We start from the raw sequence: 65,861 nt of genomic DNA on the forward strand, positions 1-65,861 counted from the left end.
ATGACCATTTAGGCACTTTTCGCCCTTCATAGCTGTATAAGCTTTAGAATTACAGCAGCAGAGAAGAGGAGATGGTAGAGATTAAAGAGTCAGTCCTCTCCAGAAAGCCTGCAGCTGTTCACGTACCAATGCCACTGTTTATCGCACAGTCTTGAAGCAACAGTGAGGTCAGAGAGTCTGCTGAACACCTTGCTTCCTCTCCTGTAGGTGGTGTCTAGACTTCCTGAGATGACAATCCTGGCTTCTGTACTCTACTTAACTGTTTCCCTAAGAAGTGATCCGAAACGCTTCCTCAGGACTTTGTGGGATAGATGCGGTTAACCACTCGATGATGACCACAGTGCCAATGAGACCAGAGAGCCTAGGAAACAAGAGACAGCAGCATTAGCTCAGAGCAGACGCTTCAGATGTTTTTAGATGAGGTCTCTGGTATTAACCCATCTTGAGTTGTCAGTCGGAGTGCTGAGGCTTTGAACAGTTGCGGTGAGTGAAATTGTGTAACCAAACAACATAACTTGAAAGATTAAGATAAAAACTGTTAAATATAATAAAGAGTGAATGAGCAAAAACACAGATGACCTGTTTAATTTACTCCTTATAACAAAAATAGAAAGATATCATTCTGTTCTGTAGATATTTTTCGTGTAATGAGTCTCATTAACTAGAAAAAACAATCAGTTTAACCAAAAAAGAGAAATCATGCAGTAAAACAAACCAATATACTGTTTTATTCAAATCAAATAAATATCTTATGAAATGTGACAGTGGTCACCAACCTTCCTCCTAGAGATCTACTGTCCTGCACAGATTTGTTCCAACCTGCTCTAACATTTTTACCCAACACTAACACGTCTGATCCAGCCAATCAAGGACTTAGTTAGGTGGAGCAGGTGAGCAGATTATGGTTGGAACTAGACAGACCTCCATGACCAGGGTTGGTGACCACTAATGTAGATTAAGACGACCAGTGTTTTACATCAATTTAAAGCTTTTTTACAGTGTTGTTTACATCATCAGCTAAAGAATAATAAACTAATTATAATACAAAGCAAAACTACAAAACAAATGACTCCTAACTACTTCATAGATGTCCATAAAACAGTGGAGGAAGCTTAATGTCAAAGTTATTAGTGTTTCTGAGGTGACTGTGCTGTGATAGACAAAGTATTCCTGCTGTACAAACACCAGTGTTCATGTTTTGATGGAATTCATTTCATTTGTGATGTTTTTAATGGTGTTTGAATTTGGTGCTGAAAATGCTTCTTAGCTAAAGTGGTTTAGTTTGTTGTATTTTTATAAGTAACTGACTAAAAACAGTGACCACTACCTGTCTGACACTTTTCACTGTTGAGCTTTGTTAGTGAAATAAAACTAAAACAACCTAGAATTCAATAATAAACTAAAATCTCCATATATATAACCTACAATAGTCATGTTTAGTTTGTTCTGTTTGCCCTCCCTGATGTAGAAGTGGTGGTCGTCGTTATCAGAGCCCTGTTTGTCCTCTGGCCTGTGCTAACGCTGCTAACGTTACTGTGCTAGCTGTGTTTTCTAACAGGTTAATGTGAGATTCGGTGTGAAATTCGCCACATAAACAAGAACAAACAGTGCAGCACTGAATGTAGTGTGTGTTGTTGAACTCTCGCAGGGTGAGTTTCTGTCCTTTTCCTTCATATTCATGCAGTTTGTGAGCGCAAACATACCAGCACTCTTCTGATTCTGCTGGAGCTGATTCAGCTTCCTCCATTTCAAGCATGCACACAAAAGTTACTTGAGTGCTGACAGCGCCCCCTTCTGGAGAATCTTCAGACTGGAAAACTCAGAGAGACTTTAAAAGCCCCCATTCATTCTGAGCACAGAGAAACGGAGCTCAGAGCCGGAGTTCCTACTCTGGGCAGAACGCGGACCACAGGATGACGCGCAGCTACAGCGCTTCATGTAAACCATATAAGGCTTTAGTGCTGACTTCATAGTATCAGCCCCTGGTGGCGCAGTAGAGAGGCCGCGCTAACTTCGTGTCCGTTGGCTTGGGCGATGGTTCGAATCCCGCCCAGGCTCACATGACGGATCGGAGGTGGTCGGCCCGTCCTCGCTAACCGGGGTGCTGTGTTTTGCAAAAACAAACAAACAAACACGCTTATTAACTTTCCTACATCTCTTATTCAGTCACTTCACCTACCAAACGGCAGTGTTATTCATTTTAAACATGTTGCCGAAACTCAGTAAAAACACCGTTTATATTCCTGGTTCTGTAATCAGTTCACCAGGACCCTTATTTTGGAATCCAACACCGACACAGACCTGATCCAGGCGTCCGGCTCTAAAAGCTCCTCATAGAATATTATTATATGAAATCGTTATGAATCCTCACTCTGATGTCTGACACACTGTTTACGGTAGTTTATGATACAATTTCGGTCTAAAACGTACACTCTTAGATTAATGTGTCATTTTTTCTACACATCCACTGTGTCATGAGTATTCTAACACATTCTGTGCTATTTCTGAATACACTGAACACATACATGTGTAATATAAATTCAGAGTTAGTCTACACATTTATGTGTTGATTCCTGAGAAAATAAATTTGTGATTTTTTTTTACTTAATGAAACTTGCATGTGTTGTGTAAAAATGAGAAATCGTGTTGTATCTAGAAATATAAACTACATACATAGATACATCATCTAAACCGCTTATCCTTCTGGGTCGCGGTGGGGTGCTGGAGCCTATCCCAGCTGTCATTGGGCGGAAGGCAGGACACACCCTGGACAAGTCGCCAGTCCATCGCAGGGCAATATATATAAACAATTTACTATACTAATAACAGGATGTTTTCTTTACAACTGAATGTGATGCTTGTATTATCTGCTGTATCACAAATGTATTGGGCCTCTTAAAAAAAACGTAAGTAAATGCTTCAAAATTGGGTTAATGCAAAAAGGTTCACTGTGTTGGTGCTTTTGTTTTTGTATTAATTAGTTATCCATCCACTACTGACAAGGAGGGTCTAGCAAAGAGTATCGTCACTGTCTTTCCATCCCTGAGAGTCCAAGTAGATGGGAAAGGAGAAGGATTTGTGAGTATCTGGTTTGGATTTTTGGTTGAAAGATGTGCACAGATGACTTCTACATGCCTAATATTAGGTTAGGCAAGGGATCAAACCTGCTTTTTATGGACACTTCTGCATACGTTTAGGTAAATTAGCATTATCTTGCCTTTAGAATGCAGTATATTACTGTTGCACATGTAATTCACATTTTTTAGTTTATGTTGTGATTATGTGTGAACTAAAGGCATGTTTCTGTCTCGCATCAAATAAAACTGCTCTTCAAGATGAGGTTGCACTAAATTGTATTTACTTAAGTTTCTTAAAAGTATAAAATTATAAATTTTATATGTTTAAAGAAACATTTAAGGTTTAAGATTAGCTCTAATAGCAGTGCCACTAGGAGCAGTCGTTGAGACGCAGGCATAGAGCGAGGTCAAAAAGTCTAAGACCACGTTGAAAAGTTGATCATGTTTTTCTTTTAAACCTGAAAATAAACAACAGAAAGTATTAAAATTTTGCTGAAATTAAAACAAAGAAAAGCTGTGTAGTGAAGAAGAAATATTTGAGCTTGTGAACCATTTCTCAGTTGTTATTTAAATTTAAACAAATTTGTGACATTGACCCTGTTAAGGCCTTTGTAGAAATTGAAGCTTCAGAAACTCTCAGGTGGATCTGATGTACATATCAGTCTTTCACACAAACTTGTATGGCAGCTCGAATGTAATTAAAGCAAATGCGGAACATGCTGTATCAAATACTAAGAAATTCTGAAATGCATGTTTAAATAAGGTAAGATTCTAATTTTTATGTTAGTAATATGATTTGTAGTGAAACCATTGAATAAAAATCACTGCGGTTTTTAGTATTATTTTTGTTATGTGATATTTTTTATATGTGGTTCTACTGGTTTTGTTTTGTCTGTTCCAACCTACTAAATCTCAGAAAAAAAAAATATTGTGATGCATATTGTGTATCGTGAAAATGTCTTGCAGTATTGTGATCATGGCCATATTGCCCACTCTTAACCGCAAATGTGAAACGTAGTTCCTGGTGAGTGTCAATACTAAAGAGTATAGCATTTTGTGTCATTTAACACACCTAATTTAACTCAGCAAATTCCAATTTTCTACATCATTTCAGCTCAGCAGCTGCTGTTTACATTGTGAACCGACAGAAATTCTCCAAAGTCACTTGGAACAAAATCGCTTACATTAACTTGAATTAAAATTAAGAACGTTTTTGCCTTCTCCTGCAAAGTTACTATTTTTGAAGATACATATTTTTCTTTGGACAGCAATGATACGTTAACATAGACTTTTTCTTTTTTTTTGTAAAGCTTGATGCAGAGCTTGATAAAATGCATGAAGGAAGGGGAGACTTGTTCATAAGACGTTGGGAGGCTACCATCATTCCCAAGTTGCTGTCTTGGAAAAGGGTGATGTTGCATCTCTAATTGAAGAGATGGAAGACCAGACTGAAGGTATCCGTTTTCACATGCACATGAAATCCTAAATTCTTTGTGTAAATTAATTATTGGTTAAGAATTTGAACTTTTCTGGCCTATGTGTCTATTATTCTCATTTTTAGATGAGATGTGCTATGCTATGCTGGTAGTACTCACTCATCTCCTGCCTCCGGTCGCAGTGAGTCGCTGTTGTGTGAAGTCTGCAATAACGTACCTACTTGATTTTGTACCGGTAGGTTTGTCAGCATTTTCAACAGCTTTTGAATTAATCATATTGCAGTGTACTCCTCTATGACTCAACTTCCACATGAAGGCTATTGTAATTAGCTGAGAGTTAAACCAAGTGTGTTAAATGAGGCAAATTGCCAAACTGCAGTGCTGTGGCCCTCTAGGACTGAAGTAATTTAATGTAATAAAACATTACATATTCGGTGATCATGTATGTAGTGGGCCTATGTTAAAACACTCAGTGATGCTGCCAAACTGAGCTTTGATTTTGTGTATATTTGCCTCCTAGGCTGGAAGCAGCATAGCTTCCCTCTGTGATTCACGGACTTCATCACAGAATTTTCAGGTTTTAGTGCACAGTTTCTATTTATTTGCTGAGTTTAATATTTTTGGGGAAAGAAACGTAAAATGTGATGTTGCTTTTGCGCGGGCCGCATTGTGTGCACCTCTTGCAGCACGTAACAGTAACTGTGCATTGAAATGTGTAAAGCGTGTTCTCTGTAGAGGATGTGTTAACTTATTCACACTCAACACGCGTCATTTGACCGAGGTGCCAAAACTTTTGCATAAATTAGACTGTGGAATTAAAACTGAATCGATAATTAGGAGTAATTAGGAACAGTTCAGTTGCTAAGAAGGAAAAACTGAACGGCTCTTTTGTGGAAGCTAATAGCCAATCAATTAGCATGTCTGCATTTGCACAGTGCAAACTAGTGCTAGTACTGAACTGAACCATTGGCTGTTAGCTTGCACTCATGGTTTATTAGCCATGTTAATATATTTCTTTAATAAACACTCTGATTCTTGTTCACTTGCCAAGTATGAATGAAAGCAAACATCTCCTCTGTGGAAGCTAATAGTTAGCATGACTGCATGTCGCTGCTGTCGGAAGAAAACCTCGTATCTCCATTTTTGTCGTTTTTCAGTTTTTGACATAATCTGAAAATGCCCTTTGCATTTGTGTATAAATTTCATGATGAACTGACCATAAGGAATGGCCCCAAAGTACTTGGAAAAAATTCTGGTTCCATTGACTTACATTAAAAGTAATGTATGTTTTTTTTCCTTTTCCTGTAAAGTTAATATTTTGGAGATATGAGGTTTTCTTCCGACAAAAGCGATATGCACAATGCAATCTTGTGCTAAACCATCGCTGAAAAAACAGCACAGCTGGTCTAGTGCTGGTCTGATACTGGTTGATGCTGGTTTAGCTGATCTTCCAATTGGCTAATGCTGGTTGGTCAGCATACCAGCATCGAAACAGAATATATACTGGTTTTACTGGTGACCAGCCATTCTGGTCTATGCTGTTTTTTTCTAGCAGAGCTGTGCAATTAAAAAAGTGTGAATATTGGCTTGTGTTCACTGTCTGTTAGCCACGTTAGCATGTTTGTTCAGGCTATTCCTCTAATAAACTTACACTCTCATCCTTGTTCAGTTGCTAACGAAGAATGTAAGTGAAAAGCTCTTCTGTGGAAGCTTATAGTCACCAGTTAGCCTGAATTAACTCACACAGTGCTAACAGGGCTAAATTAACTATCCAAAAAATGTGAATTGAATTGAATTTATCTAGTGGCTAATAGCTTGTATTCCTTTTTAGGCACGTTCACACGTTTTCTTAAACTATTGCTTCAATTAAATTCAGTTAACACTCTGATTTCTTTTAAGTTATTATTAGTGGAAGTGAAAAGCTAATAGCCACCAGCAAACATGACAGCATTTGTATAGTGTCTTGAAGTTGCTTGTAGCTCATCTGTTTTGGCATGTTTTTTCAAGCTTACACTCGTTCTTGTCCCCACTTAAGCATTTATATGTTGACCGTCTCGTCCCAGCCAGTAGGGGGCACAACAGAGACGCTATGTGTTAATGTGTACCCCCTTCAAAAACCACTATCATTGATGGTGACGCTGGAACACAGCCAAAACAGCAGGATGCTCCTGAAGCAGAACGCCATCAAAAAAGACTTCTATCAGTGCCTTCCCTTCAAGGTCAGTAACGGTCATAGCCCACTATGAAGACTCAACATTTTACCAGCATGTCCTTCATATCAAAATAGAATAAGCTGCAGTGTTAGAAAGGGTTCTCCAAGGTTCTTTGGGAAAATAAATAGCTATATATAGAACCATTGTGTTTTTTTTTGCATGGTTATCTGGTTCTTATCTATGATGGGAAGCCTGCTGTACAGTCGTATGCGAAAGTTTGAGCACCCCTGGTCAAATTACATGTTGATTTTTTAAGTGAACACATCCTCTACAGAGAACACATTTAAAATGCACATTTAGCAAGATGTGGCCTGTGCAAAAGTTATGGCACACTCTGTATTTTATGTTTTGCTTTTTTAAATTGTGTTAAACTCAGCAAATAGACAAAAACTGCACACTTAAACTGGATGTGTTAACAAGGCATGTCATTTTCAACCTTAAAGAAATTTAAAGAAAGTCATAGGAAGTCACAGAAGTGCAGTGTAGAAGCCTTTTTTTTGCTTAGAGTGTGAACAGAAAATTTTGTAATACACACAAACACACCGATCAGGCATAACATTATGACCACCTCCTTGTTTCTACACTCATTGTCCATTTTATCAGCTCCACTTACTATATAGATGCACTTTGTAGTTCTACAGTTACAGACTGTAGTCCATCTGTTTCTCTGCATACTTTGTTAGCCCCCTTTTACCCTGTTCTTCAGTGCTCAGGACCCCCATGGACCCTCACAGAGCAGGTACAATTTGGATGGTGGATCATTCGCTACTTTTAATGTAAGTCAATGGAACCAGACTTTTATAATATTATAATAATATCACAATATTATGGTACCGTTTTTGCATTGTCTAAACAATTTTTGTGATGATTAACTTCTTTGTAGTTTTCAATGCCCTCCATATGGACCGGACTCCATTACCCACTCCTATCCCTGCTTTAATATTTGTTTATTCACACTGCATCGTGATTTTGCTGGTATTATTCTTTCACTGACTTTGCTTTTTAATAGGTCAATAACTCAATTTCCAAAATGCTTAAAGGGCTCATGCCCTACATTTTTCCTGTGTGTAATCCCCCCCCCCTTGGGGTCCAATCATGACGTGTGTTTTATGTACCAAAGCAGCATAATTCATTTTTAAACTGAACATGTTTCTACCTCTCCTAAAACAGGCCGCTGTGGTGCCTTTAAGACTGATGTATGTAAATGAGCTCTGTTTTGATTGGCTGGCCTGTATTGCGCCACATTCTAGCTTAATAAAGCTGAAAGGGCGGAGCTGAACTACTGTAGGCCTAATAAGCTGAAACATACAAATGAGTTAGATATTATGACATCACAAAAACACTGAATTAAAAATTTTGAAAATTAAAGTTGAAATAAGAAACTGGGATGTGAATGATACAGATTCAAGTTTTAGCAACATTCATACAACATTTTAAACTCCTTTATATTAATTAAAAGAGAATAATTAGATTTTTTCTGATATGGGCCTTTTAAGCATTATATGTAAATGACCACTGGCACTGACTGTAAACCTTGAACTTCCCTTTCTTACACATTTATCATTTTTTGACTGTGTTTCTGCTCTTCTGCAGGTTCCTGATGTAAACGTTGAGTCGGAGGCTTCCATTAACGTTCAGATCAGTGGAGAAGGTACGTTTCTGAACAAGACCACGAAGATCCTCATCAGACCTCCTGCTCAGTTGACCATCATTCAGACAGACAAACCCATCTACAAACCTGGACAAACAGGTAACTCAAGAAAACCAGCTGCCATATTAATTTATTTTTTTGCACAATTTGAGAAGCAGCCAGGCGTTTTTTACATCATGTGAATGTTTCATGATGAACAGACGGATCTAAACACACATTTGAGCACAATATTTTATAGTAACATGCAGTAAAATTACAAAATCAGTTTCCTTCCCTGTTACTCTTTTAGAGATATGAGGTTAAAGGGGAATTTCCGCATAATGAAATAGTTAAAACATGGCTTGGCTTTATTTGTGTTGTAGTCATGGCGACCCCTAGTTCCTATCACCACCACTGTAAAGAAATCTGAGTCTCTACAATTTCATATCAAAGCATTCTGAATGACTCTGTTTACACATCAAACACTGAATTATGCCGAGAATTTGAAAAATTGGTGGAATTCCCCTTTATAAAAAAGCTGCTCCACCTTCTTTTTGATGGTTACAAGTAATGTATGTATTTTTCTCCACAGTCAGATTCCGAATCGTCTCTCTGGATTCCAGTTTTCTCACCTACGAGCAGCAGGTACGACGACTCCAGTCATTTCTTTAATGTATTTTGCACTGTAAACTAAACTGTGCACAGAGAGTAACACACTATACTGCTGATTATAAACGCTTTTCTTTCTTTTTCAGTTCCCAACAATAGAGCTGCAGGTATGGTGCAGTCATCAACTCTACAAGCCTTCAGACTCTATAATCCATCTATCTATGTTTCATTTTGTCTTTTTTTATTAACTTTTGCTTTTTTCAACCTTCAGATTTGATGCTTAAGCACTTTAAGATGCTACATTTACATGAACATGTACACGAGCTGCTCTGTGAATTGATGATGATAATGATTAATATTATTATTAAATTTTAATTTTAAATAATTTTAAAGGTTGTTGCAGTGTTCTTGCTAAATGTGATTCACTGTTTCTGGAGGTTTTGAAGACTGTAGCTTGTGTTATTTATATATATATATGTATATATATAAATATATATATGTATATATATTTATATATGTGTTATTTATATATATATATATATATATACTCTATAAATATATATATATGTTTTTAGGACCCTAACTTCAACCGTATTGGTCAGTGGCTGAACCAGTCGACGGTCAGCGGCATCCTGGATCTGTCCTATCCCATGAACACAGAGGCCCAACAGGGGTCTTACATCATCACTGCCTGGAACGAGAAAAACGAGGCGACCAGCCAAGACTTTGAAATCAAGGAATACGGTCAGACCGAGAAATGAGCTTCATTATTCAGATGTTATGTGTTTAATTATCACAATGTCCCATTTTATTATAAGGAATTATTTATTTTTTATAATTTTGTTATAAACATGTATATTAATATTACATTTCAGAATTATAGTTCAATATCTAACATACATTATGTAATATCTACTCTGAATCATTCAGTCACTAATGAAAATTATTCAATATTTATGTATTATTCAGTATCTACTATGAATTATTCACTATCTACTGTGAGTTATTCAGTATCTGTGTATTCTTTGGTATCTACTCTGAATTATTCAGTATATTACTATTAATTATTCAGTATCTAACTATGAATTATTCAGTCCCTCTTATGAATTATTTAGGATATACTATTAATTATTATGTGTCTGCTGTGAATTATTCAATATCTACTACAAATAATTTAGTGTCTACTATGAATTATTTAGTATCTATTATAAATTATTTACTATCTACTATGAATTACTCAGTAGCTTCTGTGAATTATTTAGTATCTACTATGAAACTGTTCCAAAATTAGTGTAAAACCACAGCTTTATGTGTTGTTTTTAAACAATTTAAGGGATTCCTTATAAAATAATATTTGTCTGTTTATTAATTTAGTTTCTTCTAAATTATGTTTGCCCTCTTTTGCAGTTCTACCAAAGTTTGAGGTGATTGTCAAGCTTCCTCCAGTCGTAACGGTTCTGGACAAGCAGGCCACTCTGAATGTTTGTGCCAAGTAAGTGATATTTAAAGTGGCCCAAATGAACTAAAACACCTGCCATCATAAATTTATTTTGTTGCTGTGTGTTCCTAAAACCCAAAACCTAACCTTAATGCTAACCTCAAGACTAAGCCTACACCTACTCCTAAACCTGACCCTAACCTTAATGTTGTTTATAAATCAACTGAGTATCACCAGAGAGTTTGATATTAAAGTAAGTATCATCTACAGGGGACCATCCAAATATAGTGTGACCAAAATATTAAAGCCATGCCGTGATTTCGTTTCAGACAGGTTTAGTTTCTAAGTTGTTAAAGGAAATTGTGGGATGCACGACGCAAGACTGGACTGAGTTTCTTTGGCACTAAAACTGTATCATGTTATAAATGCTGTTTACATAGGTATGCAAAAGTTTGAACATCCCTGGCCAAAATACATGTTTTGTGAAAATAAGTCAGCACATCCTCTAGAGGGCACACACAGCATTTTTCTGCTAATTGTAGTGTACAGTTTCTATTTTTCAACACATTGGGAAAAAATATAACATATAAAATGTGCCAGAACTTTTGCACAGGACAAGTTTGTTAGATCCCCCCCCAACATCTGTTATGTTAGAATCAGTGCATTCAAATGTGCAGAAGTGTGTCTCTGTAGAGGACGTGTTCACTTATTTACACTTAGAAAATCAATAAATACACGGAATTTGACTGCCCAAACTTTTACATACAACTGTTTTAAGCGTTACATTAACAACTTATAATGCGTAATAAACATGACTATAAAATGTTGTTATTATTTTTACATTTAATATTTATAGCCATGTTTGAAATCCCTCCTCAGTACTCTTTAATATATGATGTATGTGTTCTGTGAGATTCTTTTGGACGTGCTAGTTGCTGCAGTGGTCAGTGGTGATATGTTCGTTACTCCTGTTGTACCTTTTTTGTTTCCTATGCTGGCAGCTATACGTATGGGAAGCCTGTGAGTGGCTCCGTGAAGGCGGAGGTGTGCCGTAAACGCTTCACCTTCTGGTGGATCAGGCCTGAAAACAATCAGACAGCCTTGGACATCTGCAAAACATATTCTATGACGGTGAGTCAACAAAGTTATACCTGCAGACAAAATTTCAGAAGAGAGCTCTGAAAAAATATTTCTAAACCATTTATGCAACTTTTGATAAGAACCCGGTTTGAGGAAATCTGCATGCTTTTCTTTATTGTGATGCTATTGTTATTATTATTATCTACTTGATAAAGAACTGAAGAATTCATTGTATGTAGTTTTTTTTCAAAAAGAGTTATATATAGCACCAAAAAGGAGTCAGAGAACCTGTTTTGGTGCTCTATACGCTGTTAGAAATAAAGGTTCTGTGCAGGTACATTTTTTATTCATTAAGATAAAAACATTGTAAATGTTCCCTCAAAGGTACAACAGTGGTTTTAAGGTCTGATTGTGAACCTTAAATAAGTTTATCCAGGTGAAGAGTTTGTATTTGTGCCTTTTCATAACCGAATGTTTTAAAACAGAACAGTAAAATAAAACCCTGGAGACGAGACGGGGTGTGTGGAGTCAGTACAGCTTAGAACATATCATTTCAGTGGATTATGGTTCAGTTATGTTCCCTGACTAAAGGTACTGAGATGGACCCTTGAGGGAACCACCCCAGTGACAGTTTACTACCTTTTTTTCTGAGAGTGTAGCTTATAATATATTTTACAGTGTATTTTATAGTGTATATGTATACGCTAGTGAAGTACCTACACTTGTGGTGTAGTATTAAAAAAATGCATTATATATGTCAATGTGCTGGACATTCTGCTCTCGTTTTTTCTCAGACTGATAAGACGGGCTGTGGATCTACTGTTGTGAATCTGATGGAGTTCGCAGTGACTGAAACACAGTATGAAGACGTTGTTAGTGTGGTGTGTGAGGTGGAGGAGTATGGCACTGGTAAATTCTCCTCAACATCACTCTGCTTAATGTCAGTAATGAATAAATGAGCTCTGATTGAACACAGATGTCTAACAGTTCTGTGTTCCCTCTCCAGGGGTGGTCCTGAAGGGGTTTGGCAGCATGACTGTCACTAGTGACATTGTCACAGTTACCTTTGTGGATGCTCCTCAGGCCTTTAAGCTTGGGATGAGCTACAGAGGAAAGGTAATAAAGGAAGAAAACTTTTTAAAACTTTAGATAATGTGGAAAGCTTTCGTTTACAGACCTTTAAGGTCAACGTATGACAATGCTGATGTTTATTTGATGTTGCAGTTAAGCTTTTTTCCAGTCGTCGTATTGTCATGCCACTGCATGTTGCTATTAGATTTTTTTTTATTTTTTTTTATTAAAAACTCATTGGTATATCAATAAAGTCACATGGTTAAAGATTAGCATTGGTTTGATCTAAATAACTGACATTTGTCCCACCTTGATTTATTAAAGCTCATCTTTTGGTTTGTTTGTTTTTCAGTCTGTGTTGATGATGTTTGTCTCCTGTTTTATTAGGTTAAAGCTACTGGTCCAGACTCCAGTCCTGTCGAAGGTGCACCAGTGTTTCTAACCGTGAGGTACGGCGGAAACAAAAATGTGACCTGGACAGTAGTCACAGATGTCAACGGTACTGCCCCCTTCAGCCTAAACACACTTCTGTGGGGGTCAGAAGCAGTTTCTTTGGAGGTGAGTGAGTTTTTAGTTCTTCTGGCTGATGTTAATTACATGGTGTGACTGTGACACTCACTCTACAGCTTCATTGTAGCTTCATTGTGAAAGGCGCTGGCCCCCTTAAATGGCCAGGGCCCACCAGCAGGCCCAAAGTTTTAGTACACACTTCTATAATCTAAGAATAGCTCAGCCAGTTTGCACTGAAGTCCCTGTGGTTGCTGAATAATAAGCCTTAGTATTTAATAAGCCTGAGATTTTAAGGGGTTGAACTCTGTACTGTTCTATATCTGCTCTGTGGTAACTCTACACTTCACTACTCTGTACTACTTTTAGACATAATTCTATATTTTTTATATGTTTATGTATATATATATATATATATAAAATGTGTGTATGTATTTTATATAATTCTATATTTGTTATATTGTGGGTTGGCGAGGAATAAGACACTGGAGACATGGCACATACGGGCAAGTGCTCTTTTATTGAACATCAACTACTCCACAGCCCATATAGCACCAAAACGGGTTCTTCTATTGTTGCAATATCAACCTTGTAACAACAGAAGAGCCCTTTCTGGTCCTATATAGAACCCTTTTCAAAATGATTCTATATAGAACCATATACAACACATTTCCCATCAATCTGAAAACCACTTCACTATGCAAAGAACCCTTCAATCATGTAAAGGGTTCTTTGAGTGTTCATGGTTCTACATAGAATCATTTTCTCTACTAACGAGCCCCTCTTTTTTAAAAGGTGAATAAACATAAGAATCCATGATTTGTTGATTCTCTTGAACCTTTATTTTACTGACAAAAGTACAAAGAAATGCTTTTGAATGTTTTGGCTGACCCACTTGATCATATTTTATAAATATAAACAAATTTTGAATTTGATTTTACAGAACTTTTCAGAAATAGTGTTTGTATTTCTGTCTACATGTTTATGAGTTGCATGTAGATAATTGACGAGAACAGAATTGTCCTTGGTGCCCGTAGTGTTTTGCCTTAATGTACGTTTTCTGTCCTGTTTCTAACTGCAGTTTATACAGCAGCGTTCCAGGGCACCACATCTTAACACGTTTTTCTTCTGTTTTCTTAAACAGGCTTCATATCAAAAGGTGCAGGAACAGCATGTAAGCACTGCGCATACCGAACTATCCCACTGCATACTACTGGGTCCAGCTGTGCTGAACCTGCCGTTGTGGAGGCTCAGTACATCATACAGGGCAAAGAGATTAAACCAGGCCAGCGGTCCCTGGACTTCTTCTACATGGTACCTGCTAAAGGAATGTTTTTACATATATCTTCCAAATATGTATCAAATTTCAGATTTACAGTGTGTGCGCCCTCATCTTTTTTTTTTTTTTAAAGTGTGTTCTCTGTAGGGGATGTCTGCATATTTGCATAGAATTTTAACATGTGGACGCATATATGAACATGTATTGCTGTGTATTTAAAAGACACGTAAATATTTATAGCATATTTAGGATATTCATCTATTTTTAAAAACACATATGTTGCACATATACTGCAAATGAATTATTAACATGAGCAAACTGTTGGTACAGTGGGAACAAACCTTATATCTCCATAAATATATATATATATATGACAGGCTCAGTCAGCCGTGCCAGAATGTCATGAAGAACAAACCAGTATTGGATGGAATGATCCAATGAATTTTTTTTTCCGATTAGTTTTTGGGAGATGTGAGTTTTTGTTCCCCCCTAGAATGAGTGTATATATTGCTGTACATTGGATTAACAGCTTGAATAACTGATTAACTCTTTACTTTTACTTTACTTGTTTGTGCAGGTGATGTCTAAAGGCAGCTTGGCTCAGTACGGACGTCTTTCAGCAGCCATGAATAAAGGAACAGGTCTGTTTAACTCACTCTTCATCCATAACAAGATATTATAACATTTAACATGAATAAATGCTGGATAAATGAATAAATGCTGAAGAAATCCGATACATTATTACCCCATTAGCAGGCCGGTGTGTTCGTTTGCCATTGTGTTAACTTATTTCTACTTAGAAAAAAACGTCATTTGAGCAGTGGCGCATAATCTTTTGCACAGGACTATACATACTGTGTATCTCCCTCACTTTCTGTCTTGACAGTGAACAAAGGGAAGCTAACGTTTTCACTGCAGAAAGTGGGTGCTTTGGCTCCGCGTGCTCAGGTGGTGGTGTACACTGTGCTCCCGAGCGGAGAGGCCGTGGCCGACAGCAGGGATTTCCCCATTCAGCTGTGCCTGACCAACAAGGTGAGGACAGGAAATTCAACACTCTGATCAGATTACTTGTCTTACAAAAATTGCTAGATTATTCTGTTCATTTTAAAAGGCCAGTATCATGGAACCACAGGAGTCCTAAAGGGCTATGGTGCTGTGCTAAATATCTACTATTTCTCGTTTTGAACTGTTGTATGAATATTAGAACATTTCTAAACATGTTAGATTTGTTTTAAAAAATTAATGTAGCTTTTTTTTTTCATTTGCAAATATTGTAGCTTATTTCAAGAAATAATGCAGATAATTGTGTGTTTTTATGGAACTATGCTTTAAACAAGTAGAGTTGTAGTACAGTCTGCTCTTTCTTGTGGTTCCTCAGGTGTCTTTGACGTTCCCCTCTCCTACGGAGCTCCTGGGGGTCAGACGTCCCTCATCCTGAAAGCTCAGCCCGGGTCCCTGTGCTCTGTGAAGGCCAGAGAAGGAACTGAACCTTGAATTTGTACGTGTTTTATGTTGATTGCAAACCGAATCAGATGTCTTTACGGTGGTGGTGGTAGGATTCCACATGAATAATTCAGTGGTGTTGAGATGTAAACAATGTCATTCAGAGTGGTTTGGTGTGAAAAAACTGATTGTAGAGACTCAGATGTCTTTACAGTGGTGGTGATAGGAACCAGGGGTCACCATGACTGCAACACAAATATAGACATTTTATTTACTATCAAAACCACCAGTGAACCTACACGAGTCTTCTATGAGTTTTTATATAGAAATGTTGATAATGGTACAATTTTGCAGCACAACACTCTGCATGTATAATAGGGACAACACTCTGCATGTAACCTTCTGCCATTAATGTATTCAAATAAATGGATTAAGAAGACGTTTTAGGCCAAAACTCTATCACAAAACTATCGATTAACAATGTTTTAGGCATCAGGCAGTGTATACCTAACCGTTTTGTATAATAACTTTCTGTGAGGGACCTTTTAGAGGTGATAAACCCCTCAGACATCTGGTTCCTATCACCACCACTGTGAACAGTTCTGACTCAGTAAGTTTCTCTAGAACAGAGCGTTTCACACCAAACCACTCTGAATGTCTGAATGACTCAGTGTACATCTTAACAATTTAATTTTGTGGAACTTGGTGGAGTTCCCCTTTAAGTCCAAATGATTCATTTTTCAGCATCAAGAAAGCAGAAAACAAAAATATAAATATTGAGAAATTGAGATAATGTAACTAAACAAATAAAACTGAAGGAATATCTTTGAAAAATAATTTTCAAAATGTTAATAGTAGAAATACAAATGAGGAAAAGTTAGGACACCACCACATTCATTACTACCTAAAATACCTAAAATTAAAATGAGGTGCACGTCATCAGCTGCAAATGATTGGGACATCGTTAGAGAGGATTTGTCTCATTAAAACCTCAGACATTTAGTTTGATTTGCTCTTGATTGCCGAAGCGAGTGGTATCACCATAGCGAGATCCAAAGAGCTCTTTGAGGCAGTCAGAAAGAAGGTTGTAGAGTCTGAGAAGATATTCAAAAAGTAACAATTACAAATCGGCCTTTCCACTGTCCCGAAAATAATAATAACTGCCAGCATGGCCAGGCAAGTTCAGCCTCAAATCTTAAACAGGCCTAAAATGTCATCACAGGACCTACAGGTACACATGACAGTTGATGTCAAAGTACATGCATCCACCATCAGAAAAAGACTGCACAGGTTTGTTTTTTTCGGAGAGACGTGCAAGGAGGAAAGCCTTGCTGTCAAAAAAACCCCAAAAACATCAGGGCACCTCGAAAAAGAACAGGACGTCTAGAACACTGTGCTTTGGACAGATGAATTTAAAGTTTAATTATTTGGGCACAGTAACAGTAACAGAGGACAATTTTGGTGCAAACCAAGCACAACATTTGAGCACAAGAACCTCATACAAATGTTGAAGCATAGAGGTGGAATTGTCATGGTTTGGAGCTGCTTTGCTGCAGCAGAGCCTGGCAAGCTCTCCATCATAGAATCCACCATGAATTCTTTATTGTATCAGCAGGTGTTTGAGGAAAATGTGAGACCATCTGTCCAAAAACTGAAGCTGAAGCAGAGTTGAACCATGCAACATGACAATGACCCAAAACATCCCAGTAAATTCACAAAGAAATGGCTCAAAAGAAAGAAATGGAGAGCTTCGGATTGACCAAGTCAAAGAATTTTAATTCTATTGAGGTGCTGTGGGGTAATTTGAAACAGGCTGTGCACACCTGAAAGAATTCTGCATGGAGGAGTAGGAAAATGTTTCTCCCAGTCGATGTCGGAGACTATTTGAGGTTGTTTCCCAGCTATTAGGGCATAGGGTGTCCCAACTTTTTTCTCAATAGGAATTTCTTTTCATCTTTTTTCATTTTTTGTTAGATAAATGATAGCAAAATCAAATTTTCATTGTTTTTTCAAAGATGATGCAATTACATTACTTTCATCTATAGATATTGTAGATGGAAGAAGATAAAATATTGATATGGCCACATTTCTTAACAAAGAACTAAATATTTAATGGGGTGTCTGTCATTTTTTCACTTGACTATATACTCACACATTGAAAAAAGTTTTAATTCTTTTTTTTGTTGCTTGCAGCTACAGAAGTGGGTTTAGTGGAGCGTGATGATTGGTTAGTGAGGCACTGACTTGTGTAGACGCCCTCTGCATCACAGAATACTGCATAGCATGACAGATTTTTAGGCCAAAATGACTAATTAACCTCCTAAAATCTCAGATCCATTAGTAGTAAGGCATATTATGCAATAAATACAGGGACTTCAGTGCAAGCTGACTGAGCTATTCTTAGGTTATAGAAGTGTGTAATAAAATGCTGGCCCCTTAAGGGTTTAGGTAAAAACAGAAAACCGACAAAAGCAGCAAATACAAGTGCTTTGGGTATATTTATCTCTAACAATAAGCTTAATGCTCATCACTACCCTGTTCTTCAGTGGTCAGGACCCCCATGGACCCTCACAGAGCAGGTACTATTTGGGTGGTGGATCATTCTCAGCATTGCAGTAACACTGATGTGGTGGTGGTGTGTTAGTGTGTGTTGTGCTGGTCTGAGTGGATCAGACACAGCAGTGCTGCTGGAGTTTTTAAACACCTCAGTGTCACTACTGGACTGAGAATAGTCCACCAACCAAGAATATCCAGCCAACAGCTTCCTGTGGGCAGCGTCCTGTGACCACTGATGAAGGACTAGAGGATGACCAACACAAACTGTGTAAAAGGAGGCTAACAAAGTAAGCAGAGAAACAGATGGACTACAGTCTGTAACTGTTGAACTACAAAGTGCACCTATAAAGTAAGTGGAGCGAATAAAATGGACAAAGCATAGAATGAACGTAGAAACAAGGAGGTGGTTATGATGTTATGCCTGATCAGTGTATGTTCAACAGCTACAGGGACTTCAATTCACATTTTAATACACATTTACTGTTTAATGGCTGAATTAAACCTGTGGGTAGCGCTGTCACCTCACAGCAAGAAGGTTGTGGGTTTGAGTTTGGCTGGACGTCTGGGGTCCTTGGTGGAGTTTGTCTCCCCGTGTCTGCGTGGGTTTCTTCCCACAGTCCAAAGACATGCAGTCAGACCAATTAGACTTGCTAAATTGCTCCTAGGTGTGATTGTGTGTGTGAATGTGTTGGTCTGTCTGTCTGTCTGTCTGTCTCTCCTGTGATGGACCAGGGTGTCCAAGGTGTTCCTTGCCTTCCACCCAATGATGGCTGGGATAGGCTTCAGCTCCCCCCACAACCTAGAAGGAAAAGAGGTTTAGAAAGTGTGTGTGTGTGTGTGTGTGTGTGTGTGTGTGTGTGTAAGCATAAAAATGGCCTTTTTCCCCTAATGTGTTAAATTTAGTAAATAAACAGTAATTGTGTATTTAAATGTGTAGAACTGAGTTCTCTGTAGAGGACATGTTCACTTATGCTCACTTTGAAAATCAACAACATATCATTTAACCAGGGCCGTCAAACATCTTCATGCGAGCGCACTGAGGAACTCTGTCTTCTTTCTGCAGGAGACCTGATGGGCCGTGCTCTGAGGAACATCGACCGTCTGCTGGCCATGCCGTACGGCTGTGGAGAACAGAACATGCTGCTCTTCGCCCCCAACATCTACATCCTCCTGTACCTGCAGAGCAGCGGACAGCTGACCGCAGAGATCCGGAAGAAAGCTGAGACGTTCCTCGTGAGCGGTGAGGAACATCTCGGATTGATTTGAGATTTGAGGCAGCATGAGATTCATTTCTGCACTTTCAGTCTTTTCATCCATTCCTTCATGACTGTTATCTAACTTTCAGAAGACTCAGTTATTAGAAATTCATTACAACATTAATGATTTAATTTGATTTGTTAAATGCCGGTTATAATTTTAAATGAATCATTTCTGACTCATAGCTCAAGGAAACAAGTGGAGAAATTGTGTGGAAAGTGCAGATTGTACACTTTCAATCCATAACTCGTTAGTGGAGATATTTAATTATGGTGTGAATTTGATGAAAAGTTATTGTTGTGTTTACAGGCTTGTTTTAGAGAAAAAATGTCCATGTGGTGCTTTCTTTAACAGTCCCTAAAGTTCTTGGTATTAATCCAGTAAGTGTGAGAGTACTAGATAATTATATTGGGTGACATATTGGTAACTTCCAAGACAGTTTATTAAATTAATCAGAAGTACCAAAGAGGTTCTAGATATTAAGTGGGTAAGTGTGGGGTACAAAAGATCATTATTTTGGGTAAAATGGGTAAGCACCCAGGCAACCAGTCAGGTTCTTGATATTAAGAAGATAAAACAGTAAAATATCTCATAACTAAAAATTATTTGGAGTAATAAAGTGGCAAGAACAAGCAAACACACTGAATTTCAACGTAATCTCACACATTTAAGCAGGAAAGTAAATCACAAACATCTATAAATGGCACAGCCACCAGTAAAACTATAGGATCATTGCTTTCCGTTACAGTCCAGATTCACTTTCAGTTCTAGGTAACAGGCTCTTATGTCTTTGTACCACCTTTTCCCCTCATTAGTTTGGTATTTCCCCACATAATTATTCAAATATGAAATATTTTATTTATATTTTACCTACTTTATAGCAAGTACCTGCATCCAGAGTAATTTAGTTAGACTGTCTGGTACCCCACCCACCCCCCACCCATTTTACTCAAAATAATTACCTAGTTCTTTTGGAGAACATATCACAGATTTACCTAGTGAATATCTGGAACCGTGGTTCTCAAACTGGGGGGGACCCTGAGGACCGGGATGGGAACCACTGATCTAGAACCTGTTTGCCATTTTAGTATAATTTTTGAAAACTTGTCTAGAGCCTATGTAGAACTTTGTAGACTGTGAAAGAAAGCATCACCAACATCAATTAAAAATTTGCCATTATTTTAATGTTTTTACATTGAAAAACAGAAATAACTGTAAACTGATGGATTTAATTATGTAATCATGTCATTGTGTTACTACAATTAAACAGTGCAGCCCAACAACATAATAACTCTGGACTCCTGAGGACTAAGCTGTCTGAGTCTCTTTTACAGTGAATGAGCTGGTTTGCTTGTTTGTCTCGTGTCCTTTAGCGATCCGTCAGGCAACACCTGGTCAGTCTAGGAGCAAGAAAAGAAAACAATAATGCAGCTGACATAAGATACTCAATACATCAGGCCTTGTTTTGCTCTTTATTAAGAAGCTTAAAAATAGTAAAAAAGTACAGCAAAACAGGTTTAAAGTTTCTGAGAGTAAGTTAAAGTTCCTGAAGTTCAAGCCCAGACAGAGAGCTTTTGTTCTGCTAAAAATCTTATTCAGGACTAGACTAAGTTCTACACAAACACACAGTGCTCAATGATGGTTGATTTCTTTAACCATAAATCAATAGACGACACACAGGAAGGTTTAGGATTCCTCTGGTCTGTGTCCTCAGGTTAACAGCATTTGTGATGAAGTCCTTCGGAAGTGCAAAGCAGTTCATCTTTATAGATCAGCTGTATGTGGACCAGGCCAAGACTTGGCTGGGTCAGCAGCAGCAGAACGGCTCCTTCGCCTCAGTGGGTCAGCTCTTCCACATCGACATAAAGGTCAGGCCTTAACACAGCTGCTGCAGTGCATTATTAACCAGAGTGGGGTTGCAAGGTGCTTTATTAAAGGGGATTAAATTTCCCAAAAATTTTGCATAATTGAGTGTTCAGATGTAAACAAAGTCATTCAGAGTGGTTTGGTGTGAAATGGTTCAGATGTCTTTACAGTGGTGGTGATAGGAACCAGGGGTCACCATGACTACAACACAAATATAGCCATTTTATTTACTATCCAGAACCACCATCTCTGTATCTTTCTATCATAACTATTTCTTACATAGCTTTCTGTGAGGGAAATTAAATGCTATGTGTGATGATACTTTTGTGTAGAACTGGTGAGCTTTTGGTATCACTTGTAAAATTACAGGATGTTTGGTAGAGAATGATGGTGTTTGGTGAAGAATACAAGTGTTTGATGGAGAATGCAGATCTTTGTTGGAGAATAATGATATTTGATAGAGAATGTGAGTGGTGAAAAATGATGGTGTTTGTTGGAGAATGTGGGGTTTTGGTGAAGAATGATGGTGCTGGCGCGATGCCTTTTGTTAGAGAATGTGCGTGTTAGTTGGAGAATGCAAATCTTGGTTGGAGAATGCAGGTGTTTGTTGGAAAATGAGTGTGTGTTGGAAATTGATGGTGCTTGATGGAGAAAGGTGGTCTTTGTTGAAGAATGTTTGTGTTTCTTTGAAGGAGAACAAAATTATTTGTTGGAAAATGTGGTTTGAGAATAATTGTGTTTGATGCAGAATGATGTTTTTTTGGAGAATGATGGTATTTGTTGGAGAATAGGAGTGTTTGATGGAGAATGTTTACTTTTGATGGAGAATGTGTTTATTGAATTCAAAATGTTGATTCCCAGTTTGATTACTTTTTTAAGGTGTTACAAGCCTTTTTTCTTTTGTGTGTTGCATGATGATTGGCCACATAGGGGCGCCATCCTGTATAAAAGAGGCTGCCAGGCCACTGTCTGGAGACGTTCAGAAGTCTTTCCCCTCTGATGTGACCATGAAGAACACCTGTCCAGACTAGTGCGACTTGCCTTGTTAAATTGATGAAAGCTCTGTTTGATCTTGTGAAACTGTAAATTTTTGGGAAAAGTTGGAGATGAGCACCATTTGTTTTAACCACATTTTCTCCTGGTTTTAAACGGACAGTGTTGGGGGTGTTTTGTATTTTCTTTGGTTTTGTTTTCAGGTTTAGTTTGTAAAACCCTTAGTTGTTTTGTTTACTATTTACTGTCCCTGAAGCTACACCTTCCCATCCAGCTCAACCTCTTGTCATTTAGCTCTTTTAAAAAATGCATGATGTGGTTTCTTGTGAAAATGGTGTCCAGTGTTTGGTCTGTCAGCAGGTCTGGGCAGAGAGCCCACTCTCATTTGATGTTATGGCCTAGATGGGGTCGTAAAAGAATTGGCGGCTCTTTCGGGAACATCAAAACATCCTGTTGTCCACTGTGTGGACAGTAACGGTGTTTGGTGGAGAATGTTTGTTCAGTAAGGCTTTATTATATCCCTCTCAGCAGGCGCGCGTCACTGGAGAAGAGAGAGTGATCTGAAGGTGTTGGACTCTCTGGAGGTGGAGATGACCTCGTATGTGCTGCTGGCTCTGCTGTCTGGACCGGTGCTACAGACCTTTGATATGAGCTACTCTGCTTCCATCGCCCGTTGGCTGGCCCAGCAGCAGAACACCTTTGGAGGATTTGCATCTATACAGGTATGTCCTATCCACTCCTTGACCACAAAGCTCTGCATTTATATGGACCTGTTCCAAATGGTCACCTCATATTTAACACTTGTTTTTTGAGTTACTCAATTGTTTTTGTAGTTACTGTCACTATAGTTGTAGATTGTAGGTAATTTTGAGAAAGATGTTCTGTAAACTTCAAAAACACACTAACAATGTTTTGGTTCTCTTTCCACTCCATCCCTCTGACCAGGACACTGTGGTAGCTCTGCAGGCTCTGGCAAAATACAGTGCTGCCACCTACAGTCCAGCAGGCACCGTTGTGGTCACTGTGACCGGCCCGTCACCTCCAAAGGTATTTACAGTCAGTCAGAGCAACAGGCTGCTGCTGCAGGAGTCCAGCCTGCAGGTCGTGCCCGGAGACTACAAGGTCAAGGCTGAAGGCAACGGCTGCGTGTTTGCACAGGTCAGTCTGTCTCCATTTCTCTACTGAAAGATGATGATGATGCACCTCTTTTCTGTTCCACTTCTTTGACCTCTAATTAAACAGGCTCTTGTGGGCTGTTTCTGCTGGACGGTTTATCATATATATATATATATATATATATATGTATATATATATATATAGCCTCACCATTCATCATAAAATATTTTCACAATATAGAAGTCAGCTGATATGTTTAAAATAATGATAGTATGATGGGAACTTGATGATGAATGGAGCGTAACTTAGGTACTGATCCTTTTTTCTTTTTCCAGTTCTCTGTGCGCTACAACATCCCTCCCCCAGCCGACTTCTCTTCTTTCAGCCTCTCAGCTAACACTGCTGGAAACTGCAGCATCCCCATCCCATCTGTAAGCCTGTCTGTGACTGTCAGGTGAGCTTTACTTCGTAATAATAATAATAATAATACTATGGTGTGTGTTTTAACATCCTTCAGTCAAATTACGTTTTGTTGGTGATTTGTGAAAATTTTCTGGTAATTTTATTGCACATATATACATACAAACATCTAAGCACTTTAATGGAGATAAGAGTATTTGTTGCGACAACCTTCTACCTCCAGATGTGCTTTTAGTGCCACCTGCCATCAACAAAAGCATGTAAAGACTATAGAACGCAGCTGCAGCGGACCATGTTTGAGTGTTTCACTGTTTATCTGCTGCTCCTCAAACTGTTTGAACAATCGTTTCTCATTTTTCTTATTATTCAGATGAAGCGTTAGTTTGACAGCTCATTCTAGCCCTATTTAATCTTTTTTATTTTTTTTCTGTAGCTCATCTGTTTATAATGTGTGTGTGTGTGTGTGTGTGTGTATATATATATATATATATATATATATATATATATATATATATAGATATATATATATATATATATATATATATATAAACATGTTTTAACCTTTCACAAAAAACAAGAGTATCCAAACCTTTGCACACTGTATGTGTGAGTTTGTGCATTGATGTATGACTCTTTCTCTCAGCTGAAAAAAGGAGACTCTAAGACATACAGTCTGGTCATCCTGTGCGAAACAGCCGTGCAGAACCAGAAACCGGCTGTGGTGAAGGTGTACGACTACTACGAGACCAGTAAGAACCACTTCATTACTCTTTATTAGCCATCACAGAGTTTACAGAGGAGACAGGATCAGCTACGTTTAACACACTCATGAGCTACTCTTCACATCTACCAGAACAAATACACAACAAGGCCCATCCTACATTAATGTACTGTTAACAGACACAATGCTTTAGGCCACTGAATAACATCATGTGCAAAACTGTAGACGGACGTACTGAAAACTTCAGCAATGTTACAGTAAATATTAATAATAAACGTTTAAATAAATGCAGATAAAACCTTTAAATAAAGGTTTTAATAAATGTTTTACATAAACCAACAATGGTGATTGTTCTGTGAGTGAATTCCAAAGCTCTCCTTGAGAAAGTCCAGTATTTACAGTCACCATCCAACACCTACAGTTTTGCATGCAAAAGTTAGAACACCCCCGATCACATGACGTTTTTGTTGAAAATGTGTTAACACATCCACTACAGACAACACACTTCTGCACGTTTTAATGCACACTTTGTGTTTGTTTGCTGAATTCAAGATTATTTGTAAAATATAAAACATAAAATGTGGCCTGTGCAAAAGTTATGGCACATTCTGTACTGTAAGTTTTAGTTTTTTGTCCAACTCAGCAAATAAATTGAAACTGTGTGCGGAAGAAAGTGCAGAAAAATGTTATATTTAAGTTTATTCCCTGTAGAGGATGTGTTAACTTATTATCACTTAAAAAATTTCATCATTTGACCAGGAGTGTTCTAACTTTTGCATAAGACTGTGTGCTTTTTCATATTTACTCTGTTTAACTGGTAAAAACACACTCACTGTGCAGATAAGTGAACTATGCTGTATAAGACCTTTACAGAGTACATATTCATCTATAAGAATATCTGTAAGAAAAAATTCTGAAACATGATGTTTAATATGTTTAGTATGCAGGTTTTGGGTATCGTGAAGTAAAAAGGAGGGAAGCATCCAATTAGGATCACAATACTCTGCTTATGCTTACTGTAACAGCAGTAATGGGGGTATCCTTATAAAACATGCTTTATTGTCCCCCTGGGGAATACTATCACTAGGCCGTGGACCACTAGTGGTCTGTGGTGGTCTTCAGGCCAATCCTGAAGGGGGAGCCAGTGGTCTGTAGTTGGCCAGTGATGGCGCCATAAGAGAAATATCTGTGATCGGACAATCTGATATTTAAGCTGTTGCCCAAAGTGTCAGTGTCAGCGCTGAAGAAATAAAAAAATAATAAAAATAATCAAAAGTTTTGCTTTCCTGTGGGCCTTGAGGAGGTGAGGTTTGAGAGCCTGTCACTAAGCTCTGTATAAAAAGCTCTTTGTCGCTGTTAAAGCCACTCTGAGAGCGTCATAAGGACATAATTTTGCTAGCTGGGCATCATTTCACAGCTCACACAAACGTAAGAAGGAAGAGTTTATATGTGTTCATTAACCAATAAGAATAAGTTTTTTTCAGTCCAGTAGGAGTGGAGCAAGATGATTGAGGATTTGGGACTGGTGAAGGAAAAAAAAATAGAAGCAGGATATTCTGGACATATACACTATCCATATATATATATATATATATAACTACAGCTAGGTTTGGCTGTGCAGATTTTAAGAGAGAAAGTGAAAAGGTCTTTATTCTGACAGAGTTGCGGTGAAGAGTTGGATAGATTTAAATAAAAACAATAAAAACAACTTGTATGCCAACAGTGTGTGTGTGTGTGTGTGTGTGTATATATATATATATATATATATATATATATATATATATATACATACATACATACACACACACATCCTGTACAGTACTGAATTACATTTACTTCATTACTGTCCACCACTGAGATAGATCAGTGGTGGACAGTAATGAAGTAAATGTAATTCGTTACTGAACTTAGTAGTTTTTTCTTGTATCTGTACTTTACTGAAGTTTTTCCATTTTGGGCGACTTTTTCCTTTCACTCCACTACATTTCAAAGTCAAATATCTTACTTTTTACTCCACTACATTATGAGAAATCTGACATTCATTTGGCTTATGTGTGTATAAAAACATAACATCTTTTAAAACGAAAGAAGCGTGAAGCAAGAACACCAATCAGGGTACAGAGCACGCTTTGTTTTGAGCTTGTTTTGACCTATTGGACATACCGACCAAGTACAAGCACGTAGTTCAACGAGGCATTTTAGGGCCAGAGTTCATAAAAATAAAAATAGTAGATTTGAGGAAAAAAGTCGTAATATTTGGAGGATAAAGTGGGCTAACTGTAGGGGGCCTAACTGTGGGGGGGCTGCCATAACGCATTTCGGTCTCGGTTGCTGTACTGGCGCCGGAGCTCCACTCTCTCCTGTCTCTCTGTGGATCATTTTGATCATCATTCTCACTGTCTGTGAAACTACATGCCCTCTTTGAATGGTGCGGAGATGTAGCCCCCGATAGCCGTGTAGACGACCCTGCCTGCGATTCTCCTTCAACAACACAGACAGACAGTTTCCTCCGAGTCTGTCTGGCTCTTTATTCTAGATAAACACAGTTTCCTGCTCAGCCGTTTCAGCTGTTTCTTGGAGCTGCTGTGCAGGAGAGACAGGGAGACTGAGTATTTCTTTATGGGTCAAATTCGATATGAAAGTATAACTCCACCAACTCCTCAATGCCCCTCACTTTAACATGAGGAGGTGCTGCCTTCCCTTTACAAAGACTTTGGCCACAGTATTGTGACCTTACTGCCACTTTAATGTTGTAATTCTATGACTTTTTTTTCTCAAAATATTACGACTTTATTCTCCAAGTCTACTATTTTTATTTTTATTAACTGTAACGGGTTTTGCAATTTTTAATGTTATTATTGCTAGAACCTTACGTGAGGGTGTGGGGTAACCCGGATTTATTTGAAGTCTACAGACCAGGGCAAGAGAGAGAAACGCTCGCACCAAGGATGCTTCAGAAAAGGGAATTTATTGGCTAAATATCAAACTACTTTGGACTACATTCAATGATAAACAATAGAAAATAAAAACAGAAAGCAAAACAAAACAAAGTGATAGTAATGAAAGACAAAAAGACAAAATAGCTCGAGTAAGTTAGAGTGATTCACGGCTAAATGGTATGAGGTAGTGTGGTTTTGGGAAGTCTTTTGGGAGCGCCTCTAGTGAATTAACCTAAGCATGGACGGGAATAACTATATGGCTGGATGTACCTATTAAAAGTTCTCTCATTAAATAAATTAGCGTCAGGGCCCTGACTGCAAATTGATGGAACCAGCTTACGTTGGAGTCGGGGGCTGACTTCAGGAGGGGTCGTCTCAGAACAGACTCGATCGAAGGCTGGAGCTCACGCGGTGGTTCCTCTCCTCGCTGGCCGTGGATGCTGCATCTCCGTGCAGGCACCCGCCTTTCCATCAGTGATTGGGCGGAGGCGTCTTGTGGCTGTTTGACGGTGGAGCTTGGGCAGCCTTTCGATGGTTGATCTGGGTGCGATGCTGGGTCTCCGTGGCGTCAGAACCGCTCCCACTCCGCTGGCGAGGTTCAGGTTGCAATCAGGGTTCTGAGGCTGGTGATACTAATTTGACTAACTACCTCTCTTTAGCAGAATCGAAAGTGATGGATATATCCTCCCTGGCCAGACAAGAAATATCCACCTTCCTTCTCTGAGGGTGGTTTAAACTTAAGGTGTGTAGACGAACAGGCAAGTTACAAAACAAACAAAGGTTTCAGATCTGAAAATTTAGCGTACGAATACTTCTGACCTGTATTTCTGACCAAGGCCGGCACAAACTTAGAAATTTAGCTATCCTCTTGTTGAGAATGGTGCACTCTGATTTTGCTCAGCTGGAGGCCCTACCCTTTGGAGGTGGAGCCAGAGTGCTGATAGGTTCTCCTCACCTAAGGTTAACTAGCTACTCATTGTTTCCAACTCTGATTGGTTGTGCATAATTTTAGGAATGCCTTCCCCAGAATCACTGCCTTCTTTGTTTCAGCTAGTTTAAACAAAGAAAAAGAAACATTCCTACATCATCAAATTGGTTTAACTTTCAAAATCAAGGAATGAACAACTAGGATATTCAGGTATATTTCTAAGAGAGAGTTTAACCTTTTAACCCTTGTTACCTGATACACAATATATGTTAAAGAACACAGGTAATATTTGCCTACAATATCTGAATATGACCCAATTCATGAAGAAATAAAATCGACAATAAAAGAAAAGGAACAAAGGAAGAAAAGAAAAGAAAAGAAAACCACATTCAGGACACATATTGGTCAGTGGTCTAAACTCATAGCAATTAAATGGTTGGGTCTGTCTGTTATCAAAGTTATACTCTACGTATTTCTAGCACTTAATAGTAGAAAAAGATACAGGTAATATTTAGGTACTACACAACAACAAGATTAATACAACAAATAGTATTACTTACAGATTATATAAATGTTGATAATCAAGCAGACAAAGCAAGAAGTTTCTTGGGTTCCTTATAAGCACACGTCCTTACGGTGGTGATGTGGTAATTCTCATTTTCACCCCTTGGGGGTGCTGTGGGTCCGTGCTTGAGATCCCCAGGGAATTTAGAAAGTTTAAATTTGCAGTCCAGATTGTCGTATCAGTTCCGTTCTTGGTATGTCTAGTTTAGTTAAAAAGAGTTCTAACGAATGGTTGCAGTTTGGAGTGGACATATACCTTAGAAATATACTTTCTGTTGCTTAAAAAAAATAAAGTTGTCCACAGGACTTTGGAGGGCCATGTGGCCAATATTCCAGGGTGGTGTTCTGTTGCCCCCTGGGTCGAGGGAGAGGGGTGCTGGTTCTTGATTCAGTCGTAAATTTGACTGAGTTTGGGTTTGGGAGAGTTAGGTCGACAGATTTACACTCCAGACTCACTGGAGCCAAAAGGCCCTTAACTTTTGGGTTGTTGATAAGTTAGGTAAACACTCAGCTTGGGGGTAAAGTTTCAGCCAGTGTTCACTACATAACAGTGGCCCTAAAACGCCGTCATATGGTTCAACGTCAGTGCAGCAGTGGAAAATTTTGGGAGCGTCTATTCCAACATAAATGATGGAACTAACCTAAGTTAATAGAAATATGTACACATATGCAGTTGTGACTGACGTGTCTTTTTTCTGAATTTATACGAAAACTATTTCATTTTATAGTAAATTAGTTTTTGCTAGTTTATGTTTATGAACAGAGACCTACAGATGCAGTTTAGTAAAGGAAAACTCATTTGTGAACCTGAGTTTAAAGCAAGTTTTTATTAAACTTGTAACTAAGTTGCAAATAAACCTTAAACTGAAACTTTGCTTGTTTGTAAAAAGTTATTTCAGAGCCACTCAGTTCTACCTGATGGAAACTGTTTGCCTTCAGTGTTTTGTGCTTATGATAATTTTAATAGACATCAGAGACTAATTAATGACATTCTATTAAAAGACTGGTTTATCAAGAGTGACACTGGAGTATTTTCACCTAAAATGAGTTAATGATGTAGAGTCTTGTTACAAAAATGATAATAGGACATCAGAGTCTTTTAGTACTTTTACTTTTGATACTTAAGTACATTTGAAGGTAAATACTTTTGTACTTTTACTCAAGTGGAGGTCTAAAGGGAGGAACTTCTACTTTTACTGGAGTAATATTTTACCTTGGGAATCTCTACCTAAACTCAAGTACATCATTTGTGCACTTTGTCCACCACTGATATATATATATATAGTGCAATCACAAACAGTAAAGATGCAATTGTGTTAATTCAGTACTTTCTTTTTATACATTAGAAGACTGAATTCACAGAGATTTTTATAAATGTATATATTTTTTATATACACTGCTCAAAAAAATAAAGGGAACACTTAAACAACACAATATAACTCCAAGTAAATCAAACCTCTGTGAAATCAAACTGTCCACTTAGGAAGCAACACTGATTGACAATCAATTTCACATGCTGTTGTGCAAATGGAATAGACAACAGGTGGAAATCATTGGCGATTAGCAAGACACACTCAATAAAGGAGTGGTTCTGCAGGTGGGGACCACAGACCACTTCTCAGTACCTATGCTTTCTGGCTGATGTTTTGGTCACTTTTGAATGTTGGTGGTGCTTTCACACTCGTGGTAGCATGAGACGGACTCTACAACCCACACAAGTGGCTCAGGTAGTGCAGGTCATCCAGGATGGCACATCAATGCGAGCTGTGGCAAGAAGGTTTGCTGTGTCTGTCAGCGTAGTGTCCAGAGCCTGGAGGCGCTACCAGGAGACAGGCCAGTACACCAGGAGACGTGGAGGAGGCCGTAGGAGGGCAACAACCCAGCAGCAGGACTGCTACCTCCGCCTTTGTGCAAGGAGGAACAGGAGGAGCACTGCCAGAGCCCTGCAAAATGATCTCCAGCAGGCCACAAATGTGCATGTGTCTGCACAAACGGTTAGAAACCGACTCCATGAGGATGGTATGAGGGCCCGACGTCCACAGATGGGGGTTGTGCTCACAGCCCAACACCGTGCAGGACGTTTGGCATTTGCCAGAGAACACCAGGATTGGCAAATTCGCCACTGGCGCCCTGTGCTCTTCACAGATGAAAGCAGGTTCACACTGAGCACATGTGACAGACGTGACAGAGTCTGGAGACGCCGTGGAGAGGGATCTGCTGCCTGCAACATCCTTCAGCATGACCGGTTTGGCAGTGGGTCAGTAATGGTGTGGGGTGGCATTTCTTTGGAGGGCCGCACAGCCCTCCATGTGCTCGCCAGAGGTAGCCTGACTGCCATTAGGTACCGAGATGAGATCCTCAGACCCCTTGTGAGACCATATGCTGGTGCGGTTGGCCCTGGGTTCCTCCTAATGCAGGACAATGCTAGACCTCATGTGGCTGGAGTGTGTCAGCAGTTCCTGCAAGATGAAGGCATTGAAGCTATGGACTGGCCCGCCCGTTCCCCAGACCTGAATCCAATTGAGCACATCTGGGACATCATGTCTCGCTCCATCCACCAACGTCACGTTGCACCACAGACTGTCCAGGAGTTGGCGGATGCTTTAGTCCAGGTCTGGGAGGAGATCCCTCAGGAGACCATCCGCCACCTCATCAGGAGCATGCCCAGGCATTGTAGGGAGGTCATACAGGCACGTGGAGGCCACACACAATACTGAGCCTCATTTTGACTTGTTTTAAGGACATTACATCAAAGTTGGATCAGCCTGTAGTGTGTTTTTCCACTTTAATTTTGTGTGTGACTCCAAATCCAGGCCTCCATTGGTTAATAAATTTGATTTCCTTTGATGATTTTTGTGTGATTTTGTTGTCAGCACATTCAACTTTGTACAGAACAAAGTATTCAATGAGAATATTTCATTCATTCAGATCTAGGATGTGTTATTTGAGTGTTCCCTTAATTTTTTTGAGCAGTGTATTTTATATATGTCAATATCAAAACTGACAGCAGAACTACAGGAAAACTTTTCCAAAGCACGTATACTGTTAAAAAGCATATACATAAGTTGAATTTGCTTTAAAAAAAAACAAAAAAAAAAAAAACGAGGAAACCGGTTGCCTTAAAAAAGTTAAGTAATGTGTAATGAAAACATGAGTTAGAATAGCTATAATTTTTGTGTTTGGTTAATATAAACATAAAATGTTTGTGCAACTTGTAAATTCTAATTATTTAACTTTTACGTTTTGAAATTGCAATTTAATCATGTTTCATTAGGTAATTAAGAGATACCGACCACTTTGCCTTAACTTTTAGTGTGAACGTGGTCAGTGGCCAACACAAACCCCCACTGATCAGCAAGGAGAACAATAACCTTCACTTTCAGCCAACAACTCAAGATCAAGCAGCTAAATAAAGCATATATGAAATGCATACGCCTGAGGAAAGGAAGCCTGGGTGGAATGAAAGCACACTGACGGTGAGTAAAACAAATGAAAGAAACACCCAATATGCAAATAGATGGAGCCAGGAGCCAATGGGAAAGAAATATGTTTTATCCAATAAGATCGTGTTAACAAAACAAAATGTAATTGTATTTTACAGTTTACTTAGTTTCACTCAGTTTCACGTTTGTTCAGCAACTTTAATGAGAAAGAATTGATTAAACCAACAGAAATGTCAAAAAAAGCTGCCACGGCAACAGACTAAACTAAATAGCAATAAGTTAATCATCAAAAACATCAAAGACGTTCCCTCAGCTTAAAATTGTTGAGCAATATGTGGGATATACTGAGATTTATGTGCAACAGAATTTATTTGAGTTATAACAAAATTCAGGATTACATATAAAATCCAGACCTTAGAAACAAGTGATACTCATTCATGAACCTCACCACGCAAGTCAACCTACATCCATAAACACTGTTATGGACATGAAGGACTATTTTGCTGTGGTCCCAACATTCCCATTACACTTACATGCACAGCCAGTCAAAAGCCATTAATTTTCTTGGAAGGCTACAAACGTTGGTATTCATTGAGTGTTTCTTCTTCTCCACTACCCTTCCACTTTTTTTGCTGACAGCCTTCTCAGCAGAGTTCTTGGAGCCAGTGGTTGGGTTGATCCCCACAAAGCACCTGGAAAATCACACAAAAAGAAAAAAAATATTATAATATATAGCTGCCATGCTTTGATGCTACTTTGAAGCTGTACTTTTTAAACAACAGTTAAAACACTGTGAACACACTGAAAACACAGAAAAGAAAACAACTCCTGTTGTGTACTTAGTGTTAGGATAAATTCTGTAAAGCTCTAACAGAAAACATGATGACAAACAGAGAGCTGGATTTCTCAGACAGAAATGTTAAGATCGCTACCATGACATATGATATTTTCAATATTTTGATCCACTCTTCCAATATCATGATTGCTCTCCAATATCTTTCTAAAAATAAATGATGAATTGCAAAGGTCGACTACCACGTTCTCAACTAAACAAGAACATTTCAGAATTTTTAATGGAGTTATGACATAACTGAAGTTTGAGGAAAGACCACGCCTAAACTCCTCCTTCCCAATTTCAGCTTCCTATAAATACCAGTCCTTTACTCCTCCTACTCGTGACGAAATTTCACACCAACCCAGCTTCGTGCTGCTTACCTGCTAGCGTCTCGTTGTCATGGACTTCGACATTGTCGCCTCCGATGATGACCTCTTTGGAGAAAGCCAGCATCTTTCCTCCCAGGGATCCACGCGTCCTACTGGATGTCCCGGTCCTGCTACCAGGCAGCCTGCCACTGTTGCTGGCCCAGCCAGCACTGTTGTCGCCCCCATTGCATGCCTTGCTTCTTTTGTTTTTTCCTCATCTCTCTCCCCCTATTTTTCTCAGCCTTTTTCTGCCCCACCTTTGGCTTTGTCTCTTCCTTCTGCTCAGCTTCCTCCTTTATCATCCCAACCTCCCCCCCTTTATCATCCCAATTTCTCCCTTTATCATCCCTTCCCATTCCCTCATCATCCCAACCCCTCCCCTTTTCTTCATACCCATTTTCTCCGTCTTTCCTGACATTCCCTGCTTGCCCTTCTACCTCGTTTTCTCATCCCATTCCAGGTCTCCAGTCGCAGTCACTGCCGGTTCAGCCTCGGCCCCTCCTCACCGACTCCTCATTTTCCCTACACACCGCTCCTCCTGCTGTCCCGCCCAGCGATGCCTGCCTCTTCAATCCACTTCTCGTCTCTTCTGCTCTGCGTGTGTGGATCCTCCAAGGTGCGGACGTCAGTCTCCCCTCATTACTTCACCCCTCTGCTGTCTCCAGTACTCCCAGTACCATTGACACCAGCAACGTTTCTCTTACTCTCAAGTGTGCCGATCCTCGCACCTCTAAGGTCCTCACCGCTCCTGAGTTCGCACTCGCCTGTTCCATCTATCCTGTTTTCCTCTGTTCGGCCTTACCATCAAGGCGTCGGAGCTGGATGACTATCTTTCTATGATCTTGGACCTTGCCGTTCGATTTGGAGGGTCAGGATTCTACGATTACCATCGTCTGTTCTCGGCCCGTGCATCTGCCATCTTCAGCAGTGGAACATGTCTACGTATTGGGGCTACCTGGATCTTGAGCTCTACTGTCGCGTTTTTGCTGGACGGACTGCTCTCTCCTGAGAGCTCTGCGGTTGCCCGTCTCACCCTGCTTCCTCCCGCAATCTCGTAGCTCCGCCTCCTCCCACTCCCCGCCCTGCCGTACCCTCTGCTCCCACGGCAGCCCCTGTCCCTATATTTACGACTTCCAGTTCCCACGACAGCCGCGGGCGGCGTTTGCTTTTTCTCGGGGGCCGGATGGTTTGTAATAATTTCAACTCTGCTGGATGTTTTTCTTCTTCGTGCAAGTTGCTCCATGTCTGCTCTCATTGTGGCCAGGCTCATTCCAGATCTCGATGTCCCCTTCACCCTCCTAAGTTTGAGCCCAAATGTCTACGGCATCTTTCTACTCCTGTCAATGTCCCAGGTCTTGCTGCTGACGTCTCCCTCCATCCTGATCATTCTTTCATCTCTTATTTGCTGGACGGCCTTATCTTTGCTTCCTGCCTCTTCCCTTTCATGTTGCAACCTCCTCTCCACTCTGTCCGAGCCTGATGTTGTGTCCTCCCTTTTGGCCAAAGAAGTTTCAGAGGGTTTTATGATCGGCCCTTTCGCTTCTCCTCCCTTCTCCGCCTTTCGCGTCAATCCTATTGGCGTTGCCACTCGTAAATACTCTGGCAAGAAACGCCTCATCATTGATTTGTCTGTCCCTCATGGCTCCTTAGAACCATCCATCAACAGCCTTGTGCCTAGCTCTGATTTCTCTCTCCATTATGCTACCATGGATAATGCTATATCGCTCATCAAGCAGGCCGGCCGTGGAGCTTGGCTCGCCAAGGCTGACATTGTCTCGGCTTTTAAGATCCACCTTCTGCACCCCGATTTTTGGCATCTGTTTGGAGTTTGCTGGGATGGCAGATTTTACTTTGCAGTTCGACTCGCCTTGGGATGCAAGAGCAGCCCCAAGATTTTCGACACTCTGGCTTGTGTTGGATCTTGCTGAATGTTTGCAGACTACCCTATGTGCTCCACCTCCTCGATGACTTCCTTGTGGTGGTCTCCCCTTCCTCCCCACCTGCGTATGGCCTCTGTACCCTCTCCTCTGCATTTCAGCGTCTCGGTATCCCTCTCTCTCCGGAGAAGGCATTGGGTCCATCTACTTCTCTTGAGTTCCTTGGCATTCAGCTAGACTCAGTCTTGTTCCTGGCTTCCCTTCCACCCGATAAGCTGGAACGAATTGCTACTGCCATGTCAGAATTTGTGCTGCAGCCTTGATGCTCGAAGCTTCAGCTCCTCTGTCTTCTTTGGCATCTCAATTATGCAATTCGAATAATACCTCAAGGACACTCTTTTATCTCCCACCTGCATGCATGTATCTCGGAACTCCGCTTCTGGCTCTTCCTCCTCCAGCACTGGAATGGCATCTCTTTCTTCTACAAGGACGCTATCCTAGTCCCTGAAGATCTGCAATTATTCACCGATGCAGCTCCCTCGATAGACTTTGGCAACTTCTATGGTGGCCGCTGGTTCGCTTCTCCTTGGCCTCCTGAGTTTGTTTTGCTTTCATTCGAATCAGGCGATTCCTCTGCCTTGTGGGAACTCTACCCGGTCGTCATCGCTGCACTCCTTTGGGGACATGAATGGACAGGACGAGTGATTCTCATCCACTCCGACAACTCCGCAGTTGTTCATATAATAAACAAAGGATGATCTAAATCCCTAACACTCATGCCATTCCCACGTTGCCTCACTTGGCACTCAATCAAACATCAATTTATTCTTGATTTTCTGGTTTAGTTAGATCATATAGTGGTTAAACAGGTTTTCACATAAACCTCAATTCAAGGTCATCAATAATTGCACAATCCCACAAAAGATTGCAGCTGTGCTAACGTATCAGGTCATACAATAGCACATACTGTGGCACAACAGTCAGATAAAATTGACCTCTGAGGCTGTAAAACCAGTTGTCCTAAATACTGAACAGATGATTGATTAATCTTGGCCTTTTTTTATTTTTAATTTTAATGCTTTGTGTGCTAACAAATGTACATAATCTAACAAATCTAGCAAGTCATGTTCATGTTCCTCTGCATTTTAGGAAGCTATCAAAATTTTGTCTATATATATATGTGAGGGACTTGGGTTAGGAAACAACACTTTGTCTAAACATTGCCTCCACAACGTATTGAATACCTGAGAATGCTGCATTATTAAATTTACACTGCTTGGTATTCAGACAAGGAAAACCCAGTCATGTTGACATGTTCAGTCTTAGGAAGCCACAATCTGCAGGAGATTTGACCCATTCAGGCATAAAAAATAAAACTAAGACCTTGCCCCATGAGATGATTGATGACACCTAATGCCACCATGACAATACAGGACAACCATAAAAACTTGCACAGGTGCCAGTACAGGTCAGGGGTCAGTGCTACTTTAAGCTTTTAAACACAGCTTCAGTTGTATCTGAAACTCGACCCTGAGCTGTCCAGGAAGATAGTCCCAGTCACTGTATCAGACACGTTTGTTCTAGACTTATTTTAAAGTTTGCATCAAACTTACGTTTTCTAACGTTTATACTTTCACAGGCCTATTTTGCCTTGGAGGTCGCATGCATTAAGACATGGTCTGCGAGTTTGCTCTCTACTTGTTTGCCAGAATGACATATTTAGCTTTTCATCATCATCATCACCATCATCATTAACCGCTTAATCCAGTTAGGGTTTGGATTCTTCAAGTGGTGCCGTGACCCAGATTGGACATCTCATCTCTATGCTGTAGGTGAGTGCCCATTTCGAAGCAAACACTAAAACCAGTAGGTTATCCTCCTCTCATTGACAGAACAAAGGGGAAGACCGCGGTAGTGTGTTTAGGCCTGTATTGTGGCCTGTTGCCGTAAGCCCATGGCAGGAGAAAAGTCTACCACACAGAGGGGTGGTAGGGTGGCACCTGATTGGTCTGATAATGTTTTCATTGTCAGAGTGGATGAATAGTTATATAAGCATATAGACTCATCTAGAAAGTGCCTGTTCATTCAGATAAAATATGGTCCCTAGATGAGAAGCTACCGCGACCCTATCTGTGCCAGGGGACCAGCCGTATGTCTGGAGAATTGAAGTTCGTTTGCGCGCAGGTACCAGACACCTAGCCATCCTGCAAGACACTGGGCAGATGGAGTTTTATAGCTGGGCTGATGCCAATAATCGGCCCAGCCTATACATGACAAGTGATTGGTGTGACAGACATGACCATGTAGGGATAAACAAGAATAGACAGAAGAATGTTCTAAATACAGTCACAGTACAGGCAACACAATACTGAATATAATGACATATAACACAACACTAAACACTGTACAGAGCCGTACATTTCTACACTTCAGTATTACATTTATTATCATATCACACTAACTCTTATATTGAGAAATGTGTCACTGCTTTGTGAGTAAACAGTTCATCAGAATTCAGTAAGCATGCAGTCTTTTTGAAAATGGAAAAAGCAGTTACATGTATTTTTAGATGGTTTCACAAATAAATGTATCTGCAGAATGTGTAATTTTAACAATAACATTAATGAAAGATTTATTTATGATTGGTTTGATGCTGGCCTTTTTGGAATGTGTTTGAGCCCTGTGAGATTACAGGCTTTTTTTTACAAAGTGGCAAATCCAATTTTCATTTAGCAGTTGTTTTTTAATATTACTGCACCTTATTTCAAGTTAGGAAATTATAAATAATTTATAATTATAAATAGGAAATTAGTATAAATTATAAACTACTCAGTGGAGTTTGATAATGGTTAATTGTTATGTCTGTTACCTAGCAACTGATAATATGTGCACAGTTGCAACATAAACACATAATCAAAACACCATAAACAAAAATGTAAGCTACAGTACAGACCTCTGCTGTGTGGGGAAAAACAAACAGAGTTAGTGTACATTTTAGTAACCTATAATAGAATATTGCGGGTGTTCTTCATGCTGTTTAACAGGAGCAACACCAACTGTTTCAGTTAACATTTAGGACTTTCATCTCCCCGAGTGCAGTGCTATTGATATTTATAAACAGCCATATGTTTAACTCTGTCTCATAATTATTTTCTGCCATCAATGCAATATTACATATGGCAAGATTTCATCTACATTAACAGACACAGGTAAGGAGAGCAAATTAGCTGGAAAGTGTCAGTCACATTTTTTAACTGAAGAATTTAAAAAATTACACTCACAGTCAAAACAGGTGCTTTGTAAAATGAATAAGTGTAATGGCTAGTTATTAGCGATAAGATTATGCTTTCCACACTATCTGTAGTTATAATAAAATCATGAACTTTGTTAAACTGTATATAGAATGTATAAAGTATGAATATCATTATTATTATTATTTTCCTCAGAGAGCTGTCAGTGACATTGTAACTGGAGTGCAGCACTACCAAGCCTCATTGCTGGACAGTTTGAGAAATCAGATGGCACTGGGATTTCAGAGACATTCAGAAGTTACAGATCAACTGCTTAGTGAGGCAATGGACATTTTTGATCATTTTGAAGACCATTTGTCAGGGTTTCCGCTACATATATGCAGGACTCGACTATCAAAAAGCTGTTTGGAGTAGCTGAAGCAGAAGAAATCGGGACTGCCCAATCTGTATGCTATCAAAGACAGGTATTCTCTCAGGCTCTGGCTATAAGATCCCAGTGATTTTACTACCTTCAGTCAAAAAGGAACAATTACTTTCACATCTTCTGGTTCTGGCCATGTTTGATAAAGGTCCAGAGAAGTGCAGGGCTGGGATTTTTGAAGGGCATTATTGATGGTGATATATTGAAATCACACCCGTTATTCTCTAGACCCAGTGCCCTACAGCTGATACAGTATACAGATGAAGTAGAACTATGCAGCCCTCTGGGGGCCACATGCCTCAAAAAACAAACTTCTGATGGTGTACTATACTTTAGGGAATATAAACCCTAAACTCAGGGCTAAGTTGGCTGCCATCGGTCTACTTGCCATTGTAAAAGCATGTGATATTGCTCAGTGTAGTGTTGATGAGATTCTGGAGAGAATCTGTGTGCTTTACAGTGGAGTGACAATCAAAACAGTTGCTGGGGAAAGAGTTGTTTACAGTACATTAGTCTCTCTTTGTGGTGATTCCTTGGCTCAGCACGAGGTAACAGGGTTTAAAGAGGGAGTTTTTCATTCTGTAAATGCCGACACTGAGTGCAGTTTTAAAGACATGCAGGTTCACTTCGATGAGGACAGCTTTGTCCAACGGACATTAGGCAGGCACATCAGACGATGTAATGAAATTGAGAGGGTGACTACAGAGTCTTTAAGGAACAGTTTGAAAACCACATACTGAGTTAACAGGAAAAGCTGGTAGATTTTCCATCATTTGACCTAATCAAGCAAACTCCTCAAGATGTAATGCATGTAACACTAGAGGGTGCAGCACCACTAGAAGTAAAAAGTGTGTTGAAACAGTCTGCGCATGTGCAAGGCTGACTCTATTTTTGACTGAACAGGTTGCACGTTTCGCACGTTTGGGTTTGCTTGTTCACTCTTTTATCTTACTATTAATCTTTCAAGTTACCTTCTTTAACTGAATATTTATTTTCTAACTTGTCTTTCTTAACCTTACAACGTTGTTTTTTTGTTTTCAGTTTTTTAACTAACCCTTCTTTCTTTGTTCGGATGCTGACAAAATGGCGGCAGCCACTGAACGCGAGCTCCGGATGCTGAGCAGGGAGCTGCAGCAGTTGGATCAGCAGATCAGGGCTCTCCTGAAGCGGCAGACCGAGCTCCATGAGCTCCATTTTTGGAAGCAGCCCGGGACGCGTCATACTGTTTCAGGACCAAGCCCGGTGGCGACTTCTGCTCCACTGGATGGAGCGCTACTATGACGGTTAACACCAGGATTGCCCATCTTCACACCCGCACTGTAGCAGGGTTGGGAACGCCAGCGTGGCCGGGGAAAGAAAAGGTTTTCACCGATTCCTCTCCCGCTGGATTTCACCTCCAGTAACCGGTTCGAAGCCCTCAGCTCGCCACCTGCTTCAGTGTCTCGAAGAGAGAGTCAGGAGAGTGTTGTTATAATTGGAGACTCAGTAGTGAGACATCTTAAAGTAGCTTGCTATGGAAGTAATTCTGCTGTCTGCTGTTTTCCAGGCACCCGGGTCTTGGATATTTCCAAGTGGTTTCCTGTGGCTCTGAGCAAACACGGGGCTGTCGGCACTGTGGTAATTCACATGGGGGTGAATGACATCTCATCCCGTCAGAGCCAAGTCCTCAAGGAGCATTTCAGATTACTTCTAGACTCCTTTAAGAAGAGAACCAAGGCCAGTCATCTTCGGACACTACCCACCTACCGGAGAGGAAGCGAGGAGTTCAGCAGGCTCTATATGGACTACACCTGAGCCACCGTGGGTCTGTTATCCTGTTCAAGAATATCGGGAAAGTACTACACCGGGCCTTACTGGACTTAACGGTAGTAGACAATGGACGGGTAAGTAGTATCAACAGCAGACAGGTAAGTGCCTTTTAATGACATAGACAATGCCTCCTTAATTTCTACCATTTCCCTCTCTCTCTGCTGTTTTAACACTAAAGCTTCTGCTAGCTGTGTAGGGAGAATTTGCTCCAAAAACGTCATTAGTCCTCAAACCCCGTCTAATTAAAATATCAAAGAAAAACATGCACGGTCAAAACCCCAATAATTTAATTCACATAGACCTTAAAAAGACCAGTCTCCCACAAACACATAGTGTAATTAGCAGAAAATTAAACCTTGCTCTACTCAATGTAAGGTCACTAAATAACAAACTCTGCTGATTCGAGATCTTATTAAAGAGCATAAACTAGAATTTATGTTTCTGTCAGAAATGTGGCTTAGTGATAATGGTACAGCAACTCTACTTGAAACTGCTCCTGAAAACTACAGATTTCTCCATACAGTAAGACAGGGCAGACGAGGAGGAGGAGTGGCATGTGTTTATAATAGTGACTTTAACTGCAAAAGTACTACTATTGGTGAATTCATGTCTTTTCAGTATGTTGCAATCAACCTTTTTAATGATACGGCTGTGTTAATAATTGTAAGATACAGACCTCCGAAGCAAAATAGTACATTTTTGTCAGAAATTGCAGAATTATTATCAGTTGCGTCCACAAACTATGATAAGATTCTTCTCTCTGGGGACTTTAACTTACATATTGATAGTCCTTCAGATAGTAATGCATTAGAATTCATTAGACTTCTAGAGACATTTGATTAAAGCAGCTCATGGGCAGCTCTACCCACAAGCTCGGTCACATCCTGGATCTGGTGATCACTAAAGGTTTAAACACAAATCTCTGATGTTTTCATTTCAGATCATTTCTGTATTTTCTTTCAAATCAATTTAGAAGTAAAGAAGAAAGTACCTGAAAGTTACTTTAAAAAAATGTTACATTGACTCAGAAACAGTTGAGATGTTTAAAACCATTTATAATAGTTCAGCGAATACAGATCTGACTCCATCCTGTAATGATCTAGTCTCTGATCTAAGTGCTAGATTACAGGAAACCCTTGATCTTCTCACTTCAGTAAAAAGAAAGAAAAGCTTGCGCACTCTTAAAAATCCATGGATGAATGCAGAAATACGCCAGCTTATGAGAAACTGTTGTGAATCAGACGCTTATGGAGGAAAACTAAACTGCATGTACATTACGATATTCTCAAAGATCAGATCTCAGTCTATAATAATGCTCTGAAAATATCCAGACAGTCATACCTCTCCAGTGTAATCAACAGACAAAGATAATGCCAAAATCCTTTTCACTATAGACCGACTAATTAACCCTAACTTGTCTGCTAGTGTGTTTCATGATTTATCTTCTAAAATCTGAAGAGTTCGCAATTCATTTTCAAAATAAAACAGACCCGATACGACAGGGTGTAGCTCAGCAGACTGAAACAAGCTCCCATAATGTTCCTGATAAGCCACCTACATCAGTAATGACATCTTTCTCTGTTATCAACTATGAAGACCTACAACTATTTTAAACAAACTAAGTTCGTCCACATGTGATCTTGACTCTGTTCCTACTTCATTCCTTAAGATGGTTTTTGATTGTGTTCACAATGTTTTGACTATTGTGATTTGTTCTTCCAGATACTTTTAAACTGCCCTGGTGAAGCCTCTGCTAAAAATGAGTAGCATGGATCCTTCCATACTAAATAATTTTAGACCAATTTCAAACCTACCTTTTTTAAGTAAAGTCTTACAAAAAGTTGTTTTCAAACAACTAAATATGTATCTAATATCAACTAATTTATATGAGAAGTTTCAGTCTAGGTTTCGTTCTAACCATAGTACAGAGACATCATTGATTCATTTTACGAATGACCTCAGGCTAAGTGCTGATGCACAAAATCCTTCTATTTTGGTTGTATTAGATCTTAGTGCAGCTTTTGATAGTGTTGACCACAAGATTTTAATCCAGCATCTTGAATGCTGGGTCGGCATCTCAGGCCCAGTTTTAGAATGGTTTAAATCATATTTAAGTAATAGTTCATGGTTTCACTTGGAAATCATTCATCAAAAAGATTTGCCATTTCTTGAGTCCCTCAAGGTTCAGTCTTAGGGCCTTTGCTTTTCTCTTTGTACATGCTACCTCTAGGTGATGTCATTAGGAAGCATAGTATAAATTTTCATAGCTATGCTGATGACACCCAGCTATACATTTCTATTCCTTCTGAAGATTAAGACTCTGTAGACAGACTAACCAGCTGTGTGTCAGATATTTCTCAGTGGATGTCGCAAAATTTTCTACAATTAAATCATGAAAAAACTGAATTACTGATTGTTGGTGCAGAAACCCAGAGAAAAATGATTTATGAGAAACTTGGTTCCTTAGCTTCATGTACCCTACCTGAAGTACGAAACCTGGGTGTGATCTTAGACTCTGAGCTCTGTTTTATCCCGCATGTAAACACAGTCACTAAAGTAGCTTTTGATCATTTAAGAAATATCGTTAAAGTTCGGCCTTTTCTCTCTCAGAGTTACGCGGAGAAACTTGATCATGCATTTGTTACAAGCAGACTTGACTACTGTAATGCTTTTCTTACTGGACTTTCTAAGAAAACTATACATCCCTTACAACTTGTGCAAAATGTGGCAGCATCCTAACAAAAACAAAAAAGAGAGATCAGATCACTCCTGTTTTAGAAGAGCTGCACTGGCTGTCTGTATCATTCAGGATATATTTTAAAGTTCTGCTACTAGTTTTTAAAGCTCAAAATGACCATAAAGCACTGCTTACATCACAGAATGTCTGTCTGCTTATGTTCCGGCACGTAATCTAAGATCTGCAGATAGTGGCCTTCTACAGATACCCTCTGTAAAATACAGAAAACATGGAGAGACTCTTTCAGTTATTGTGCTTCTAAACTGTGGAACTCACTTCCACCTTTTATTAGACAGTCAAGCTCAGTACTCACTTTTAGAAACATCTAAAAACGTATCTCTTTAATTTAGCATTTAAATAAAACTCTATGTCTAACTATGTTTTATCACCTGTCTGTAAAGCACTTTTAGCTGCCACTGGTGTGAAAAGTGCTATATAAATGAAGTTCTGCCAGGGAGACTCCAATGCTACGTCACGCATTACTCTGACCAATCACAAGCTTTCACCTATCTTTAAAATGACTCAACTTACACACCTGACAACAAATTGAAGCACTCTTCTGGTCAAACGTTTGTCCTCCTCAAGATTTTACAGTTTGTACTGGCCAGTTGTGAAAGAGATGCATGTATCCAAGCCCTTACTCAGTTAGTAGAGATAGTTCAGATCGTATTTCCACCAGTCATTTCTCTTGCAATTATTTCAAAGCTCAAGTCACTTATCAGGCAACACTTGGTTCACATGAAGCAGTTGCTCCCCGAGAACACCAAAACAGCATTATCTGGTACACATTCCAGCACAGATTAAAGCTTTAGGTCCAACGGTACGACATATGTGCATGAGATTCAAATCCAAACACTGTTTTTTTCAAACAGTGGTCTTCCAAGTTCAATTTCAAGAATGTCTGCAAGTCCCTGGTAAAGCACAACCAGACGTCAAAACCTCAGCAGCGTGGAGTACCCTATTTTTTATTATTCTTCTTATTTTTTTTTTGTCCAAAGAGGTGGCAATGGGACCAGCGTCTGATGTGCATAATATGCAATATGTACAGGATAAATTAAGAGACTTTTTGGGCATAGAAAAGGTGGATCATGTGGTGTCTGTGAAATGGCTTGAGCTGAACGGCAATAAGTATGTTTGTCAGAAGTCAGTGGTTGTTAGTAATGAAGTTGAAGGCACCCCTGTCTTTAGACATATTCATAGCAAATTCATCATTGTATTGCTTTGAATGTCAGCTGTACGACACTGTAGCTTTCAGTTCTGATTTTCTTTCTCATGAAATTGAGGTATCAGGTCTTGCTCAAGCTACTGAGTTGGTGGATGCAGACAAGACTGTGGACTACACATCTTATTATGCCATTAGCTTCAGGAACCACACCTACATTCCTCTGAAATACTATCTTGGTGATGTGCTTGACTGACTTACACAGATGCACTACTGACTGCTGGGCCATTGATTGGAGGTTCTCTTGTTAGGAGAAACAAAAAGATGGGTCGAGGAGACAAGGGAGGCTTGAAAGAAAAAGGAGATAAACTGTGGTCTGTTTTGTTGTTGTTGTTTTTTTTTTTTCTTTTTTTTTCATCTGTATGGACCGATAATCAGAATGCCTGAAAACTTCAAAGTGCATGTGTGCAGACCCATGTGTAATCAAGTAACATGTACAGAAAAGATATCTTATTTTTGCATTGAACTGCATTTATTTGTTTTTTGCATAATGAGCATTTGGTTAAAAAAAACCCATTGCAAACTGCAAACCAACGATGGCTGTCATGCATGAGACGGACTCCATTTCCCAGACTCCTCGGGAAAGTCACGTGACCGAGCAACTCCCCTCCAACTCGGATTCAGACATGGATTCCATTGCCCACAATTCAAGGGGAGATCACATGACTCCTGACTCTCACTCGCGCTCCAATCAGCGCTCAAACTCCCCAGAGTACTAACTGGGGACACCTGTGAACTTGGTCATATGACTAGTTAGTTTCCTTTATAAGCCCAGGCTTTAGTTAGGTTCATTGTGAAGTATTATATTGTAATGACCTACTGAGTGTTTGTTATTGACTGCCTGTATTCTGTTTTGCTGACCTACATTTTGTTCTTCTCGACTTTGTCTTTTTGCCTGATCCTTTTGTACTGTTGCCTGATTTGGACTGACCCGTGTTTTGAACCTTACTGCCTGTTTTTGACCCTGACTTCAGCTCTGCCCTTTTTGCTTTGTTTGGCCAACTGTATTAAAACTGCTTGTATTTTACATCCGCGAGCGTCTGTATTCTGTTGCCACATCACAATGGCAATGTCATCAGAGTATTATTAAAAGAGAAAGTATGTGATGGGGATGTTAGGCTTTATAATCTTTTAAAAAAGAAACAGTCTAAAAACAGTGTATGCTTAAATTAAGTAAAGTTGTCTTGAATTCCTTCTTTCTAAGCTACTTATTTTATGCTAAGTGCTAAGAAGTATGGAAAATTAGCTAATTTGTCTCTAAAAGCTAGACTAGATTATTAATCTTACACATACAAATATAGTCAAGACTGTTAATCATAAAAAAAAAAACGATTCTCTGACTGGTTAAGATTTTTTATTTTTTATTTTTTATTTTTTTGCAGTGTAAGATTAATCAGCGAGCTTTGCCAATCAGCGAAACTGCTATTGTCTTTTTAGCCACCTTATCTCATTACACAGACTTTTTACAGTGAAATAAGAAACTTGTAGAGAGAGCCGAAAAGTTTTAAAAGTTTGAATTTCATTGAACAGAAGTCTTGCTTTATAAACTGAAAACTGAACTGAACAGCCACTAACTGACATCTATGGCCAACAACAGAGAAGTTACACAATAGATGTGCACATCTGAGGATCAATCCACCGATCAGGGGGTGGGTGGGATAAGCAGAAAAAGCAGAGAAGCAGAACTTGGAAGATGATAATGAAAAATGCAGCTTATAATTTATAACACAGAAAATCAAAATCAGAATCCAAAATCAATTTATTTATGAGGCTTTTGGAGGGCCCTCCATTCAAGGAGAGCCCAGGTTAGTCAGGTCTAACATTATCTTTGGTGATGCAGTCGTGTCATGCAATATTCCTGTTCTTGCAGACTGGGTTTGATTTCTTGCTGGTGTAAAACACATCTTTAGCATAGCTATGCTATTAAGCTAAATCAATAAACACCTGAATGATGATAAAGAATGGTGAGTCTTGTGGTGTAGTACACTCCATGTGGAGGAAATGCATGTGAAACTAAGAAAATAGGTATGTAACCTATTAGAAGGCAGTGTGGAAATGTTGTTGGCACTTTATCTGACCCCTCTGAAGTTTTTTGGTCTGTCTAGATTAAACACATTTATAAAAGACATTTCATTTCTTCATTTGAAGTTTATGCCAGCTACTGATGCAAACCTCATTAGACTATACACACTGAAAAATTATGGTTCTTCACGAGTTCTGTAGTAAAGAAAATGGTTCTATCTAGATCCATGAACACTTTAAGAACTCTTGGCATGAATAAAAAGTTCTTTGCATTGTGAAAAGTTTCTTCAAATTGATGCAGAATGTGCTGTATATGTTTCAATGTAGAATCTTTTTGAAAAGTGTTCTAAATAGCAACAAAAAGGTTCTTCTATTGTTACGATGTGAGGCTTGTTGTGTATGGTGCTGTACAGAACATTTTTAAAAAGGGTGCTATATAGCACCAAAAAAGGTTCTTTTATTGTTATGATATCAGGCTTGTTGTACGTGTTTCTATATAGAATGTTTTTGCAAAGGGTTCTTTGAGTGTTCATGGCTCTAGATAGAACCATTTTTTCTCAGCTAGTAGTTTCCACCTATTGAAAATGAATGCATGATTTGGTTGAATTCACATCAGTTTCTCATTGTTTAGTAACTTCTATCTGGCTCCTGAAGTCCTAACCATTGGTAGAGCATGCTTGGCTGTTTTTACGTAGACACCACAGAGAAAACCAATTCTGGTGGGTATTTTTTCCCATTAGTGTGTTAAGATTTTAACCATTTTGTTTTCAACCAAAATTTAACTCAGACAATCATTCTACAGAGACTGCATATAAAATAAACGATTCTATTACATAACTAAATATTTCAGATATGTATTTTTTTATTTCAGATGAAGAAGAAGGTCCTTGTAGAGGCCCTGAGGCCCTGAAAGGGCCTCACTGGATATATTAACCCAACAATACACACATCACTGTGATGTCACAGAGAGCATTTATGGAACTGCAGCACTGAACAATCTGAGTATGAAGATTCCATTTCAGAGTCTGTCCCACTGTGGTCAGAATGAGTGAGTAGGAGCAGGAGTGCACGTCCTTCAGGGGCCGTCAGGCTGAGAGAGATGAATCCGACATACTTCACCATCTTCAACAAAAACCGGCTGGATGGAGAACTCTGCGATGTTCTCATCCAGGTGGGCGGCGCTGAATTCAAGGCTCACAAAATCATCCTATGTGGCTGTAGCTCCTATTTCAGGTCAGAGTCTAAAGAACAGCTGCACATCCAGCTCGACATGAAGAGACTGTAAAATGATCACATGATACACTACACAGTCACATAAAGTCAATTGTTCTTTACTGTCTTTCCTCAAAAATAAATATTAACCCATCAGGAAATCAGGACAATGGAAATTTCCATAAAAGACAATCAAATCACATTAGATTAAAATCATGTGTCCAAACTAACATATGACTAATATATTGGGTCAGTTCTTTATATTGTGTAATTAAACTGTTATTTCATTAACATTAGTTATTAATTGAAACCAATATTTCAGCTTTCCAGTTTTCACCTGCAAAAGTGCTTTAACATTTAGCTACTAAAATAAAATGTTCAGTATAAAGAAATATTAATAATATTATTGCCAAGCCTTAATTGATGAGTCAAGATTAGTATTATGAATTATGATAAATTACACATATTTTCCGTGCTTGTATTTGTTAATTAAGCCTCATACAACACATTAACGCTGCATGACCACAGCAGTGGTACAAAACTGTCACAACTGAGGCTTTAAGGAAGCAGATATTTGCATTTCCCAACAGAAAGAAATACTGAGCAAAACTACAAAGAAGAAATAAATAAGGAATTGATTGGTCAGAAGGCTGTTCCCTGATTGGTCTCAGAGCTGTTTATGATCCTGGATAGGTTGCTATGGTGATGTAGCCCAGTAAAAAGTGATGTACTCTCAAGAGACAGAAAATCCAGGGTTACATTGAACAAAGTTTAAAGTTAACTGGAAACGCAAGGAATTCTACTTTGTGAAACAGACCCGTATAAAACACACCCAGGCAGAGGCAGGACAGGGAACCTGTGACATAGTCTGAACACCCCTGGTCAAATTAAATGATATAATTTGTTGTTTTTCAAGTAAAAATAAATCAACCCATATTTTAGTGCACAGTTTCTGTTTATTTGCTAGTTTAACACATTTGAAGAAAATGTTTTATTTCTTATTTGTTCCTCAATTTCCCCCCAGGGTTAAAATCAGCAAGTAAACAGTAACTGTGTATTTAAACGTGCAGAAGTGTGTTCTCTGTAGAGATGTGGTAAAATATTTTCACCTAGAAAATCAACAAAAAGACGTCATTTGATCAAACCTTTGCAATCGATTTTACTTTACACACCAGAAGAACCTGAACTCCTCTGTGAAGTTCAGGTTCTTCTTGTTAACTTGTTTGAAAAGTAGTGTTTAAATTAAATGCAGCATGTTCGGGGAAGGTTCTACATGTTTATTTAGGGGATTTATTCTACGGCATTTATTAGCTGAGCTGTTCGGAGAAGGACTCTTGATTCTGAAGGGTGGGGCTTGTATGGATTAGAACAGGAAGAACTGGAGAGTCAGAGCTGACGCTGAGAGAGTGGCGACATCCAGAGCTGAGGCTGAGTGAGCTGTTAGCCAAAATCCTTGTATACAGCTTTTTGACTGGATGTACATTTCTTGTACGATCATTGTTAAATAATGATTTTTTGGGGTGCAAATGTTTGTGGAACCAACTTATGTAATGTTGATACAAATCCAGAAACACCCTATTAACCATGTACATAGAACACATAGAACCATAGCAACCACCTGGTATCAACCTAGCAACCACTTGAGATATCATAGCAACCACCTAATAACAGTTTAGCAACCACATAGCAACCACTTGGGATACCACAGCAACTACCTAACACACTTTAGCAACCACCTAGCAACTGCACCCTGCATTTTCCTCAGGAACTGCACTTTTCTAGTTCTAACTATGATTATGACTATGATTATGACCTGTATGCTTCCTCTTCAGGAGGCTGTTCACTAGTCTGAGCCCTGCAGAGAGGCGCGTCTACAGCATCCCTGGAGTCTCTCCTGAGATGATGGGCCTGATTATTGAATATGCGTACACGTGCTCCATCACCATAAACAAAGAGAACGTACGGGAGCTGCTGGTTGCCGCTGACTACCTGTCCGTCACGAGCGTCGTGCGCGCCTGCAGCCAGTTCCTGGACGACCAGCTGTGTGAGGAGAACTGCATCGGCATCTGGGTGTTTGCTGAGTTCTACTCGTTCTGCCAGCTGCAGCAGAAAGCCTACCTGTTAATCCTCAACAACTTTGAAGAGGTGGTGCGCGTGTCCGAGGAGTTCCTGGAGCTGTCGCTGACGCAGCTGAGCAGCATCATCGAGAGGGATGACCTGAACGTCAAACAGGAGGCAACACTGTTCGAGGCCGTCCTGCACTGGATCTCACACGAGCCAAATGAAAGGAAGGAACACCTCCCCGCCCTACTGCCTAAGGTCAGAGGGAGACTTTAAAGGGTCCATATCCCACAGTTTTTCTCACATTTTGTTTTTTCGTCCTAATGTCAACATACAATATTTATGTGGGTCATAATTCTGTCACCATTTTCCAACTCTTAGAATTAGGCCGGCTGTTTTTGTTACTGTGGCCTTAAAGGGCCCATATCATGCAAAACCAAATGCTTCTTTAAGAAAAGAAAAATTCTGTAAATACTGTTAGACTGTCAAAGCAGACCATTTACTCCCTGGTCCATTCTATCCATATATGGAAACTGAGCTGCAACAGCTCATTTTGGATGTACTGTTTTTGTGATGTCATAAGAAGCTACTCGCCTATTCAGCCTTCAGCAGTTTAGCTCCGCCAAGTCATGCTTAAGTTATAAAAAGAATTTCATTCTGGACTGCTTTAAATGAGGCACAGCTGATCAGAACAGATGTCATTTACATATACATAGAGAAGCCACAGGGGAAAAAAATAAAATGCAAAAAAAAGTAGGATATGTGCCTTTTAAGACTGATACATGTAAGTGAGCTCTGATCTGATTGGCTGCCTTGAATTGTGTCTCATTCAGTACAGACTGAAACACTACTTACAGTTTAAGTGTTTAAGAATATATATATATATATATATATATATATATATATATATATATATATATTCATTAAATGAAATCTAGACTCATACATGCATTTTCACATTTTTTATCTTACCTTCCAGGGTTTTCGTAGAGAAATTAAATAAGATATTTTTCTGTAAACTTTAGTGCATCATTTTTTTTTACTTGCCGAGTTTAACAATTAAAAAATAAAATATAAGATGAACCATAACTTTTACACATGAAAATCAACAAAACATGTAAATTGACCAGAGGCACCCAAATTGTTGCATACAACGGTACTTTACTGTAATTTAAATTTTCTAATATTCTTATAACCGTGTGTGATTAGCCTAGCCTAGCCTCTTTGCAAAAAATCACAAAACTGATTTGCATAGTTATTATCTGAACAGTAATAATCTGCTTGTAATAATATCATGTTTACTTAAATTGTAGTTGATGTTATGCTGTTCTAAAGAAATATGACAGGATCAATCAAACGTCTACCAAAGTAACACCTGTGGTGAATTTTTTCAGTGTATTACATTATATTAGTGTATTAGAGTATTACAGCTTTTCTATATTTTAACTGATTTTCACTTTAGTCGCCTGAATGCGGGTGAATATGGAAGAACCTTTAAATGAACACAAGGGGCCGCTTTTATTGCAAATGCATTGAACTTTTTACTATTGAACATGCTTTTTAGTCGGTGTTTCGGTTTAATCTGGGTCTAGGAAACTGGCTCAGAGTGTTTGAGTATTTATCCAGGTGTGCTGTTGCTCAGGTGCGGATGGGGCTGATGACGGAGGAATACTTCATGAACAACGTGAAGAACAACTCTTTGGTGAAAGACAACGAAGCCTGCCAGTCCATCATCATTAGTGCGCAGAAGGCCCTGTATGACCTGAACATTAATAGACTGTGTAACTCCGACTTCAAGAACCCTCTGACCCGCCCTCGCCTGCCCTACGCCATCCTGCTGGCCATCGGTGGCTGGAGTGGTGGCAGCCCCACCAATGGCATCGAAGCATATGATGCCAGGGCAGATCGCTGGATAAACGTGACGTCAGATGAGGAGGGTCCGCGAGCCTATCATGGCTCTGTGTACCTAAACGGCTTTGTGTACTGCGTGGGCGGGTTTGACGGTGTTGATTACTTAAACAGTGTGAGGAAGTTCGATCTTGTCTACAGAACCTGGCATCAGGTCAGCAATCTCTGGGAAAATGAAACTGTACAACCTAAAGATGATTATTAGGAAAATGTTCAAACTAAAATCCCACAGCTGATCAGATTAGCAATTAGACTAGAAATCCTGGGCCCCTGAGAAAAGCTTACATTTAAAACTCGATGAATGTAGAGTGATATTAGTGTAAAATGGCTTCAGCTGTTGGAAACAGATCGAATTTTGATGGGCTGCATTTGGGATCAAATAGAATTCTGTCGAGCTACAGTGAGAATCAGATATAATTTTAAAGTGCTACATTCACACACACACACACACACACACACATCATCTAAACCACTTATTCTACTTGGTCGCGGTGGGGTTGCTACATTCAGAATTAGACAAAATTTTGATGGGCTTCTTTTGGATTCTGACAAAATTTTGACAGGCTATATTTGGGGAGATAGGAGATTTTGATGGGCTACACTTGTGGTCAGACAGAATCATGTCTAGTTACGACATTCAGAATCAATCAAAAGTTTTCTGAGTTACAGTCAGGATCAGACAGAATATTGACTGGCTATATTTGTGATCAGATAGAACTTTGACAAGCTACAGTTGGGATCAGATAGAAATATCAAGCTAAAGTCAGGACTGCAGATAGAGTTTTGTTGAGCTTCAATCAGGATCAGCTCGAATGTTGATAGGCTACAGCTGGGATCAGACAGGGCTACAGTCACATTCAACCTGGAACGCCAGTGTCCAGCACAGTCCAGGACTGGAGGTGGATTCCCTTGAATAATGTGTGTTTGTGTGCGGTGTTTCAGGATGTTGAGTATGACGTGTATCTGTGTGTATGTGTCAGGTTGCCCCCATGCACTCTCGACGGTTTTCCATCAGTGTGGCTGTGTTAAATGGCTGTATTTATGCTATGGGCGGCTTTGACGGCCGCATCCGCATAAACACGGCAGAGAGATACGAACCTAAGAGCAACCAGTGGACGATGATCGCACCAATGCACAAGCGGAGGAGTGATGCCAGTGCAACCACACTGCACGGCAAGGTACACACACAGAAACATAACACACGCACACACATGCATAACAAACACATACACACACACACAAACACATACACACACATGCATAACAACACTCACACACACACATGCAGAAATACAACACATACGCACACACACAACACAAACATCATTTCCTCCAAAGATGTTGAAGTTCAGTTATTGTGGATATTTAAACTGAACAATATTTTTCCGACAAAATTGTTGCTTTGCTCTAGTGACCTCTAGTGGCCAGTCATTCCAAATTTAAATAAAAGGAAAATATATCTGGAGCCAAATACACACGCAAGACACAAAAAGAATAACAATACACAAAACAGTCCACAATTATTACCGTCAGACTGTAAACTACACACACTGCAGATTCATACTGGATTAAAATCGCTCCACAATTATTACTGTGACACTGTAAAACTACACACGCTGCAGATTCATACTGGATTAAAATCGCTCCACAATTATTACCGTCAGACTGTAAACCACACACACTGCAGATTCATACTGGATTAAAATCGCTCCACAATTATTACCGTCAGACTGTAAAACTACACACTGCAGATTCATACTGGATTAAAATCACTCCACAATTATTACCGTCAGACTGTAAAGCTACACACACTGCAGATTCATACTGGATTAAAATCGCTCCACAATTATTACCGTCAGACTGTAAAACTACACACACTGCAGATTCATACTGGATTAAAATCGCTCCACAATTATTACCGTCAGACTGTAAAGCTACACACACTGCAGATTCATACTGGATTAAAATCGCTCCACAATTATTACTGTGACACTGTAAAACTACACACACTGCAGATTCATACTGGATTAAAATCGCTCCACAATTATTACTGTGACACTGTAAAACTATACACACTGCAGATTCATACTGGATTAAAATCGCTCCACAATTATTACTGTCAGACTGTAAAACTACACACACTGCAGATTCATACTGGATTAAAATCGCTCCACAATTATTACATTCAGACTGTAAAACTACACACACTGCAGATTCATACTGGATTAAAATCCCTCCACAATTATTACTGTGACACTGTAAAACTACACACTGCAGATTCATGCTGGATTAAAATCGCTCCACAATTATTACTGTCAGACTGTAAAACTACACACACTGCAGATTCATACTGGATTAAAATCGCTCCACAATTATTACTGTGACACTGTAAAACTACACACGCTGCAGATTCATACTGGATTAAAATCGCTCCACAATTATTACTGTGACACTGTAAAACTACACACACTGCAGATTCATACTGGATTAAAATCGCTCCACAATTATTACATTCAGACTGTAAACTACACACACTGCAGATTCATACTGGATTAAAATCGCTCCACAATTATTACCGTCAGACTGTAAACTACACACACTGCAGATTCATACTGGATTAAAATCGCTCCACAATTATTACTGTGACACTGTAAAACTACACACACTGCAGATTCATACTGGATTAAAATCGCTCCACAATTATTACATTCAGACTGTAAACTACACACACTGCAGATTCATACTGGATTAAAATCGCTCCACAATTATTACTGTGACACTGTAAAACTACACACGCTGCAGATTCATACTGGATTAAAATCGCTCCACAATTATTACTGTGACACTGTAAAACTACACACACTGCAGATTCATACTGGATTAAAATCGCTCCACAATTATTACATTCAGACTGTAAACTACACACACTGCAGATTCATACTGGATTAAAATCGCTCCACAATTATTACTGTGACACTGTAAAACTACACAAACTGCAGATTCATACTGGATTAAAATCGCTCCACAATTATTACTGTGACACTGTAAAACTACACACACTGCAGATTCATACTGGATTAAAATCACTCCACAATTATTATCAGACTGTAAAACTACACACACTGCAGATTCATACTGGACTGAAATCACTCCGCTTTCACAGTGCATGCTAGATTGACCTGTATTTGAGTACAGGTGTGGTGGCTGTGTCAGATTAGCCAGTATAATGTATGTGGGAAAATCTGTGTGTGTGTGTGTGTGTTTGTTTGTGTGTGTGCAGGTGTATATCTGCGGAGGCTTCAACGGTGTTGAGTGCTTGTTTACGGCAGAATTTTACAATCCAGAGAGCAACCAGTGGAGCCTGATCACCCCGATGAGTAGCCGCCGCAGTGGGGTCGGGGTCATCACTCACAGAGAGCAGGTTTACGCTGTATGTACTGAATACACACACACACACACACACGTACACACGCATTCACTATCTCTGAAATTTATTTCAAAAATTTAATTCAATAATTCAAGTTTTCAAGTTATTAAAATACACTGTGATTACCTGTTTCTCAGTTTTGGATAAGTTATCTTCCTGAGACTTAATCACTGCATCTGAAACCCATCTGAATGAGGAATTCTTTATTCTTGATGTTCTTCACGACTCTCAGCCACAATAATCTACAGCTGTGTTTGTCCCTCAGAACAGATCCAGCATTTCTACACTGTTATTTACAGTTTCCTACAGATTAGTTCAAACCTGTGAAGTTGTAGAACTGGAGCATCATAGGAAAATTATTTAATACATTTTGTTGTTTATTTGATTGAAAAGCAGTGATCTGACGCATATCAGAAAGATTTTTTATGCATATTTTAAAAAGAATCTATCTATCTATCTATCTATCTATCTATCTATCTATCTGTCTGTCTAACTGTCTGTCTGTCTGTCTGTCTATCTATCTATCTATCTATCTGTCTGTCTGTCTGTCCACTTATTCTGCTGATTTCCATGGACACCAGAGTATGTTAGACAAAGTGCTTAAGTAACTGGAACAATGTGGGGAGTTTCAGGCTTTATCATTCTTACACCTGCACTGTTACAGTCTAATGGTTATAGATTCAGTTTTGCTTTATACAGTGAAATACTTTAAGCGTTAATCCACAGAATGATCAAATACAGTGGAAGGAGTTTAAATCATTGCTTCTGGTAATCCCACTGTGTGATCCAGATGGCAGGTAGAGATTAGATTGACATTTATTCCCTTATTTCTCTGTTTTTGAAGGTGGGGGGGGTTGATGGAAGCAGGCGCCTGGGAAGTGCGGAGGCATATGATCCCGTCACCAACACCTGGAGAGCCATCCAAAATATGTTCAACCCCCGCAGCAGCTTCGGCATTGAGGTTGGGCCACATGCACAAAAGAGATTTTGAATGCTTTAATTTCAGTGTTACCACAAAGTACAATTTTCTGCTACAAATTAGGCCTCCTGTTGTTTATCCATCCATCATCTAAACCGCTTATCCTTCTGGGTCGCGGTGGGGTGCTGGAGCCTATCCCAGCCATCATTAGGCAGAAGGCAGGATACACCCTGGACAGGTCGCCAGTCCATCACAGGCTCCTGTTGTTTATGTGCACCATAAATATACACAACTTCAAAACTATTACTGCATTGTATTACTGTTTTATTGCATTTTACTGTACATATTTCAGTGATTGTTGATCTGATATGAATGTACAGAGTGTATTTAAGTTGTTCTCTCTGCTTCATGCTGCTTAGGTGGTTGATGAATTTTTATATGTGGTGGGGGGGTTCACCAGCCTCAGCACCACCTTTAAGGTTGAGTTGTACAACCATGCAGCAGATGAATGGTGAGTTCCTGTAGCCTTTCACCCTTAAACTCTAAGAGCCTCTATGTTGGTTCCTCACTCTCTAAACTGCAGAACTGCTAGAACACCTTAGTTTTGTAGTAGTTTACTGAATGAACTAATAACACATACTGAATAATTCATAGCAGTTACTAAATACTTCATAGAAAACACTGAACAATTATAGTAGATACTAAATAATTGGTAGTAGATACTGAATACTTCACAGTGGATTCTAAATAGTTCATAGTAGGTAAAGAGTAATTCTTAGTAGATAATGAATAATCCGTATTTTACTTTTTTATTATTTGTATTAAATAATTTAGTGCTTGTGTTTTTTAGTCGTGTTCTACAGTTTCTCATTAGGTTGGATGAATAACTGACTCTAAATGTAGGTATTGTGATATAAATTGAGTCTGTTCTACAGTTTCTCATTAGGTTGAATGAATAACTGACTCTAAATGTAGGTATTGTGATATAAACTGAGTCTGTTCTACAGTTTCTCATTAGGTTGAATGAATAACTGACTCTAAATGTTGGTATTGTGATATAAACCGAGTCTGTTCTACAGTTTCTCATTAGGCTGAATGAATAACTGACTCTAAATGTAGGTATTGTGATATACACCGAGTCTGTTCTACAGTTTCTCATTAGGTTGAATGAATAACTGACTCTAAATGTTGGTATTGTGATATAAACCGAGTCTGTTCTACAGTTTCTCATTAGGCTGAATGAATAACTGACTCTAAATGTAGGTATTGTGATATACACCGAGTCTGTTCTACAGTTTCTCATTAGGCTGAATGAATAACCGACTCTAAATGTAGGTATTGTGATATAAACTGAGTCTGTTCTACAGTGAACTGAATGGTGATTTTTACTAGCGTTCTATAAACTGTACCTATGAAAGAACACATCTGTGGGTGGAGCTTATCTAGGTCAATCACAGCTCACCAAAGTGCATGATTATGTGAGACTCTATATGATACAACTTTTCACCTCCTTCATCAGTAAACCCGTGTGGTTCTCTCTCCGTGTAGGTACCACGCCCACGACATGGCGATTTCCCGCAGTGCTCTGAGCTGCTGCGTGGTGCCCAGACTGCCCAACACCACTGAATACACGGCCCCCCGGGATGGCAATCAGACCCCCCGCCAGGAAATACAAATGTCCTCACCCAACAACATCCAGTCCATCTAAAGAGACTGACCACATTAATAAACCTGGAATCATCAGCATCTTCCTCTGGACTGTCCACTTTAATCAAGTCAAGTCAAGTCAAGTCAAATTTATTTGTATAGCGCTTTTTACAACTGATGTTGTCACGAAGCAGCTTCACAGAAATCCATTAAAGACAAAGTTTTAACATGAAATGTAAATCCTCCAGGTGAGCAAGCCAGGGGCGACAGTGGCAAGGAAAAACTCCCTCAGAGCTGAGGAAGAAACCTTGGGAGGAACCAAGGCTCACAAGGGGGGACCCATCCTCCTCTGGTCAAACTACCTACAAAATTATTATACTACTAATATTAATAGTAGTAATAGTAGTAGTAGTAGTAGTAGTAATAGTAATAGTAGTAGTAGTTAGAAGTCCATGAAAACTTCAGTGTAGAGTGGGAGTGGGCAGCTAGTCCAAGTCAAGTGGCGGCAACTGGGGCGTGGGCAACTGGTCTGAAGTGGATAGCAGGAGAGCTCCACAGACAATCATCCATCAGTGTCCGTCCAGCGGGTGGGCAGTCGTTTACTCGGAAAAAGGAAGGGAGATGGAATTAGTTTTATTTTGTTTGAGTGTATGTAAAACAGAGAATGTGAACATTTCCAGAGTGTGGCTAATGATTCCGGTAAATCTGACTATAACAGCTTAACTAAAAGGAGAGAACCAAAAGGGCACACAGACACGGGAGCACCCTGAAACAATCTGGCATCCCTCCGCTCCACCGTCCACAAACCTGAGTGATCGCGTGCGAGCGGCGGGACAACAGCACCAGCGTCTCAGTTTACTATAATTCCCTGTGTCCATGGACCCCTGGATCTGCTGCCTTTATCTAAGGGGGAACATTAACTACCAAAAGCTAAACTAAACAAGTGAGTTTTCAGCCTAGATTTGAAGATTGCGACTGAGTCCCGAACATTTTCTGGAAGATCATTCCAGAGTTTGGGGGCTTTATAAGAAAAGGCTCTTCCCCCAGATGAAACCTTCTGAATTTTGGGAACTATTAAAAAGCCAGCACTCTGTGATCTGAGTAATCGTGGTGGCTCATAATGGGAAATAAGGTCTTGCAGGTACTCAGGAGCCCATGTAGGGCTTTATACGTCAATAAAAGAATTTTGTAATCGATACGGAATTTAACAGGCAGCCAATGGAGTGATGATAGAACTGGACTGATACGATCAAACTTTCTAGTTTTAGTGAGAACCCTGGCTGCAGCATTTTGAACTAGTTGAAGTTTACTTAAATTCTTGCTGGTGCATCCTGACAGTAGTGCATTACAATAGTCTAGCCTTGAAGTAATAAAGGCATGTACTAATGTTTCTGCATCGTGCAGCGATAAGGCATTTCTTATTCTGACGATATTGCGAAGGTGTAAAAAAGCTGTCCTAGTGATGCTGCCTATGTGTTGATCAAATGATAAATCTGGATCAATTATGATGCCAAGATTTTTTGCTGCTGAACCACGTATAACTGGAAAGTCAGCGAGATTTAAAATTAAATCTGGTAATTTATTTCTTGCCACTTTTGGACCCAGAAGGAGAACCTGTTTTGTTACTGTTTAGAAGGAGGAAGTTATGTAACATCCAACCTTTCACATCTCTTACACAGTCCTCTATTTTCTTTAACCTGTATTTGTCATCAGGCTTGGCTGATATGTACAATTGCATATCGTCTGCATAACAATGAAAGTTAATGCCATGGCTACTTATAACTGTGATAACATTCTGTTAAGTAAGATTTGAACCACGACAGGGCTGTCCCTGTGATTCCAACCATTTTTTCTATCCTTTCTAGGAGAATATTGTGGTCTATCGTATCGAAAGCTGCGCTGAGGTCAAGTAATACCAACAGGGATATGTAGCCTTGATCAGAGGCAAGAAGAAGATCATTTGTTATCTTAACTAGAGCTGTCTCAGTGCTGTGATGTGGCCTGAATCCAGATTGGAATTTCTCAAATATGTAGTTCTTATGTAGATATGAACTAAGTTGTTGGGCTACAGCTTTTTCTAAGATCTTAGATATAAATGGTAGGTTAGAAATAGGCCTGTAATTAGACAATACGCTAGTGTCAAGGTTTGGTTTCTTGATCAGAGGCTTAATAACTGCTAGTTTAAAAGCTCTGGGTACATGGCCCAGGCTAAGGGACGAGTTTACTATAGTTAAAAGAGGATTAATGATAATTGGTAATACTTCTTTGAGTAATTTTGAGGGGATTGCATCGAGTGTGCAGGTTGTGCAATTTGCAGAGGAGATAATCTTCTCTAGTTCTAACTGTGGTAGTGGGTAGAAAGTTTCCAGCCTTTCCTCTGCAACTACGTTATGTTTTATATCAGCCACATCAGATGACAGCCAAGTTGGATTTAATACTGTGGGTTGAATTTGTTGTCTAATATTTTCAATTTTATTATTAAAAAGTCCATAAAAACTTCACTGGTGAGAGTCGCCGGAATTTGTGGTTCAGTGCCTGCCTGATTTTTTGTAATTCTGGAAATCACACTAGACAGTACTCTAGGATTATATTTATTATTCTCGATCAGCGAGGCCAGATATGCTGAGCGAGCTTTAGTGAGAGCATTTCTATACTCTATAAGGCTTTCCTTCCAGGCAAAGTGGAACACTTCTAGCTTGGCTGATCGCCATTTCCTCTCTAGTTTCCGTACTGTTTGTTTTAAGGTACGGGTTTTATCATCGTACCATGGGGCGAGCTTTTTCTGTCTTATCCTTTTGATTTTAAGTGGCGCCACATTTTCTAAAGTAGATCGGAAGGTATTTTCTAAATAGTCGGTTAGTACATCTAGCTCCATTGGGTCTGATGGAGTGGAGACTAGGGTTGTTAGTTCTGGGAGGTTTTCTATGAATTGCAGGGACAAAGACACAGTCTCAATACAGTGGATCCTAGGTGACGCCTCAAGGCGGTTCGCAGACGGTCGGTTTAGCCTGTCTGTCTGCGGCCCTGGTCCCGGCTCTGGATTGTCAGCAGCTGTTTACACTACTCTGCCGACTAACTAAAAGACTATGTGCTATGCTGCAAGAAAGTAAGGCAGCACCCTCCCGCGTGGGGTGGACACCATCCCTACCTATAAGACCAGACTTGCCCTCGAAATGTAACCAATTATCTATAAAGCCCACTTGATTTTCTGAACACCACTTGGACATCCAGCAGTTTAACGCTGAGAGTCTGCTGTAGGCTTCAGCGCCGCGCCGCATTGGGATGGGACCAGAGCAGATTACGGCATCGGACATCGTCTGGGCCAGTTTAATCACCTCTCTAATATTACCCTTAGTTACCTCAGACTGCCGCAGACGAATATCATTGGCCCCTACATGGATGACTATCCTCGAATATCTCTCATTAGCTAACAGTCTAAGGTTGCAACTAATGTCCGGCGCTCTGGCTCCCGGTAAACAGCTAACTGTTACTGCTGGCGCCCCTAAAGGAGTAGCTAATTTCACGTGTCGAACGATCGAGTCTCCTATAACCAGAGCACTTTTAACAGGCTCCTCAGCGGGTGCTTCGCTGAGCGGGGCAAACCTGTTTGACACGTGAATCGGAGGAGCGCGGTGTTCTGGTGGGCTAGCTTTGGCCTCAGCGTTAGCATTAGCCTTAGCTTTCCGGCTATGTCGCCGAGACGTCACCCATTCACCCCGCAGTGAGGGCTCTAACGCCGGAGTCGAGGGGGTGCTGACTCTCCCTAAGGCACCCAGTGCTGCTAGTGGTGAATCTCGCTGTCTGTCCCTTAATAAATCCTGGATGCGCACCTCTAGCTGGTCCACCTTATCCACCAGGGAGCTAACTAGCTGGCACTTAGCACAAACACAGCCACTATCATTATCGCTAGAGGTGGAAAAGGGGATTAAACTAAACATGCCACACTCTGAGCAGGCAAAGAAACCAGCAGTAGCCATGGTATTGCAGGAACTTACCGTTTTTGGTTGATTTAGGAACTTAGCAGAAAGATAGCGCCGGAGCGGCGGGTCAGCAGTCTGTGCGTCGTCTCAGATCGCCAGGGGGCCAGGGCTGAGTGGTCTCACTACAGCGTAATCAAACTGTTCATTACATTGATAACATACAGAGGGTGCTGGCAACCAGTTACTTATACTCTGTTCAACATACTGTGCATTTAGAGAGATTTGTATGTTGTATTTTTTTAATTATAACATTTTTACTTGTACTTTAAGTGAGTAAAGCACGCTATTGTCAGCTAATTTCCATTTTAGTCATTAACATTTAGTTCCTACTCTAATTTTGTGTTAATTTTACTCATTAACTGCTTTACTGTAGCTCACTCCTCTCACTTATGGGGTTTTATTTTAGACCAAAAGGACCCTAAAGGAGAAGAATAGAGCCGTACACACTTCCTGTGCTGATAGATGCTGAGTGTACTAAGAATTTCCACTTCCACTGCAGTTCTGTATTATGAATTACAGTATTAATATATTGCTTCTGTAATATAATGGCTACCCGCCATGTGCACTACGCAACACTGTTTTTAGTCCGTCAAAGTCCACATGTGGCGGGGTTAGAGTTGTGGAAGTGCATTTCGACAGACACTAGCATTTCAGCAGTAGGAAAGATTAGCAAAGACAGACGTGACACTGTCAATACATGAGTTGATATAACTCATTATAGCTGAGGTGGATGTGTTTGTGTGAGAGTCTGTAGTGGCTTCAGAGCAGAACATACTCCAATGAGTGTTCTGAAACTGATGCTGTAGAGAGGAGACGCCCCCTCTGGCCACACTTTAACAGTCTTTGTAGATGTTTTCACATGTTTGATACTTGGGGAGCAGAAACAATGAGACGTGATCAGATTGACCCAGGTGTGGGGTGGCAGCCTTGTATGAGTCTGCAATGTTTGTGTAGACATGATCTAGAGCAGAAGTCACTAATAGGCAAACCGCGGTCAGAGTCCGAATCCACACCCTGTCCCATGTGGCCCTGGACCTATAACCGATAAACTATGGAGAATTATTTAATTTCGACAGGGTGGTCCTATTTTAATCAGGGTAACTTTTCTGTCCTCGAGACTCGAGTGATTTCACATGGTGCGCTCTAAAAAGAGAAATTGTACTTTATTTGATTTCACATTGATATACCTACTAGGCTATTTCAGTATACAGTATATGGCACTGAATCATGATGCAAATTAGACATTATGATGTTCCGGACCTTTGCTTGAGGAAATTTTCTCTAACTGGACCTTAATGAATTTTAATTAAAGACCCCATGCAGCAATATTCATATTTCAACTCTTTAATGACATTGTAATTCAGAAGATCTTCTATCCATATCTTGTATAATCTGGTAGGTTTCTATATCAATATTCAGTCCCCTGTGTACCTGCATTTCATTTATTTATCTAGCTCAGACTCACTAACTGCACATACAGAATGTGTACAGTACAACAGTACATATAGTTTTATTTCATAACTTATTACTGTACAACTGTACATTGGAAATAGTGCACTACAGTGTATATTGTGTATATGTGTATATATTTAGATTATATATTTCCTCTTTTTTTGTAAATAAATTTTCACTCACCTTGCACCTGTGTAAATGTGAAGTGACAATAAACATGATTTGATTTTGATTGATTTGATTTGATTTGAGTCTGTACTGGATCAGCCTGAGTGCAGTACATTTGTAGATCTTTTCAAATCAAGCTAAAAGCAGCAGATGAAGAACAGAGAACTGCAGGGAAACCTGCTGATTTTGTTTTGTCTTCTGTTCATCTGCCCTCAGTCTGTACATGGAAATGTACACTGACAAAGCCTGATTAAGGAGGCTGTCAGTCTAATGACGTGAACTCAGTGCGCAGTAGCTTCAGCTCACATGTAGCAATATCATTATTTCCCTCTTCACGACTTGTAATTCAGAGGATCCAGTGGTGTTAGAGAGAAGAATGTTCACAGGACAAAACATGTCGGGTTCTGAACATTTTTATTTAACACAGGGGGCGATAGAGGCAATTTTTCGAAAACGCTATTCATTCTGCCCATAGAGAAATGGAGCTCAGACCCGGAGTTCCTAATATGGGCATAAGAGCATAGAGCCGACTACAAACTGACGTCACGACTACGGTGGTCTATTATTCCATCTCTAGCAGGAACAATTATCTAGGAACCAAAAAAGAGCGCACTGTTTCACAGTGGCGGAGACAAAGCGCACACTACGCCGCTCAATGCTCAATTCCTATTTGTAGTCGCCACATCGCTTCGCTCCTTATTTGCATAAAGTTATGCCGCGTCCCAAATCACAAACTCCTGTACTTCACATACTACACTAATGAGTGCACTCCTAATGGTATATGCGCTATTTTTACACACTATATAGTGTGCGAGTATGTGGTTTGGGGCGCGTCCTTAAACTCAACTTTGTGGCGTCGCCGACTCCGCCCACTTTGCGCAGACAACCAGTGAACTTGTAGAGAGGAGAATGTCCTCTGAGTTTCTCAAAAGCTAGAGGGCGCTCCCGAGCGAGTCCAAAATAAATGAGTTCATATGGAGAAAAATCATAGTTTATCAATGCTTCAACATTTTAATGTAAAAGAATCCATTCATTTCCAGAACACTGAACAGCATAAAACATTTTAACACTGCTGTTATATTTTAAGAGCTTTTAAACTCGAGTTATAGGAGTTTAAAAACAGCGCCTCATGTATGTTCATGATGTCAGTGAGCGCGAACAGCCAATGAGCTGCTCTGCTCGCCAACCAATCAGCACTCACTAGCAGTAAAGCCCGCCTTCTGCTGCCCAAAACCCTTTTGCTGTAGAAAAAAGGAAACATACAGGTGAGATTTCTATTTTTTTTAGTGAAATTCATCATTCTACCTTCTAAAATTAAAGAAACGTTCTGGGCGAGAGATTAGAAACTATTTTAACTTTTTGTCTTTAGCCGCTGAGCTCCAGTCACTCCCATTCACTGAGGACTCACTCACGGGCGCCCTCTGCTGTTCCGTAGTCCTGTTTTTGATATAACGGAGGAAATAGGAAGCGGCCAGGCTCCTCATAAACGGCCTCTGACCCAGCTTCGCTCCTTATTTGCATAACGTTACGCCGCGTCCCAAACCACACACTTCTGTACTTCACGTACTACACTAATTGCGGTTTGGGACGCGGCGTTAAACTTCGCTCAAACTTCGTTGTAGTCCAGAGTCGCAGTTCCTCCGTTTTGTTCGCCAAAGGCCGAACATTGGCGGGAGAAACGCTGGTAGCCGATGTCCGGTGGGGGTTAAACCTTGGCTGAGCCCGTAGTCCGCCTCTCGATATTCCCGAGGGAATTCCAGAGCGCTAAAAACTGCGGTGCTGCAGGAACAACACTGTTCAGCAGGAACCGCCGCCTGTATGAGACGCTCACCTTCAGTTCGGGAGGAGAAGAGTGAAGAACAAAAGGCTGAAATGGCGGCAAATAATGATCATTCAGCGCCGCCATCTTGGTCTTAGTTCAGGATAATTAGCCAGAATAACTTCATGATGTTTAGATAC

The 65,861-nt window shown here is 39.7% G+C and overlaps 3 protein-coding genes and 1 pseudogene across 3 annotated transcripts; 3 read left to right on the plus strand and 1 right to left on the minus strand.

Annotated features, from left to right (window-relative positions):
• Positions 1 to 6,548: 6,548 nt before the first annotated feature.
• Positions 6,549 to 24,029, plus strand: LOC118801213 (alpha-2-macroglobulin-like protein 1; the record flags this gene model as incomplete). Its single annotated transcript, XM_036561393.1, is given in 25 exon segments — positions 6,549 to 6,732; positions 8,320 to 8,476; positions 8,949 to 9,001; positions 9,112 to 9,132; positions 9,541 to 9,709; positions 10,373 to 10,457; positions 11,405 to 11,534; positions 12,278 to 12,392; positions 12,490 to 12,599; positions 12,942 to 13,112; positions 14,206 to 14,231; positions 14,285 to 14,375; positions 14,918 to 14,981; positions 15,227 to 15,372; positions 15,719 to 15,746; positions 15,749 to 15,810; positions 19,072 to 19,162; positions 19,403 to 19,579; positions 20,412 to 20,415; positions 20,970 to 20,990; positions 21,311 to 21,464; positions 22,798 to 22,807; positions 22,987 to 23,177; positions 23,401 to 23,613; positions 23,907 to 24,029. Coding segments are annotated over 25 exon segments (2,596 nt in total), but the record flags the coding sequence as incomplete, so codon positions are not given.
• An 11,001-nt stretch (positions 24,030 to 35,030) lies between these two features.
• On the plus strand, positions 35,031 to 36,424 carry LOC118801210 (annotated as a pseudogene).
• An 11,827-nt stretch (positions 36,425 to 48,251) lies between these two features.
• LOC118801211 (kelch-like protein 10) lies at positions 48,252 to 58,363 on the plus strand. Its single transcript, XM_036561391.1, has 8 exons — positions 48,252 to 48,361; positions 50,173 to 50,659; positions 52,044 to 52,463; positions 53,290 to 53,487; positions 55,590 to 55,739; positions 56,581 to 56,697; positions 57,075 to 57,166; positions 58,204 to 58,363. The coding sequence occupies exons 2-8, from the start codon at positions 50,240 to 50,242 to the stop codon at positions 58,361 to 58,363; spliced, it is 1,557 nt and encodes a 518-aa protein (XP_036417284.1). The 5' UTR covers positions 48,252 to 48,361; positions 50,173 to 50,239.
• Positions 58,364 to 61,346: 2,983 nt separating this feature from the next.
• Positions 61,347 to 62,279, minus strand: LOC118801212. The gene has a single exon (XM_036561392.1). It carries the CDS (start codon positions 62,277 to 62,279, stop codon positions 61,347 to 61,349), a length of 933 nt encoding a protein of 310 aa, XP_036417285.1.
• Between the last annotated feature and the right edge of the window lie 3,582 nt (positions 62,280 to 65,861).

Source organism: Colossoma macropomum, unplaced genomic scaffold (genome assembly GCF_904425465.1).
Source record: "Colossoma macropomum unplaced genomic scaffold, Colossoma_macropomum, whole genome shotgun sequence".
In the NCBI taxonomy this organism is placed as follows: Eukaryota; Metazoa; Chordata; class Actinopteri; order Characiformes; family Serrasalmidae; genus Colossoma; species Colossoma macropomum.

Excerpts from the sequence above, each read along its gene's own strand:
- LOC118801212 (XM_036561392.1), bottom strand. The coding sequence starts at position 62,279 with ATGGCTACTGCTGGTTTCTTTGCCTGCTCAGAGTGTGGCATGTTTAGT.
- LOC118801211 (XM_036561391.1), top strand. The coding sequence starts at position 50,240 with ATGATGGGCCTGATTATTGAATATGCGTACACGTGCTCCATCACCATA. Across the intron at positions 53,488-55,589 it reads CAACCACACTGCACGGCAAG|GTGTATATCTGCGGAGGCTT; the intron begins GTACACACACAG and ends GTGTGTGTGCAG. Across the intron at positions 55,740-56,580 it reads ACAGAGAGCAGGTTTACGCT|GTGGGGGGGGTTGATGGAAG; the intron begins GTATGTACTGAA and ends CTGTTTTTGAAG.